This window comes from Apostichopus japonicus, chromosome 17 (assembly GCF_037975245.1).
Source record: "Apostichopus japonicus isolate 1M-3 chromosome 17, ASM3797524v1, whole genome shotgun sequence".
NCBI classification, from domain to species: Eukaryota; Metazoa; Echinodermata; class Holothuroidea; order Aspidochirotida; family Stichopodidae; genus Apostichopus; species Apostichopus japonicus.
The window spans coordinates 20313538-20371612 of record NC_092577.1 but is presented as its reverse complement, the minus strand read 5'-3'; the positions used below and the strand labels follow the sequence as shown (position 1 = coordinate 20371612).

General features: G+C 39.9%; 1 protein-coding gene and 2 long non-coding RNA genes across 3 annotated transcripts; 1 reads left to right on the top strand and 2 right to left on the bottom strand.

Moving 5' to 3' along the window:
• Positions 1-33258: 33258 nt before the first annotated feature.
• Positions 33259-37880, bottom strand: LOC139954931 (uncharacterized). The gene is made up of 3 exons (XR_011788239.1): positions 37045-37880; positions 36543-36609; positions 33259-34270 (listed from the first exon to the last, which is right to left on the bottom strand). It is a non-coding gene; the product is annotated as an uncharacterized lncRNA (long non-coding RNA).
• A 14108-nt stretch (positions 37881-51988) lies between these two features.
• On the top strand, positions 51989-55687 carry LOC139954932 (uncharacterized). The gene is made up of 3 exons (XR_011788240.1): positions 51989-52679; positions 53853-53912; positions 54662-55687. It is a non-coding gene; the product is annotated as an uncharacterized lncRNA (long non-coding RNA).
• A 216-nt stretch (positions 55688-55903) lies between these two features.
• Positions 55904-56356, bottom strand: LOC139954706 (uncharacterized). The gene has a single exon (XM_071954628.1). The coding sequence runs from the start codon at positions 56354-56356 to the stop codon at positions 55904-55906; it is 453 nt and encodes a 150-aa protein (XP_071810729.1).
• Between the last annotated feature and the right edge of the window lie 1719 nt (positions 56357-58075).

Here is a 58075-nt window from a genome sequence, read left to right as displayed (position 1 = left end):
CAAGGCGAGTCATTGCAGAAATGTACGTCGGAAAAACACCTACATTCACGCACCCCTCATTCAACTAGGTGACTAACATCTACTGTAAAATGACCCACCCCTCAGTCAAGTAACTGAGGCACAATTTGTTTTTTGGACTGAAATGTGAGTGACAAAACTGACTGACAATATGCATATAATGACGCACCTACTTTTTCAAGGAAACGATAACTTAATCCTCTGGAAGAAGCATGTGTAGATTTAGTCAGAAAAGCACCTGACTGTAGACTGTAGCCATACAAAAGATAACGCATACTGAGTGGGATGTTTAGCTCACTAATGTGTGTGCTTTTTACGTGCAAAGAAACAGACACGGACCAAAGGTCAACAAAACCAAAAACAATCCCAGTCTGTTTAACAAACACCAAAAACCCAACTGAAAACCCACAAACAGAAATCTCTCACTAACCCACAAATGTATAAAAATATAGCGTTTAACGTGACGTGAAAAGGACACGGACCCAAAGGCTAACAGAACCAAAACAAAGCTCCACACACCAGCCCCAAAAAGCAAACACCAAACCACAAACAGAAAACCCCAACCCATATTATGTAAGGACCACACAAACCCCCCACCCCACACATAACAACTAACTAACTCCAAAGTTCATCCGGGGTACGCCGTCCCGATAGCAGACGACAGGCTTGCGCATTACCTGCGAAATTTTCCCAATACGGGTCTTTTCAAGCCCCTAACAGTATTCCCCCTTTTCTTACGAGGGAGCAGAGTTCTTAACTCCTCGTCAACCTTGGTCGAGTGGACCTCCCTGTCAGGAACAGGAGGTCCACTAGCGACCATCGTGTCCGGTATAGCGGAAGCGGCTGCGGGTAGGGCGGAAGGGCCACTCGAGTCAATGAGATCAGTGGCCTGTTTTGTCTCATCAAACCAATCGGAGGACTCCTTAGCCACAACTAATAAGGCTGTAGTGCAGTCTTCCATTGGCGAGTCAGAATCTGGGCCACTTAATGTCTCTTGGGCCGGTTGACTCGGGGCCCGACTAGTATCACCGGTAGCTACCGGTGAACCAGTACAAGCGGCATCCTGCGCCGCGTGCCACTCCGCTAGTACCATCTCCGCCGTTTTGTCCTGCTCTGCCTCAGTGGGCAGGCTGGCAGTCTCGGCAAGTTCGATCAGGGGAGAGGTCGGACACGAAAGGGGGAACAAAGCCTCCATCGGGGCGCTAGTGTCGGACACTGGGGCGGTGACAGGAGCATCATGTGGTACGGTGTCAGAGGCCGGGACAGGGACCGCTTCAACCACGCCCGTAGCCACTCTCACGGCGTATGAGCGGTCTGGGCATAAACGGGCGAGATGGCCCGTTTTCCCACACGAGTTGCAAACGATATCCCCTTTACACTCGGCCAGGGTATGCCAAACATGTAAACAGCGGCTACACCGCTTGTTCGGGCACAACCTGGCCTCATGCCCTTCCAGCCCACACCTCCAACAAGTGCGAGGCTGGCCCGGGTATGCAATGTGGGCCCTGTGCCCATGAGCCCACAAGGTAGAGGGGATATCAGACTTGAGTTCGATTCTAACTCGTCTAGTCCCGGTCTTGACACCTTTACATTCAAGGAATTCCGGCTCCTCGTAGCCGGTGACTTTCCCAAAACGCCCCAGTGTCCGCACAACAACCTGTTCAGACATGTCCAGAGGGAGATGGAGGACTGTCACCCACACCGAACTGTCATACGGTGTGACCTTCAGTCCCTCAACTCCCTCCAACACATGGACGCCGTACATCAAAACAATTCATACCCCGGAGAGGTTTACGCTGAAGCGCGTCAACCTCTCCAGGGACCTTTAAACCAACAGAACGCAAAACTGAAAAAACTTGTACGGGGACGACCTTAGCCTCCCCCGAAAAACTCAACAATACGATTTTGCTGTCACGGCGAGCCGCCATGACAGCTAGGGGTGTGGCAAAGCCACGCACCTATACACAAACCAAAACGAAACAAACCCAAAACACACTAAAACAAACTGTAAACTAATGAAGGGCCAACGTAAAAACACAATAAAGGTGTGGTCAACGAAAGGTGGAGAGCAGCCGAAAACACGTCCGCACTCCACGAGAACTACTGAACTCACTGAACTCACTAAACTCAGTAATGTTGAGTGAACTACTGAACTCACTAATGTTGAGTGAACCAATTGACTTACACTGACTCACCTCTGGGTCAACAGAGTGACTGACAATTGTGGTGCAATGACACACATGTCAGTAAAATCTTCGGGAGTCTGACTGACTTTTGACTGACATTTCCGGGGGTAGTGCTAAAGGTAGACATTTCAAAATAGGCTCATTTCGAATAACAAAATCTGGCTCCGGTGCATCCCTAATATTAGAATATAAATATCTTGTTACAGGATCATTATTACAGCAACGGGCAGGGATTCTTAGAGTACAGACTCCAAAATATCCGCCTAACCAAACCACAAGCTCACCATATGCGGCAACGAAAAAGTCTTAAGACTCCTGTCTCTACATCTAATCCAGATGGGCCTCATCACTCCCTTGCTGAACAGACGGAGGAAATCATGGATATAAGGTAAATATTTCATCAAATTGTTTTATCATATTAAGAATTTTTGTTGCTCAAAGTTTATGAATATTAACAAAAATTGGGTATCAATAAAGTAACTTGTATATCTATATCTATTGGGTTGGCATATTATTTCCTAGCATTGTGATTTGCAATAATTAAAATGTCTACATTTCTTCCAGATTAATGAGGTTTGCCGAATCTAGCGATAACATTCATCACAAAGTGGGATGGATACAGAGAACGCATCATAGAAGTGCTTTTTACGTGACAGACCCGCAATCACCCACTCAAACATTAAAAAACAAAAAGGGCAAGCAGCGAAACAAACACTCCTCCGCGGCACACCACCGTCCAAAAAAGACAGCCCCAGATAAACGGCGAAAATCGCCTTCAACTTGAAGGCGAATGTCAGACTTCACCGCCTCCAGGACTGCCTGCCAACTGGCAACCTTCCCCCTAAAAACCACATCGCATCTATTCCACCAAACATGTTTTTTCACAATAGAGCAAACAAAAATAATGCGATGCAATACAGCAATCGAACAAACTGGAGGGTCTACCCCATATAATATAAAGCCCTGTCCTACCGACCATGAACGGTCTCCCGTTACACGGTCGGTCCAGGTCTGGAACCACTGCCATAAGTTTAAAACAAAGCAACAACGCCAAAAAACATGAGCGGTACTCTCTAAGCTGTCACAGCCGGTTCTTGGGCACAGTCCATCACCCAATCGCCAATGATACCTTTTAAGGTTGGTCACCAAGGCACCGTGTGCAATTCTCCATGCAAGATCACGGAGCCTGCAACCATTCAGCCTCGAATGCACCGAACGCCATACTTCGGCAGAATGACGTCCCTGGACAAAAGTTGCATTCAAGGCCCTATCCCGCAACGAACTGTGAACGAGGGCCGGCTGTCACGGGTCAACAGGGGGCAACTCAGTCAGAGCGGAGCAAATGACACGCACCACCCTGTTTGGAGTACTACTATGCGGTTCTCTGTTGCTAAACAGCGCCGGGACCCATCGACGCTGGTGCAATCCGCCCCAAAAACGAACAAAATATCAAGAAGGCAACCCTGGGTCAGTTACCGCTACAAACAACTGCTTAAATAACAAAAAGGTCAATTTACTTCCCAGATGAACCACCCCTAACCCACCCTTCTCCAGTTTTTGGTACATTACCGCCCTTTTGACAAGCTCTGTACCACCCGACCAAGTAAATTAAAATATCGCTCTCTCCAACCGCACCAGGACGCGACGCCTAATTGGATACACCGCGCCCGGGTACCACAAGATGGGCGAAACAAAACGATTAATTACCGTGACTTTCCCTAGGATCGAAAGCCAGCGGGTGCCAAAGGCTTCGAGCCTGCTCTCAAATACCTCAACCCTCTCGTTCCAGGTGACGTGACAAGGTGCATCGTAGCCGAACCATATATCATTAATGTTGATATTCTGATCCGACCACGACGCACCGAATGGTAAGTCTCTGTATCTCCAGCTACCAAGGCGAATGCCCTTTGTCTTTTCCGGATTCAACTTCGCCCCGGTAGCTCTCTGAAAGATAGATAAAGCCCAGACTCGAAACAACACATTTCACGTCATCTGCATATTGAACGCATTTCACTTTGGCACCCCCTGGCACAACGAATGGAACAAGTTTGGAGTCCCTTTCCAAAAGACGAGAGAGGGACTCGCTAAACAAAACATAAAGTAATGGAGACAGAGGGGCACCCCTGGCGCACCCCCCTCTCTACGTTAAAAACCTCCGAACAAAACCCATTTACGATAACAGAACTGAAACTTTCTTGATACAAAACAGAAATCCATTTACGAAAAACCGGGTGCAACTGAAACATCTCCAATACATTCATTAAAAAACCGCGATCCACCATGTCAAAAGCCTTCTGCTGGTCCAGAGACACCAATGCACATGGCAGATCACGCTCAATAACAATGTCGGTGAAGTCGCGCATGAACCACAAGTTCTGCTGGATGCAATGACCCTTCACTGCACAAGTCTGGAGATCACCAACAAGATGCGGCATAGCCAGTGCAAGGCGGTTGCACAAAGCCTTAGCCAGCAACTTGTAGTCCACATTTAACAAGGCGCACAGCTGTCCAGCTCTGTAATCCCAGCGTCAGGACTGGCAGACACAGAAGTCCCGAGTCTGTGAAGACCCGAGTCTGGGACACAGTTAAAGTCTCCGACCATGACACACGGCGCACTACCAGGAACAAAGGAAGGCAGCGTGTTAAAAAAATCTCGTCTAGCTGAAGGCCGATTGGGAGCATACACATTGCAAATGGAGATGTTACCCTGTGGATACTTGAATAGAATGCAAACCAATCGGCCCTCGTGATCCGTCTCCACCCTAGTGGCACAACCCGCCTGACGAGGTGACAGAAGGATGACAGTGCCACAGGATGAAGACGAACCAAACGAAGCATGCAGCTCACCACCCCACTCATAAGCCCATAGAGGGACATCTTCTTCGAATATGTGTGTTTCTTGCAGGCAAACGCAGTCGACCTCCGTTGATTTACAATACTGGAAAATGCGACTGCGCTTGCGATGATCCCTCATGCCATTCACGTTCAAAGTGGCAACTGAAAGTGTATGGGCCATGAGAAGGCAATGGGGCAATTTTCCACATAATTGGCTTGTTATGTGGAAAGAAGTTTGTCTTTAAACCTTTAGACTACATCCTATCCACTGGGTCTTATTGCTCTCCTCCATTGGCGCTACCGAATGGTATAGGCACTGGCTCTATAATCATCATGGCTCAATGGAAATTGTATATAGTACGAAAAACCAATTATTATGTTTCGTTTCGTTTCTTCCAGTATAAATTGCATAAAATACAGTTCATAAGTAGAAAATAAATAGGAAAATTGTCAGTATAATAAATAAAATATATAAAATGTTATGTGCATTCATAGAATGTATAAAAGTTACGAAACAGTAACCCAATTAGGGAATACAAATAGATGCTCTGTATACAAACGAGTTTGTGTAAACTTGCATTTTATATTTTGGTGTCAAGACACGATTCCTGAGATTATAAAATTCTTACAAACGAACCTCAGGTCAAGCGAGCCAAAAAAAGTACATACGCTCACCGACCTGCAGAGACAAAACGCCCAACCCCCCACTGAAATATTAAAAAACTACAAAAGGACGACCAGCACGCAGCGAAACAAAACACCCTTCCCCAGCACACCACCGTCCAAAAAAGGCAGCCCTAGATAAACGGCGAAAATCGCCTTCGACCTGAAGGCGAATGTCAGACTTCACCGCCTCCAGACTTCACCGATTCCTGAGATTATAGCTAGTATGTCGACACAGTGATTTCGGTTCTGCATGAAGCTGGTGATTTTCTTCTCTTTGAATATTCCTGCATAGTCTGATCAATTCACGCCTAGCGCCACCATTGAGCCGATCAAGCAAACTCTCATAATCCAAGCTGAAAATCTTACCACAATACAGAACGGAACCAGATATGTCAATGTGGATAGAATGTAGTAGACTCGTTGTAGTATATTTGAAATATGACTAGTCAATGTTCCATTGCTATCTATACGCACACGTTCAACTTCAGAGTCCTCAATTACAAATTTGTCGGATTTAGCATGGATGACACCTGCATGCTTGATGTTAATATTTTCAAATAGCATTTCTTTGGATTTTGTCGGATTGAGGATAAGATTCTTCTGTTGACACATATCAGTAATGAATGACTTGTAGAGACTATTATCTCTTTCGTGTGAGAGTTTCTAAATTTTACAAGAAATAGCAGTGTCGTCAGCGTACTTAATGGCAGAGCAATTCGAATTCGACTGTATTTCATTAGTATACATTGTAAAGAGCAACGCCGAGAGGGGACCTTGCGGAACACCAATTTTGATATTGGAGGTATCAGAGAGACCTTTGTCAATCTTGACTTGTCTGGACCACCCCTTTAGGAAGTTTGCAAGCCAGTTGATTAGCCATGGTTCGATACCAAAATTCATTACATCATTTAATAAATAATAAAATATGGCAATGTAAAGCAGGAATAATTTCCTCAGCTATACTGACAATAATGTGGAGCAAGGCGGAAAAACCTGCATATAAGACAATTTAATAGGGGTGGTTGGGGGAGAAAGCCCAGTGTGGTCACATTTGTAGTAAAGTGACATAATATTTGTTCAATGTAAGGCCAACCAATATTAGTCATGCCATTATAAGTAAGGAATAAGAAAAATAGAGATGGAAAACGGTTGACTTATGAACCCTTCAGGTGTCTGAGATGTACAATAATTGATACTGAAGGTAGACTCTGCCGGTCTGTCCAGGGTTTTGTTATAACCACATTTTGTAAAGTTGTCTGTCCAAAATCCGTGACATGGCGGATAGAATTCCAATTCCTGCAGGAACAAATATCATACAGGCTGTGGATTATTTCAATCACATTACGCATTTAATGTGCATGATGCTTTGGTACTTCAACAATTCTCGGAATTCTTACCTGCCTTTTTATATGGAGTGATTCCTGCTACGTCAGTAAAGGCACCATTGCCTAGCTTCGCATCTAACATTAAAGTAATTTCTCCTAAGTAGCTTTTAGAGTGGTGTTGCAAGTGTATATTTGTATGCTGTATTTTCATTTTTATGTTGTTTCATGTAAACAATTATTTCTGAATTGTAATCCACTAATTGTCGGGTCGGTGAGTTTCCAAAAATGGTTCAATAACCATAAATGGGTGTCACAATGGTGTGGGTTGGGAATAGATGGGGTTGGAAATAAGCAGCAGAAATGAATGAAAACCCTGAAAGGTAGGTGGAAAGGTTGGGAGTTTCAAAAATATTGGAGTTGGCAAGAGGTTGGAGCTTGAAAGAAGGGTGGTGTTGAAAGGACGAACATTAAGCTTCAACCTCTTTCCAACTCTCACCTTGCGATGAATGCATTTACCTTATAACATGTATAACAAATGTTCCACTTGTTATTATGCTGAATTTTTTATTTAGAAACTGGCATTCTCTGTAAAAACTTTCGTTGCAATCTGTAAGCCGTCAATTGTAATCCGTTCATTGTCAGTCACTTTGCCAAATGGCCTTTTCCAGTATTTGTCCAATGTCGGTCACTTTCCAAGTGGCGTTCGCCAGTATTCATCTATTGTCGGTCACTTTCCAAGTGGCCTACGCCAGCATCCGTTCATTGTCGGTCACTTTGTAAGTGGCATTTGCCATTAGTTTTTCTTTAAGGACAATTTTAGTTTTATATTGGAAATTTCCTTATACCAATATCTGTATGATAAAGGAACTTGCCCTGTCATAATTGGTTCGGGTTATTATTATATTTGCAACAACTGCTGCACATTGGTTTCACTTAAATGTACTTTAGTTTGAATCTAAATGCAAACGTAGCAATGAATGTTTGAAGCCTTACATTTTAGGACACTATATAGAAATATTCTTCTTGTTAATATACTTTATTTCTTATTTAGAAACTTGCCTTCTCTGTACATAAGTTGGGTGTAATCTGTAATCCGTCAATTGTAATCCGTCCAATGTCGGTCACTTTCCAATTGGCCTATGCCAGTATCCGTCCATTGTCGGTAAATTTCGAAGTGGCCTTTGCCATTATTTTTTCTTTAAGTACAATTTCAGTTTTATATTGTAATATTCTTTATACCAATATCTGTATGATAAAGGAACTTGCCCTGTCATAATTTGTTCGAGTTACTATTATATTTGCAAGAACTGCTGCACATTTGTTTCACTTATAAGTATGAATGTAAATGAAAACAAGAATAAATGTCTGAAGCCTCAGATTTTGAGCACACTAAAATAAGAAAGTTATGGTCAAATTAGAAATTTCTGGTAAACTTCACCACATTTATAGAGTTTGCGTGTGAAATGGTCGGCACCGGTTTTTTGTTTTCTTATTTCCATCGTTAAAGGAAAATTCCCATCGATTATTGTTGTATTGTATATGGTAAAGCAAAATGTAAATTGCAAATTTGTAACTATCGAACCCAAAAAGGTATGAACCTGCTCTTTTAACCAGTTTGTGTCCATACTCCATATATGAATTGTTACAATTCTACGGGAATATTCCTTTAACCTGCCTGGAGGGCGGAGTCTAACATGAACTAAAATCGTCCCAATTCAGTGTCTTTGGGCAGTCTTTTGACTTGCATATTGCATTATTAAGAAGAAAGTATAGCAGCAATGCCATCCAGTGACATATTGCAAACATGAAACTGTTCATATTATTAATTATAGTACTGTTTATGAGTTACGACTGAAATGGAAACCCATACAATCACTCGACACATTTATCTTTCTAGGTAAAGAACTACCGGTAGTGTTTTTTTTTTTTTTCTTTGGGGGGGGGGGATCCTCGTCCGCATATACATTCTTTTGTTCTTACTTGATGTTTATAAAGCATAGTATAGTTGACCCCATGAAATTTGCCATTGATCTCGCATGTATTATTAGACATTCACGGAAACGGACAGAACATATAGACGGCTCACTGCAACAGTATAAGCATTTATGTTAAGCTGAAACTGTCAATTATGTACCATCGAAGATAAGTTCCCTAGTTTTTAACATTTGTTCCCTATTGTATTTGTGACTACATCTAATTCTGCACAAATTATTCATATTTTGTCGTTATTTGAACGTTATAATTTACCTATATCCAAGCTGTGTAATACACCCGTACAGCCTAGCTTGACAAGCTATCGTGTAAAGGACGTATACGCTACGTATATAATACAATTTTTAACGTACATAACTTACAAGCCGTACAATTTAAAGCAGCTATATCAATGTGGCAATAACTGCAGCAAAGTGGCAAAATCCGGACCCACAAACTGGAGATATTGTTACCGAAGTCATTAACGAGCTCTTTTCAAGAAAACCATTTAAGGATTTACTCCATGCTACTATCCAAAGTGTAATACAGAAACGGCTCAATCAAATAGAGAAAGAAGTGGAAAACATAAAGGGCGTATCTTGATTTCGAAAACCAAACTGATAAACTTAAATTAGAGAAGGATCAACTCAGAACACACTCAGAACAATCATGACGGCTTGCCAAACAGAATACGACACTGGACGGCATAAAGTATATGAAATAGAAAAATACTCCCGACGAAATTGTGTCAGAGTGTCCGGCATAACTTACACTTTGGAAGAGAACGTCACTCACAAAATGATGACCCTGGCCAAGGCGAAACCTTCAGACAGAACACATCGATCGGTGTAACAGAGTCTGGGCGAAATCTCATGGACGACCAAGGGAGGTCATTATCAAGTTTAACTCTTATCAAATCAGACTACAATTCCTATACAGCAATTATCATCAGCATATCGCTGATCGCAACGTTATACCATTTTAACCAATCCATTGTTTATAAACAGTACTCAACACAGTTGCGTAACACACTGTAATGTAGTCCTTTGATTATACTGTTATATGGAATGGTGACTCGTCGCTGGAATTGTTTCAGTTATAAACAGTACTAAAACGGCTACGTAACACGTACTGGAATGTAGGCCTTTGGTTATAGTGTTATATGGAATCGTCACCCATTGTTTACCTTTCAGCTACTGAATGTTTGTAGTCATATCAGACAGATATATCATTAACTGACCTTCTCAACTCAAATAACATTGATCCTGCTGCTGATTTTGATGCTGCTGGGATGTATGTAGTAAATATATAGATAATGATAAAACTGCTGATTTTTTTTCAATAGGTAAACCAAGTGAACATTTGGACTTTCTCCATGTAAATATTAGGAGTGTAAGTCAAACTTGTTAAGCTTTATTGCAACTTCTTTTTTCATGCAAGGTCAAGTTTTCCGTAATTGCTATTTCTGAAACATGGCTGCATGCCACTAGTCCCGTTCAGCTGTTTCATGTACCTGGGTATACTTTTAATCACCGGGACCGAAATTATTCAAGCGGTGGAGGAGTGGCTATGTATGTCAATAATTACTTTACCTTTTCTGTTTATGATGACATGAGCAGCTATGTAAATGACAAATGTCAATATTACTTGTTTTGAATCCATGTTTATTAAATTATGCATCTCTGAAACAAAATCAGGAAATGTAGGGGTTGTATATCGACCAACCAATCCTTAGTATCAATCAATTCAACACTACATTTAATGATTCATTACAATCAGCTGGTGTTTGTTCAAGAACATGCTACATTTTAGGCTATTTTAATATTAATTTACTAGTGGTTGATAAACACGATTTTGTACCGGACTTTATCAACATGTTATATTCGTTTCCACTGGTACCTACCGTTGATAAACCAACTAGGATATCTCCTACATCTGCTACACGCATAATAGCTCATCAGGTATTGTTATCTCTGAAGTGTTATGAGCACTTTTACACAATGAAGCGTAATACTTCTGATAATAATATTGACCGTCTTAAACTTCACTTACGTCATGTTGACTGGTCTTCCTTTATTAATGTTTTTAATGAAATTTTTTTTAGGAAACTTGCCCTCCTATTAAAAGAAGGCTTGGTTGTAGTAAAATATACTTCCTATATACCTTGGCTTACTAACAATCTTTTCAAATGTATTGATAAGAAAAATTGTTTTATATAGGAAATCCAAGCAATATACTGATTTATACTACATAAAAAAAATATTTTAACACAATATATTAGAACAGCACTAAGTATTATATATCAACTCAAAGTTTATTCAATATAAGGGTAACATAAAAGGGACATGGAGAGTAATAAACCAAGTTATGAATAGGAATTGTAACGAAAATACACTACCTACAGAGATCAATGTCAAGGTAACAGACACAAGTGGTAATGCTAACACATTTTTTTTTTGGTAAACATGGTAATAACTTAGCATCTAAGATTAATGATACAGGTATTGGAAATTTGTAAACGATGTTTTCCCAATTTTGTTCTTATTCCTACAAGGTTAGGTGAGATCATCAAAATTGTACATCATCAGGATAATAATAAGGCAGCCGGTTTTTATAATATTAAGGGTAGTATTAGAAAAAAAAAGTCTATGGACGAGGTTGGTGAAGCCCTTGTCCATATCTTCAACCTTTCACCTAGTTCAGAAGTATTACTTCAAACTTTAAAATAGCTAAAGTCCTGCCACTATATATATCAGGTCATGTTACAGATTAGAACAATTATAGAGCTATTTCTCTTTTAGCATTTCTTCCCAAGATTCTTGCCAAATACAGTATACTTAGTGATAATCAATATGGGTTTCGTGCAAACGATGCAACATATCTGGCGGTTATTGATTTAACCGACAAAGCTTGCATCCCAATCGAACTATCCTCCAGCCTAACAGGAACCTCCTCGACACAACGCAACCTAGGCGTGGCATCATATTCTGAAACGGCGAGGACATTAGGATCATGCCCGAAAGCTTCACAAGTATGATGGACAAAGTTATGTCGAAAATATATAAGGAATTGCAGACGATAAAATACGAGTTTGGAAAAGCAATCGACAACCTGACTGAATCTATCGAAGAATTGAGAGGTGAGAATAAACTTGTTAAAGAGAGCTACTAAAAAAAGTCCGTAAACTAGATTCGAAAAAAAAAAGCTCCACGATAACATGCTTAAAAAGCAAGAAAGATTTTCTCGCCGATATATGTTAGAATTATCAACGTTAAATCAGCACAAGGTTAGAATTGCGTTGAAATTGCACAGAACGTTTTTAAGGACACCGGAATCCCGGAATGTAAAATAGAAAGGGTCCATAGAGACGGCAGGCCCGTGGAAGGTAGAAAAAAACATATTTTGGTCAAAGTGTCTTTTTCTGAAGAAAAAATGAATATTTTTAGGAAGGCAAAAGGAGGTCCCGCCGATAAAGAATACTATATCGTGCAAAGACCTGTCGATAACAGACTTAAAGGAAAAAAAAATGGAGCAAGCAGGTTGAAGAATTATTTCAATCCGGGACAAACATTCGTTTCTTTGGTGGAGCATGGAGAGGAAGTGATGGAAGACCATAGAACTTTTCTTAAAGCGGGGATTGGAGAGTGGACAAACTTATCACTTCGAGTCAGACCATGTATATTGTGATCACACTTACTTCTTCTCTTCGGTTTCGTTATTATTTTTATGGAAGATTCTTTTAAGGTATTGTGTTTTGCCCGTTTGGCTCGTTTCCTTTGTTACCCAATATGGGGAAAGTGGGTTTTTGTCTGACCGACACATTTTGATATTCGTTAGCTTTGACTGTCTTTTTTCTTTATTTATTCCTTATTCCTCCATGTCACTTTAAAAATGTTTCTTTTGACTAACAACTCTATTTAACTTTAATGTATTCTGTCTGTTACTATCCTTTCAGTACCTGAAATGTATACAAATGGCGGCTGATTTAACAGTTGTTTCTGATACTGCTAGAAGACAAGTAAAGACAAGGTAGTTTACTTTCGTGGAGTGCGGACGTGTTTTCGGCTCCTCTCCACTTTTTCGTTCACCACACACTTTGTCTTTCTTACGTTGACCTTTCAATAGTTTGTAGTTTCTTTAGTGTAGTTTTGGCTTTGTTGCATGGTTTTTGTTTTCGTAGGTGCGTGGCTTGCCACACCCCTAGCTGTCATGGCGGCTCGCCGTCACAGCAAAATCGTATTGTTGAGTTTTTCGGGGGAGGCTAAGGTCGTCCCCGGACAATTTTTTTTGTCAGTTTTGCGTTCTCTTGGTTTAAAGGTCCCTGGAGAGGTTGACACGCTTTAGCGTAAACCTCTCCGGGGTATGAATGTTTTGGATGTTCGGTTCACCTCGGAGGCTGCCCGCCTCCGAGGTGTCCATGTGTTGGAGGGAGTTGAGGGATTGAAGGTCACACCGTATGACAGTTCGGTGTGGGTGACAGTCCTCCATCTCCCTCTGGACATGTCTGAACAGGTTGTTGTGCGGACACTGGGGCGTTTTGTGAAAGTGACCGGCTACGAGGAGCCGGAATTCCTTGAAGGTATGGGTGTCAAGACCGGGACTAGACGAGTTAGAGTTGAACTCAAGTCCGATATCCCCTCTACCTTGTGGGCTGATGGGCACAGGGCCCACATTGCATACCCGGGCCAGCCTCGCACTTGTTGGAGGTGTGGGCTGGAAGGGCATGAGGCCAGATTGTGCCCGAACAAGCGGTGTAGCCGCTGTTTACAGGTTGGGCATACCCTGGCCGAGTGTGAAGGGGATATCGTTTGCAACTCGTGTGGGAAAACGGGCCATCTCGCCCGTTTATGCCCAGACCGCTCATACGCCGCGAGAGCGGCTACGGGCGTGGTTCAAGCGGTCCCCGCCTGGCCTCTGACACCGTATCACCTGATGCTCCTGTCATCGCCCCAGTGTCCGACACTTGCGCCCCGGTGGAGGCTTTGTTCCCCCTTTCGTGTCCGACCTCTTCCCTTATCGAACTTGCCGAGACTGCCCACTGAGGCAGAGCGGGACAAAACGGCGGAGATGGTACTAGCGGAGTGGCACGCGGCGCAGGATGCCGCTTGTACTGGTTCACCGGTAGCTACGCCCGCTATCGGTGATACTAGTTGGGCCCCGAGTCAACCGGCCCAAGAGACATTAAGTGGCCCAGATTCTGACTCGCCAATGGAGGACTGCACTACAGCCTTATTAGTTGTGGCTAAGGAGTCCTCCGATTTGTTTGATGGGACGAAACAGGCCACTGATCTCATTGACTCGAGTGGCCCTTCCACCCTACCCGCAGCCGCCATACCGGACACGATGGTCGCTAGTGGACCTCCTGTTCCTGGCAGGGAGGTACACTCGATCAAGGTTGACGGGGAGTTAAGAACTCTACTCCCTCGTAAGAAAAGGGGGAATACTGCTAGGGGCTTGAAAAGACCCGTATTGGGAAAATTTCGCAGGTAATGCGCAAGCCTGTCTTCTGCTATCGGGACGGCGTACCCCGGATGAATTTTGCAGTTAGTTAGTTGTTATGTGTGGGGTGGGGGGTTTGTGTGGTCCTTACATAATATGGGTTGGGGGTTTTCTGTTTGTGGTTTGGTGTTGGCTTTTAGGGGTGCTTTGTGGAGCTTTATTGTTTTGGTTCTGTTAGCCTTTGGGTCCGTGTCCTTTTCACTTCACGTTAAACGCTATATTTTATACATTTGTGGGTTAGTGAGAGATTTCTGTTTGTGGGTTTTCAGTTGGGTTTTTGGTGGTTGTTAAACAGACTGGGATTGTTTTTGGTTTTGTTGACCTTTGGTCCGTGTCCGTTTCTTTGCACGTAAAAAAGCGCATCCAGAATGTGGTTTCCCCGTGTGACGAGTGTGACTTGTGGATAAAGTCTCCTCAGAACCCGTTGATTGAAGTCGCCCAAAGCTAAAATAATGCCATCTGGATGTTGGCCCTTCACAGGCATGAATAATGTCCTCGATTTTTCCAAGGGCAGCTTTGTTGTCAGCATCACAAATTTTCAAATCCAAATTTGGACTCGTTTTAAAATTTTTGTCCATATTCCTCGAAGACGGCGGAGCTATCGACAATTTTTCAAATACAAATTTCGACTGTTTTCATTTTGTTTCTCGAGATTCCTGGAGGACGGCGGAGCTATCGACAATTTTTCAAATCACAATTTGGACAATTTCGATTATATAAATATTAACTGGTCATCAACACATTTTCATTGAAATCTTTTTGTGTTGTAATACGTTTTCTTGAGTTCAGTTTACACATGAGCTACTTTAACAGTTCATTTCTCGTATCTAGCTTTAGCATCACTTAAATAAATAATTAACTTTACGTACCTCCCCCTCATTTAAAAAGCAATCTGCCAGAAACTTTTTTTGGGAAACGGTGGGCGAGGAAACTAAGAAAAGAGGTCAGTCATACATCCAAATGTAATTTACATCATACAAAACTATCAGACAATATATACAAAGGAGATCATTGGAAATACTGGCCCCACTACTACATTTAACAAGCAAGCTTTAGACATGGGAGAAATCAGTTGCATTTATACACTCGAGTTGCAGCGTTCAGTTTTCAGTTTTTTATTTATTACCATGACAATCTTGAATCAAATTTCCTATTTTAATACTGTTCTCTCTCGAGCTGATATTCAGAGTTGATGAGTTTGATACACAGAGAGTAGAGAGTGCTGACATCTCCGACTACTTGAGCAACCTAAAAATTTGGTGATTTAAAGATATTTTTTTCAAAGTCAGGTTTACACTGCCAAATATGTGTACCATGGAAGGTTAATTTGTGTGCAAAGTAAAAACAGTTGTTTTGATTTCATATAGACCAACCTTATATTGAAATACTTGGTGTTGTTTTCAAAAATCGTACTGGTAAAAAACACAATGCAGCACAAAACATTTCAACTTTCACAACATTTTTCTGTTAAAGTACTTTAAAATGAGTTTCCTCTTTTAAAAGACTTCCCTCTAATAAATTGTTCATTTAAATGTTCTTATCAATCCACTGCACTATTTGAATGTCAAATGATGTTGTCCTTCAGGGAATTCATTGGGCAGTTTTGACCTTGTGTGCTTATCTTGGAATGAAAGCACGAGTGTTTTTTTCTTTAGCAACTTTGCCCTGATCCTTGCATGTTGACACAGTGGGTAAGTTTGGGGAGTAGATGTCAGATCATGCTGACTTCCGCAATGGAAACAAAGTGGGTCAGAAAAAGTAACGTAGTAAGGAAATTCAATGGGTGATGCGCAGGTAAGCTTGTCATTGACATAGATACGCTCAAAGATTCCGCCCTCATACCTATCAATGTCCTGGAAGCAGGAACCATAGGAGAATGAGAGGTTATCCAGTTCACGTCTCTGTGGAGGCTTGAGTAGCAGACTCGCCACTTCAAACAATCCTCGCACTGCAAAGAGAAGCAAAATATAAAAAGGGCACTGTCAATAAAATGTCTGTAATTCTGTTTTAATTTAACACAAATATCATTCATTCACAAGTAGAAATACAATATTATTGCGGAATATTATACTAATATTAACCATCTAGATATGAAGATGGGATTGATCTATTTCATGAGCAGGTGAAATGGGACAATATATGCAGTGAAGTTTCAACAGGTTACCCAAATAATAAATTGGCTAGTCTTAGCAAGTTAGCCTCCTGTGCTGAAAGGACAGGCACAGCAGCTCAGCATGCGACATATCTTAGAGCCTGACAGGTTCTTTTAAAACTTTAAATGAAGGTAGTAAAAATATAGTGAATCAATAAATTTTCTATCTAGAATGTTGTGTTTGAGTGATATGTGATTGATGGTTGAAGTGGCCATGTACAGCTAAAGTATCTGGAAAATGAAGCACATCTATGGCAAAACTTATTCAAACAATCGATTTTTCGGTTTTTCAATAACATTCTTAAAAAGTTTAACACTGTCAGAATCGAACGCCTGGGATCATTATAACAGATTTTAAGAACTTTGTTTCTGAACTGTTACAATTTAAGACTCACCTGAATAACTGTCTTTGCATTGCTGGACTTGTTGGATGAGGGAGCAAATGACATACGATGGCGGGAAGCAGCTTTCTGTAACTTTGACGGAACATACTTCTTATCAGTGGTGCTGTCATCTTTCCCATGTAAGTCCTAAAATACAAATAAAAAGTTCATTACAAACATATTTACAGCGGAACCTCATTAACATGAACTCTGTTAACACAAAAACCGTCATAACACAAAACTCATTTTCAAGTCCGTGTCTGTGTTGAACATGTTAAAATTGCTGGGCGGTGGCACCACAGATTTTGTTAAAGAGGTTCTTCTGTAGTACGATATGTCTGCAAATGCTATACTTGATTTGTATACCAAGTTTTCAAGCTGTTGTGAAAAAGTGGTACGCGAATATTGATGCGCAGTAGAATCTTTATTCTACTGCTTCATTCCAGATGAAATTATTTAAGATACAATGCCGGTTTGTCATTAGGATTTCAAAGTTACGATGGGACGCACATCGGGGGGTGGACAAACAAAGTCAACCAAACTGAAGACGAAATAGTCAGGAGCAACTCATTAGTTTTCACAAAAGAATGACTTGGTTTTTTGAAGAGAAAATTTGCCTAAAATTCGCCGCTCTTTGGGGTTAGTTGGAAAAAACATGGACTGGTTCCGCGAAAGCCCAGTCTGTATAGTGCTGTACTGTAGCTAACAGTTACTAGGCCAATGTTGACGAATGGACGCCTATCGTTTCACTATCAGTAAATACACTGGGAAAGGGAATGGAATTGTTTTTGACAAATGCTGCTGTGGTGTGTTGTTCAGTTTCGTGTTTGAAATAAAACCTTTTTCTGGGTAACTTTTGTAAAAATTATACCATAGGGTGATTTCTAACACTACAGAGGTATTTGGAGTCATCCAACTTTGTGTTACATAACACGGGTAGGCTATCTTGATACTTGCAGAGGTTCAACCAACTTTCCCAGCAGTTGCTGCATGGTAAGATCGCTTATGTTTCTTGATTTGAACCCACTTAGTAACCAAAAAGCCTTTTCACATAGGCCTACATTGTCTCTCTTTGCCTAGACCTACTTATAATCAGTCTTCGTTCCCCTCATTGTTTTGCAAAGTTGTACCAGTAGGCTGCAATGTCACAACAAGTTTGCTGTAGCTAATAACATTTGGGGCCAATAAAACAAATTTGTAATAGTTACAGTATGATTTTGAGCATGAATGATGTCAACATTGGGCTGTAGGTCCCCCAAATCTCTTGATTGTCTCAAGGAGACTTGAACTAGCCAATGGTGGGGGTGTCATCGCTGCCAAGCGACTCTTTGTTGCCTTCTTTAGTTGGTTGATGTGATATATAACATTTTTGGGTTTGGGGCTCCAGGGAATTGTGTCAGGGTTCTTCATTCCTCCTCAATGTCTTCATTTTCTAGTTCATCATCAGACAAAGTTGGTCCACATGTATTTTTACAGTGTCTGCCTTCACACTTGCAAAGATCAGTACAAGAGAGTTTGTTTTGTAGACAGGTGCAAGTTTTTGAATCACTGCAGTTGTTATGTCCTTTTTTGCAGGTGCTGGAGCAGTTCACCAACTCCATGATGCAATCTGGTGCAGGAGGAAGATCCATCCAGTTGATTAGTAGTGCCCCATCTTCTGTTATCCATCCATTTCCAACTGGAGAGGGCACATGAGGAGTTTCTTGAAGACTTCTCTTGTACAAAGCTGAAAAGAACAATTGAATATAACATGTGAAAACTTCTTTTCTTTGCTGGAGACTGTATAACTGGACTTCTGAATTGCATACATGATTGTTAATCATCAAAAAGTATCCCCCAATTGTCTTTCAAAGGTTTCTTCTTTTGATGTAGTAACTTTTTCATTGCAAATAATGATTTATGTATGAGTATTATAATTTGTGACTTTGAAAAGCCAATTACTGTAAAAGTATTGAATTATGTTCATGATGATCCAGTTGTGTGCTTGGAAGCAATTTAAATACATTGTTGCTAGATAATGAAATAAAAATATTTATGTAAATATACAATTGTTTACAGTAATATTTAGCTGCTTGATAGTTTGCTCTGTTGATGTGCTGTAGTAGAGCATCTTTAGTAGTAGTAGAGCATCTTTAGGAGGCATGTTACCCTCAGATCTCCTGGCCAATCTAAACAAGTTGTATCTTGCAATGTTGACATGACTGTCATTATGCTGTGCATAGAGCTTGCAAGTGAAAGCTTCCAGCGCTGGTGTAATCGAAAGAGGGGTTTCAAAATCATTCCCAAATGTCTGAAATGCTCAACAGGAGGAGGTCTCTGTTTGCAGGAGTGCTTTCTTCTTTCCTTTACTGTAAAATGCGCTGACACTAGCACAACCTGTAAAGCAGTGAAGTCCTATCAAGGCCTTAGTGACTTCATCTCCAGGTCAATTGTCCTAAGGTTACTTCAACTGCCAGTGTGAAAATGCAGGTGAGACTTAAGTTGTTGTTGGAATGTGATGCCAAGCACAAAAACATCAGTGTGTGGGCTTACTATTGTGATTTCCTTTGTACCTTGCTCAGACTGAAATGCAGCATGCAGATATATTCTGGTGTCTGCTTCTTCGTGGATGCAGTTGAGAGTGTCAACTTCCTGGACTTTGACTGATGCAAGTTCTTGAGAGAAGACATGGCATTTTTGGTTGTGTGCAAGATAAACCTTCACATCATACAATAGTGATCCTTGCATGGTACTCCATGACTCAAAGAAATACTTAATAAGAGCTTCCTTGTTTTGTCCATTTGACAGACATTTTTTCCATTGTTGGGGAATGACCTGACCATATACTTTCATAAGTTGGGATACATGAGTTTCCTTTCAGCATTTTTGATAGACACTGCTGGATATGTATCTGTCACAAAATGGACTGCTGATGATTGACTGAGTCTAGCAATGTTAACAATTCGTGTGAGCACAACATTTGCCAACCGCTGAAACGTCTTTGGTCCAACCAACTTCTTTGGATTCACCTGTTGTATGAAAGCCATACCACCTGATGTAGTAAGTTTGCCTTGTTTGTCTTAACAAGGCTCCCATGTGGGGTAGCCAAAGAAAGTGGAAGTGGCCCGAGTGCATACTTCATAAGCTCATGCGAATCAATGCTTCTGAACTTTCCAATGACCACCAGTCGTGCTAAAAGGTCTCTGTCAGCTTTCATACAGAACTCTTTTCCATTTATTTTCCTTTTGACAGTTCTCGAGAGAGTTGTGAAAGTCTTCAAGTGTAGCTTCTTCATACTGTGGAAAAAATCTGTATCTATTCTTGCTGAACTTTAAGAATACTTGCTCACCCTTATCATGTGCCATTAATATGTCTTGCTCAATGTCACTGTCTGCAACCACTCCTTATGTGATGTTCACAAGCACTTTCTCGTAATGAACAGATGGATTTACCATGCTGTTTACGGTCTCAATGATTCTGGAAACATCTGACTTGTCTTGTTTCATCCGGGCTAACAGTAAATGTGAGCTTCCACAGGCTCTTTCTCCTTTTCCTGCCATTAGCTCACATTCTCTTGTAATTTCTCCTCTTGCATGGTGTGACCAAATCCATCTGTTTACTGCACCTTTGTTGGTTGTGAACCCGACCATTCCTCCCTTGGTTTTACAATCCCTGTTGGCTGTTTGCTCTATTGTCTGATCACATGCTATTTTAGCAAAGCCATTTTGGCTTCTTTGAACTGCAAAGTCTCCATCCATGAACCTTTTGAACACTGTTGGATGTGTTGTAGCTATAGCACCGTCTATATTCAGTGCAACTGAATGAGAGACACAGTAGCCGAAGCCATTCATCAAACCTATTAGTTCAGCTGATCCAGTGAGGTGTCGAAGGGCCAATGCAAGGGATGTGTGTTTAGGCAGTTGAATCTTTCCTTTGAATGCTAAATGCATTATGTCTTGCGAGATAGCTAGAATCTTTCTGTGGCTTTCAGTATCCACACAACTAACCTTTGATTCATTGTTAGGTTCGGCAGAAGCAGAAACAGTCCAAGCCAGGAAGTTGTATAGCTGATGAGGGACCAATGCTTCTGCATTTTATAGCTTCAAGTCATCCTTAGTTGGTGGCCAGGGAATATCAGTTTTCACTTCTTGTATTGCTTTCCTGATAGCCAGTGAAGACATGTAGGAGTCTCTCACTGAAGGTTGAGTCTCTCAATATCTAATTCATCCTCAGTGTTCTCTGATTCACCCTTTAATAACTGTTTCCTGCACAAGGTCTTCTGTACTAATGTCATGTACATAGACAAGGTCACTCTGTGATCTTTACTTTGGAGTTAGGAAACAAAGCTGAGGGAAGGCTCTTCTCAGTCGTACCTTCAGATTTGATGTCCTGTAGCCACTCGCATCAACCCCACTAGTTGCTTGCACCTCTTTGATAAAGATATCACAAAGTTTGGTAAGTCGTAATATTTCATTACCTGTAATAATTCGTGTCTTCACAAAGTCACACAACCCAGTGAAGGCTTCAGAGAATCTTGAGTCTAGCTCTTGATCGTGCCTTTTCTTTGGATACAAATACCTTGCGTAATTTGTGTAGCATAACTGGTGATATTTGACTTGATAGCCACGCTGTCCTTGTTTTCTATCTTCAAGAGGATACCAGTATCATCTTTTTCTTTAGCAGCTTGTTGAAGTTTCACTGCTCCTATGGTAGAACACATCACTAGATTCTCCATTTTTCTTGTCGATGTCCTTCGACAGTTTCTCCGCTTCTCTCTCTTATTGCAGAATAAGCAAATATCAGGAAGCACTTTCCTCGACCTTGCTTGTTCAGGAGGAGTTCAGTAGTCTGATCGAAGTAATCGTTTTTTCTTTGGCTGAGAACCTTCACTATCATCATGCACAGCAGGAGTTGCTGGAAAGTCAATATAAGAAAAATTGTTTCAATTGTTCTATAGATGTAGTAATTTTTGTGGGACTTAGAAATCCTGTGCCCTCTTTTTTTGCTAGCAGTCTCATCAAGTTATATCCGATTTAGAAAGGCTACTATGAATGAAACTTGGAAAAGTTACGAAGATTTACTTCATTAATAAAGGAAAAAGCCTAGCAGATGTTTGCTTTGTGCAAAATGCATTGCTTTCTTCTGAAAAAATAGATTTGTCCAAATCCCATTTATTACTTTAACAGTAGGCTAGCTAATAAGACAATAGTGTAGTTACAGTAGAAGTCTAAACACAGGTGTTTCCTGAACCTAGTAGTTGTACTACAGTTAGCCTTATGAATGATCATCCTGTTCAACACCACATTATGGCAAAATGTTTATGTCTTTCAAATGAGCATGAGTGGTTTCCGTTGGTGGACTTGAACCACCTGCAAAATAAATTTTGCATCACCTGAACAGACTTTTGACTTGCCAATACAGTTACCAACAAAGAAAGAAGTCCAAAGTACACTACAACCATGTTAAATGGGTTCATTAAATCATGCCCAAGTGTGGACCATTTTGAGAACACAAGTTACTTCCAATGCCAGGGTCTACAGTGTAAGACCTTTCAATTACAATTACCACGTACATACCACACAGAAAGCCTATACAGTAGGCTAGGGCCAGTGATCTACTGTACATCTGCCTAATTAAATTGCAACCCACAGTTTCACATGCCTTATTGCATTCTCAGTGTACCCGCAACAAGGAAGGACTATGTGACAAACATATTAGCCTGCAGTGCTTTCCTTTTCAAAACTTGTTTGTAACAATTAATGATAAAAATTAGTTAGACTAGAGTAGAGGCTAGCCTATGTCGTATGATAATATTTTAAAGGTGATCAACCAGAGAACCACGGGAACATCATCATACTATGTCATTCAAAAGTATTAGGTAAAAAAATCCGAGAATTAGAATAACATTTGAGGGTTAAGTGCACGAACTTTGGTATCATTCAGTACTACTAGTACTAGCTGTGGTACTACTAGTAGTACTAAGGCCTTTAGTACTAGTACTACCTACAGTAGTACTAGTTGGGCTAAAACAGTTATCGCCTTCGTTATACCTGTTTGGTCACACTTACAAGGATGCATTAATTCTGGGGGAGGCCTGTTCCTCTTCAATCTATTGATGCACCGTTGGACCCTCTGTTTGTCAGTAAACCGACTGTAGCAGACGTTGTGATATTCTCCATCATGTGGCAGTGGCAGGTTGGGTTGGGTAACAAAATTGGTTGCTATCTGATGTTGCTCACCGCTCAGAGACTGCCATTTTAGGACGAAATCCAGAAATCTTGACCATGTGCTGATATTGAACTTTCGAATTTGCTCATTGGTTTGACTTGAATTGCACATGCAGCATTTCAAGGCGCTTTCATCTCCCGTAGGAACTGTCTTGCTGGTAGTTGCTACGAACGCCATGTCGGTTTCACACTACTGTACAGACTAGCCTAGTTGTATGTATATTTCGCGAAAAAATTGACGCTAGTACAAAACAAACACGTTCCTCATCCCCCCTGTGAACAAGCATTTTTAAATATTAACGAATTCATTTTAATCCATAATTGCGAGTCAAAGGCCAAGTTGTTGCCCTGTGAAAGCTAGATATGAGTTCAGACACATTTTCTCTTCACGATTTTACTGTTTTCACGTCCACCCTCCCCCCCCCCCCCCCCGATGTGCGTCACGAACTTGAACGTAAATCGACTACTGATTACTGCCTAACATGATAATACAAATCAAAACCACACGTTTTATATCATGATAGGCATTTCCTATTTAAAATCAGCAATATTAAGAGACAAAGTAATATTTTTGTGACACTGAAATGGTAAATCTTAATAACCATTATAATTATATTCCACGTGACCATGTCAACATAACATTTATCACTGAAAGAAAAATAATCACGTTTGAATATTCACTCTTGTTCATGCAGTTTGTTCTATACATTCAATTTACTTACCTCAAAAGGTGTATAGTGATCCCTCACTGGAACATGATACGGCAAATGGTGCAGCTTATGAAAGAAGTTAGGTTGGGTACTGGGATCTTTGCAGATGCAATCCTCTTCTGTACACTTCTTGACGGAGAACTGGTAGTGGCCCCTCTTTGAATGCTTTTCCAGGAAGGCTTTGAGTTTCCTTGATATCTTGCAGGGCTTGGACGTAACCAGAAGCACTTCTGTGTAAAATTCTCGTCAAAATCTCTCCTCATAGCCCTGCTATGGTATACTGGAAATTGTGACTTCAGATTGTCTCTAATCCTGTCATTCTTCTGCTGCCTGACTCCTTCATCGTCTGTAGTTTCCAGCTTCCACACGAAGTGTAGTTCGCTGTAAGAATACCTGACACACTTGGATGGGGAAACTAGACAATTGAGATACTCGAGTCTCCTTCTGTCAGTAGGAGCATATTCATTTACGAAAACATGCTGGTACGGTGCTGCATGACGAAGTCCATCATGGAGGGGTCTATAATTTGCTGCTTTTGTAGATGTTATATTTATGGGAAAGTATACTCTCCATTCATCAACATCTGCGCGGGCAGTCTTCCTGGCCTGCGACTCTTGAGATAAAATGAGGTGTTGATCCAAGTAGGTGGAGTACTTCCTTAAATTGTCGGCCGGTCTCAGCAAACTGTTGTATACTCCTTTCCATACATCTCTTTGAAAGTATCTGGAGCCAAAAACTTGGAACAGTCGCTCTGGATATCCAATAACGTCCTGATAAGTCAAATTGTTGTGCCCACGCTTTCTGTGTTTGGTCGTGTCTGGTCTATTGTAACCTTTAAAGTGCGTAAACATTGGCGGAACGTTGCTTATGTAGCCGGTCAAAAACGCAGTGACGAGGCTTAAATATATTTTTAGGTTTGGGAAGATTACAAGTGGCACCTCCAAACCAGGGTAGGGCCGATTTACTCTGAGATCGTGGGGACAACTCAAAAAGGCGGAATGCTCACACAAAAACAAACAAATAAAGGTAAAGTGGTGTGTTTACGATGCACATGGACGTTGTATTAATATCAATGGGGTTACTTAAACTTAATGTGAAATTATATAAATGGGTGTAACTTACATATCTCGGAACTCTTACTTCTTATAACGACTCCACTGAACTTAATGGAAAAATAATACTTATCAGTCCCAACGAAAATAATAACAAAATCGCGGCGCGGGTCGACCGAATACAATTTGAGAACGAAATTGTCTCCTTGGGAAACTTCTAGGGCGGTTCACTTAGTTGAGGACGTCTCCGGATTGGGTGGTTCTCTGGACAGCTCGCTACTCGGGGAAATATCCTCTTGGGGCGTCTCAGCTTGGGGCGTCTCTAGGAGAAACTATTCATCACTCGGGTTGGGTCATCACAGGGGTTCACTTCCGGATCCAAACATTGAATAAAAATGGGAATATATAGTTCAGTTCCATCACAACAGAAAATTATATCGTTGCCAGATATTAGTACAGGATGAAATAAAGTTCTGCTTCCATTGGTACAGCTCCGGGTGATAAACTTTTATTAAATATGAAATTTCCTTGTAAAACAGTTCCAGGTGTTTACTAAAATAGAATATCCGTTTGTAGAACAAGCTCCAGGTATTCACTAAACTTCTATAAAAACTCCATGGGTAAATAGCTTCAATTAAGTGTCCATTTAACTTCTAATTAATTTAATACTGGTCCTCTACTCTATTACTGATGAAGTTAGTCTAAGAAAATAATTATGATCTCGTGCCCAACCATTTCAAAGTTAATCCTTCCCCTCTTCTCCTCTAACTATTACAAACTTAATCCTTCCCTTCTTCTCCTCTAACTACTGTAACTACTGTAAACTTAACTCGGCATCAGTGTCTTATCTTAATTTCCCCCTACCATGCTACCTTATTCACTCCATCCCATAATAATAAGAATACATCCCATAATAATAAGAATTCATCCCATAATAATAGTACAAGGCAACTCACACATGACCACCTTAAACCAATTAAACACAAAGCTTGGTTCATTGAATATTCATGATTTAGTCTTTGTCTCAACTTTCCCCCCTCCTACTCTAGACCAGCTTGCCCTCCACTTCCTGGTATCTGAGGTCCAGTGACTAACCAGCTGTCAATTAATACTTAATACATAATTTACCAGACACATTACTTAATTTATGGTGTCCTTTGGTACATTTAAAATAATCATCTATCACCAAAACATTCCTATCTAACCAAACAAAAGTTATAAAATTGTCTATTTAACCCACAATTCTGAAAAGGATAGACTCTTGGAGCCACTCATATATTCCTAGAAAATAGGACCACGCAAAACAATTACTTAGCTTAAGAAAAAGACAGGTCACACAGGGCCACCCGACCACTAACTGTTGCCATGTAGTAGTTAGCAATAAAAGTGAAAATTAAGGGAACTCATAAATCTACCAAGTAAAGGTTATTCATTGTCAAATGAATAAAAACAAAGAAACAAAAGAAAATGATCAAATGAATAAAAACAAAGATAAGAAAATGAAAGAAAATGATTAAATGGATAGAAACAAAAGGTGGAAAATAAAAGAAAATGATAACTGTACAAAACATTAACCAGGTTATGCTCTGGTTACACATGCTCTGGCAGCTACGGTGTCTTGATGGCCATCGATGCCCCACATAACATCACCTAAGCTGTTTATCAAGTTGCCTCCTCGTTCAGTAGCAGTGTCTACGGTCCATCCAAGTTCATTTTCTTCCAGCCATTGCAGAATTTTATTCTTAAGAGTTAGTTTGCGATTTGGCTGCTTGGTATCATATGGCTTTGGTAAGGACCAATGATTTCCTTGTGTGGCCATCATGATGCTAAATGGATTACTCTGGGCGGATCCTCAACTTCTGCCGTTTCTACTCTAACGGGATTAGTGACAGTGAATTCAATGAATCGACCCAAGCATGTGACAACATCTGAAATGCGTTCCTGCTGACTGGAAGAAGTCTTCTCGTCAACCTTGCTGTTACCCAACTTGACCTCAACCTGCAACATCAATATTGAGGGAAAACTGAGTAAGATAATGTATCGGAGCGGTATCACAGGATTATTACAATATATATTTTGTGATTTTGAAGTTCACATTTTTTCAATGGCAATGTCTGAGTAAAAATGCCCAGGAAGTATTAAATTTCATTTGTTTGAAATTACAGAAGAATAGTGTGCTGTGTATTATTGCATCAAAGTTCCAATGTACATTTGTAGACATACTAGAAATGCATGCACAGGTTCAACATCCAAAGTGCGCGATAAGTTGAGATCATAAAGCTATGTAAATAAAAAATCAACTCTTGAACAAGTTTAGTGAGTGTGTGCGAAATGTTTAGCACAATAATGTAGCTTGCATTACAAAATTGACACAGACCATTAATTAACATGAAGAAACACTATGCGTGTTGTTAAACATCAGATGTTGTCCAAGAATAATTGATTGAACCTCCATACACTTTCATAGACTGCATAAGAGAATATTTCAAAATCGAGCAAGAAGTGGAGATTATGAAATTTACTCGGAATTTCGGTGAATTTGCGATAAGTATTTCTGAAAAAAAAGATTATTAGATGCGGCAGCCAATAAGCGTGCGCGCGAGGACAACAAACTGGTATTTTTTTTATTTGACCTAAGTTTAAAACAAAGCAACAATGCCAAAAACATGAGCGGTACTCTCTAAGCTGTCACAGCCGGTCCCTTGGACACAGTCCATCACCCAATCGCCAATGATACCTTTTTAGGTTGGTCAACTGTGCAACTCTGCCAAATTTGTCTTCGGTGTATGGTGTGAAACATAATTCCCCACTAAAGAAGTTGTCATTCTTTCATGTTATCAGTGGACTCCCTTTGCATGATAATAATTTGTTAGGAGTCTGCCCTCTTATTTTGACTAAATGAAGCGAAACAAATTCAGTATGGAGCAGCTAAATCATCAAAAACCATCTACTGTACTGTGGAAAAGTTGTCTTGAAACAAAATGCATCACAGATGTGGTGCTTCTGTAGGTTACCTCCACTGATGTTTGGTAGAAATGTGCCTGCTGGAGACAATGTTTGGGCGTTGGTTCTTCAGTAAAATGACATCCTAAGTCTTGCGTTTGCTCCAAAGCAAAAATGCACTATTAAACACACTACAGTAAACAAATGGAACAGTTTGGTCCACTTGTTAATTGCTCCAAAATAACATTTCGAGCTAAACATAGCTATTTGAAAGACCTTGCTAAGAAAACGAAGACTCGCAAAATCTAGCCAAACGCTTGCGTCTCGACATCAGAATTGAATGAGTTATTACCTCCCGTGCAGTCAACTTCTTCAGGATGGCTAATGTAATGTCCACAGGATTAAAGGAACAGTGTTCTTTTATTTAGTCGGAAGGTTAGAAATGTAATAGTACAACATCTTCAAACTGGCAATATACAAGTTGCAACTCCTGTTACAATCAATGATACTTTGTATAGACGAAACCTTGTAGTAGCATCTGACGTCATGGAAGGTGTTCTTCGCCAAAATAGAGACAATATTGTTACATAACTCACAAGCATAATTTTTGTTAAAGACCTTTATGGATTGTAAATTTCATCGTACTTATTACTGTTACATTGCAACGGAAAATAATAAATATGAATAAAATGGAAATATGTACCTCTCTTCTTATTTCATTTACAGTTACAATGGCAGTTTGTTCAGAACTGTCATTTGCGATTTCATTTTTTAAACCTCGAGAATTTGCAAAGGCACTGGACTTTTGTGGATCATTAACATTAGACGTTATTGATATAGTGACGGGAGAAAATAGGACAATAGTGTGCTTTAAAGTTACAGTCTTTCTTAATGGTGTAAATCTTTGTTTCACAGAACATTGGGATGTAAGGGTACATGTTTTAAATAATACCTGTGTTTGAAGAAGTCCGTACAGTTCAAAATATGGCCATTGTCTTTTAGCGTCCTTTGGAACATAACACCGGGTTCTATCAGCAACGCAAACCGAGGTCATTACAAAAGTTACAGATCTATTTCATATTCCACATGAATATGAAATTAACTTCAACGATATAGCTAAGATTGGGGAAAGCGGCTGACGATTGATCAATCAGAAATGAAAAACAGGGACAAAGTCAGAGTTAAAAAACAGAGACAAAGTCAGAGTGTAAAGCTGTATTAAGTTGCAGTAAACTTAAGTCACCCAGTTCCCCTGCTTGCTCATCTAGCTTCAGTAGTGTGCTGGAAGAGTCACTGGAAAATGACCCATTTTCTTCAATGCAAAGTGAAATGGAGCAAGTGGGAACAACAAACCAGACAGTTCTTTCACAACCAATGCAGGGGAATCAGTGGCACCTACCACTGCAGCAAAAAGGGCTACTGGACGGTAAGTTGCATGCACAAAATGTCAAATGTGTTTACAGACCAGTGCTTACAAATCTTTCTCGTTTCCTTACAGGCTGCTATGCATTTCAGCAGCTCTAGACTCACTTAGATTAAGACTTTAAGTCAATTGTATCAATCCCATTGCCATAAAACATTAAGCTACTCGGCATACAATGAAACAACTTTATAAACAATGTAAGAAGATGGCCGCCTCCAGGTAAACACGCGCCACAGGAAAGCACTCCCTCATAGTCTGAATTCTACCTGAACAACCTCTATTTTGTCGATCCATAGTAGTGTTACGTTGGAATGCGAAAGGTCCCGATAATTCTGAGGTGGGCAATTTTGAAGGGAATTACTAGTTGGTAGTTGCTTTTCGTGGAGTGCGGACGTGTTTTCGGCTGCTCTCCACTTTTCGTTGACCACACACTTTTTGTTTTTTACGTTGGCCTTTCAATAGTTTGTAGTTTGTTCAGTGTACTTTTGGCTTTGTTTCGTGGTTTTTGGTTTTCGTAGGTGCGTGCCTTGCTACACCCCAGCTGGTCACAGCGGCTCGCCGTGACAGCAAAATCGTATTGTTGAGATTTTCGGGGGAGGCTAAGGTCGTCCCCGGACAATTTTTTTGCAGTTTTGCGTTCTGTTGGTTTAAAGGTCCCTGGAGAGGTCGACGCGCTTCAGCGTAAATCTCTCCTGAACTGAAGGTAACACCGTATGACAGTTCGGTGTGGGTGACAGTCCTACATCTCCCTCTGGACATGTCTGAACAGGTTGTTGTGCGGACACTGGGGTGTTTTGGGAAAGTGACCGGCTACGAGGAGCCGGAATTCCTTGAATGTAAGGGTGTCAAGACCGGGATTAGACGAGTTAAGAGTCGATATCCCCTCTCACAGGGCCCACATTGCATACCCGGGCCAGCCTCGGACTTGTTGGAGGTGTGGGATAGAAGGGCATGAGGCCAGGTTGTGCCCGAACAAGCGGTGTAGCCGCTGTTTACAGGTTGGGCATACCCTGGTGCCGAGTGCAAAGTGGATATCGTGTGTGGATATCGTGTGGGAATACAGGCCATCTCGCCCGTTTATGCCCAGACCGCTCATAGCTACGGGCGTGGCTACGGGCGTGGCTGAAGCGGTCCCCGTTTCGGCCTCTGACACCGTACCACCTGATGCTCCTGTCATCGCCCCAGTGTCCGACATTAGCGCCCCGGTGGAGGCTTTGTTCCCCCTTTCGTGTCCGACCTCTTCCCTAATCGAACTTGCCGAGACTGCCAGCCTGCCCACTGAGGCAGAGCAGGACAAAACGGCGGAGATGGTACTAGCGGAGTGGCATGCGGAGCAGGATGCCGCTTGTACTGGTTGACCAGTAGCTACGCCCGCTATCGGTGATATTAGTCGGGCCCCGAGTCAACTGGCCCAAGAGACATTAAGTGGCCCAGATGCTGACTCGCCAATGGAGGACTGCACTACAGCCTTAGTAGTTGTGGCTAAGGAATCCTCCGATTGGTTTGATGAGCCGAAACAGGCCACTGATCTCATTGACTCGAGTGGCCCTTCCACCCTGCCCGCAGTCGCTTTCGCTATACCGGACACGATGGTTGCTAGTGGACCTCCTGTTCCTGACAGGGAGGTCCACTCCATCAAAGTTGACGAGGAGCTAAGAACTTTGCTCGCGTGCATGAAAAGGGGGAACACGGCTTAGGTGCCTAAAGAGACCCGTATTGGGAACAAAACATCATAGATAAAAAAGGCATGTCGTCTGCTGTCGGGATGGCGTTCCCCGGGTGGGGTGTGGAGTGAGTTGGTTGTTGGGGTTGCGTGGTCGTTACATAATATGGGTTGGGTTTTTTCATGTCTGTGGTTTGTAGAGCTTTATTGGTTCTGTTGGCCTTTGGGTCCGTGTCCTTTTAACGTCACGTTGAACGCTACATTGTATACATTTGTGGGTTAGTGAGAGATTTGTTTGTGGATTTTCAGTTGTGTTTTCGGTGGTTATTAAACAGACTGGGATTGTTTTTGGTTTTGTTGACATTTGGTCCGTGTCCGTTTTCTTTGCACGTAAAAAGCACAAGTGGTAATTACAAACTTAACAAGATAGGATAGACTTTATAGGATAGACTTTATAAAACGCTAGTCTCTTCCAACGGCGATAGCCCTCAGCGGCCACGACCATGACTCGACGACGATTCTCGGTCCGTTGTACCGCAAAATTCACTGGGCCTCCACGAAGTTTCTCGCGATCCCAGAAACAGCAGTCACCAGAGTCAGTCCAAAATCAGCTTTATAGCCACAAACTCCTGGCGTAACGAATTTGCTCAACGGAGACAGAAATTGTTCACCTCCGAAATAATGACTGGAAAACTGCAGTTTCAGTCCTCTTCGAACTTCTGAATGGAAGTGTAGAATCGTGGTATCGAAATCTCAATACCTCAGAAACTACTGGCAGTTGAGCACTGACGATATATAGTAGAATGGTATAATATGTGTCGTCGGTTGTAATCGTTCACAAAACTTAATCCTTTCCGATCTGGGGCCGGTTTGTATACAATTCGCCATGTCGAGAATCATCTGAATCTTTCTCGATACACCTGAGTAACAATTCGACCCAGTTTCTCCGTTCCCGGAAGTCCTTTCATAAATACAATAACATTGTTTACAACATGACGTCATTCTACTTATCAGAATATAGGCCACAGGTGCTATGGAATGTGCTAGCCTCCACACGAATAATCTATAGGCCGTCCGTGTGGTAAACAACTCTCGAAACTGGTCCAATGCATATCTCGCGGAACATTCCAGAGAAACCACGAAGATGCGAGCACAGCGTACAACGGGGTTTCTGGGAAACCGAGACCAGCGTGTCATCATAAGGACAAGAGCATCAATGATGCAGTATCTCAATACTGAAATTTCTAATTTTGATTACTAATTTCATATCTTTTCTTTGTTTATACAATTATCAATCATGGTACAACAAATAGGGAACTTGCATTAACGTTACTTTGCCACGAAGTCTCCGCAGGTTACACTTCAACCTGCGAGTCTTGCCATTAGCGTTATTGACTGTTGCCGAGAAACAGTGTTGCAAGGTTTAGTAATGTCATAGAATTTAGAACCTTCTTATTTATGGACTTTCATCTTGGGTCAGTCTCTATTGGACTTTCCAGACATCAATCAGCTTATCTTTGTGATTATTTGAAAAGTATTTCTGATACGTGAAATGTACATTTTGTGTAGAAACTTCTAGTTAACATATCTTCACAGTGGTGAATATGAATGTGCAATTTAGAACAAACTAGAGCACCAATGGTGCAGAAGCTCATACCTTTTCAAGCTGAAAAATGTGGGGCCCACAAAACTTGATGGCCCACCAAATTTCAGGCCATTTTTCAGAATCCATCAATTTTGGGCCCATGAGGGATAACCCCCCCCCCCTTCGTTAGCAATTGCTATTTTCCCCCTTTAAATCCTATTTTACACACTCTCTCAAACAATACCACTGACCTACTCTATTAAACTTTCTCCCCTCTACCTGAGCAGCACTCCTTCCCAAAATGTTGGCTGGCTGCCTACATACCTCAGGCTCAAAGACTTGTAGGAATCGGCAAGTGCTTATGGTTATTGGGCTCTTTTGCTTACAGTTCAACAGTTAATAACAACTGCCAATCCTGCCTTAATTCCACTAACAGCCTCTGCAGAGCCTAACCACAATTGTTAACAAACACTGCAGAGACTTAGAGACAAACGAAAGGAGCTTTGGAAAAAGGTGAAGGCTGAGATTGTTTTAAACAATGGGGATTAATTGTAATTAACTTTTGAGCATACACAATCCCAACAATTATCAGTTCAACTTTTAATATGATGCATTAAAATCTTGATATATTTGAAAATATAACAAAGAATGACCCCCGATGACCCCCTAAATGACATTTGACCTCAATTTTCCGAACACCCCTCGTAAGCTTATCCCGAGGAAGCAATTTGAAAATATAGGGCCGCGGCCCGGGCCACCTACCTCAAATTCATGAACACCCTGAAGGTAAAAACTTGGTGACAAACCCTCAACATTGTACCATGGAATCTGTAGGAGAAGCATTTTGCTTATTTCCACCAAATTTCCATTGCGGCCCACAGGTGACCTGTGACCCAAAAGTTAGGACCATCTCTGATGGCCCTATACCCAATGGTCCTTGTGTCGAAGTTTCATGAAATTCCATCAAACACTGTGCAAGTGGGAGCGTTTTTACCAATTGTTGTCGGATAGTCATAGACGCCGCACTGTAACAGTAGCTCACACAGCATGCTGATATGAGCTTAAAAATATAACAGCAATGTATTTTTGAAGGTTTATCAAAGTTTATTTACTCAAGTCAATGAATGAAATGATGTTAAAAAGTACTGAATTAAATTAAGAAGTACAAAAAGTTAGAAAACAAATCAATAACAGATAAGAAAATAGGTTTTATATTACTTTAAAAAGGCAGGAATTGCTGGTTATAAAAACATGATTATGGCACTCGTTAAAAAGGGTGACAAGGGATAACAAGGTGATATAAAATATTGGCTAAAACAATTTGGAACTAACAAAGTTAAAGATATGTTTCAAATGTGAATTAAACCTTAAAAAGAAATAAATAAAATGTGGCGTTGAAGATATCGATTGAACCAAAAAAAAACTTATGGAGTTGATTAAAATCTGAAAATAACCAAATTAAATGTGAAAGTTAAGATAGAGGGATATGACTATTTTAATTCCAGCTCCTTGATATCCTCTCTCTCCATCGTTAAATGACACTTTACTGGCATCACGTTCAGCAAGTCATCTGGAGACATGTCATATCTCTCAAGTATGGTTTTGGACATTTGAAATGTACTCCCACACTCAGTCATGACATAACTTGTGGTTCTGTGAAAAAGAGAACGAAAAAGGATAAGGTAAAAATGTGTAGTGTTATCATATTACTCTCATGGTTTTTTATTGATCCATTTTTCCGTTGAAGTTTTATTGGTAATTTTGGTCCACTTCTAAAATAACAAGAACAAAACCATCGTGTTTTGTCTATGTAGTACACCAACATCATTAATACGAGATCTTTCTAGATTTATTTTTGATTGTCTTTACAAGGTGCTTTTTACGTGACCCGTCATACGGGATACAAAACGTCACGGCCAAACGGCACTACCAAACCATCCCATTCTTACAAACGAACCTCAGGTCAAGCGAGCCAAAAAAAGTACATACGCTCACCGACCTGCAGAGACAAAACGCCCAACCCCCCACTGAAATATTAAAAAACTACAAAAGGACGACCAGCACGCAGCGAAACAAAACACCCTTCCCCAGCACACCACCGTCCAAAAAAGGCAGCCCTAGATAGACGGCGAAAATCGCCTTCAACCTGAAGGCGAATGTCAGACTTCACCGCCTCCAGGACTGCCTGCCAACTGGCAAATTTCCCCCTAAAAACAACATCACATCTATTCCTCCAAAAAGTTTTTTTACAACAGAACAAACATAAATAATACGCTGCAACACAGCAACGGAACCAACTGGAGGATCTAATCCATACAAAACAAAACCCTGTCCTACCGACCAGGAACGGTCTCCCGTTAAACGGTCGGTCCAGGACTGAAACCACTCCCACAAGTTCAAAACAAAGGGGCAATGCCAAAAAACATGGGCAGTACTCTCTAAGCTGTCACAGCCGGTCCTCGGGCACAGTCCATCACCCAATCGCCAGTGATACCTTTTCAGATTGGTCACCAAGGCACCGTGTGCAATTCTCCATGCAAGGTCACGGAGCCTGCAACCATTCAGCCTTGAATGCACCGAACGCCATACTTCGACAGGATGACGTCCCTGTACAAAAATTGCATTCAAGGCCCTATCCCGCAACGAACTGTGAACGAGGGCCGGCTGTGACAGGTCAACAGGGGGCAACTCAATCAGAGCGGAGCAAATGACACGCACCGCCCTGTTTGGAGTACTACTATGCGGTTCTCTGTTGCTAAACAGCGCCGGGACCCATCGACGCAGTATGATATGAACAAGGCAACCCTGGGTCAGTTACCGCTACAAAGAACTGCTTAAATAACAAGCAAGTTAGGGGTGGTTCATCTGGGAAGTAAGTTAACCCACACTTCTCCAGTTTTTGGTACATTACCGCAAGTTGATCGGCGGAGACCTTAAATGACTGTCTTCCAGTAAAAAAAATTGGTATCTTGTACCTAATTTGGTCCACCTACACACTAAATATGAAATAAATACATGCTTTCTTGTTGAGTTATAGTGTTACAAGGTTTCCACAATTTACCCTGTCAGGTTAGGAGTACAATGAAAAGGGGAGAAATTTGCCAGTTGGCAGGCAGTCCTGGAGGCGGTGAAGTGTGACATTCGCCTTCAGGTCGAAGGCGATTTTCGCCGTTTATCTAGGGCTGCCTTTTTTGGACGGTGGTGTGCTGGGGAAGGGTGTTTTGTTTCGCTGCGTGCTGGTCGTCCTTTTGTAGTTTTTTAATATTTCAGGGGGGGGGGGGGTTGGGCGTTTTGTCTCTGCAGGTCGGTGAGCGTATGTATTTTTTTTTTGGCTCGCTTGACCCGAGGTTCGTTTGTAAGAATGGGATGGTTTGGTAGTGCCGTTTGGCCGTGACGTTTTGTATCCCGTATGACGGGTCACGTAAAAAGCACAATGAAAAGGGGTCATCTGATCATCATGGACCACCCACCCGCCAAGTATGGCATTAAACGATCATTATCTTTTTGAGTTATCATGCATACTAAACTCTGTTTGAAAATGAGGCTAAGCCCAGCGTCCTGATATATATATGCATGTCAATTTCAAAAACATAATAGGTCGCATGAATATCTGATACTAAGTGTGAATACTTCACCTTCTGGACGACATGTAATTGCAATGTTGATTTTGGCCTATCCTGAGACCTCATTAATATCCATGACATGAGCAACATAATCTGAATGATTCATTTACTCATTATTGGACACCCACCCCCCCCCCCCCCAAGTATGGCATAAATTAATCATCCCTGTTGACTGACCAAGCTTCACTTTTTGAGATATCTTGTTTACAAGCAGGGCGTCACAAACACTCATTCAAGAATGATATGGAGCGACACTGTACAGAACGTTCACTGTGAATGAAGTTAAATTATTGGTAGCGTACCTTACTCTTCTAAGTCAACCCCTACGATTTCAAAATCCCCAGATCTTCTTTGTTGGTAGGTAAGTATCTGTAAGAAAATGGCATACATGATGTGAGTCTATATGGAGGGCTAGTTCTTGGAGAAAGTGATAAAGGTGTCAACATTATTATTGGGGAGGGTAAGTGTACGTATCTTTTGGATTGGTAGTTTTGTCTTTATTGGTGCAATCCCGTTAAACAAATGAAATGATAATTTATCAGATCTTAATCTTTTAACGGTGCTTTATAACACATACTACTAGGGATGCACTGAATCCAGATTTGGCTGGATAGTACATGAAATTGGGCCGATATATCTGGTTGGATTCGATTTTTCATTACACAAAAGAAAATCATTTACAAGAAGTAGAAGTATGAAACAAAGAGCAAATCTTAGGTCAAACCATCCAGGAAATGAAATTTAACATGTTAAACCTATGGAAGGCACGTGGTACAATTGTATATATTAGCATAAAATACATACCTTTACTGCAGGGAGCGAGGTCGTTTTTAACTGGTGCCTTGCGTTGAATATATTGATAATTTCCACAGTGGATCCTTCACTGAAACCCGCAACAGATTATGCGTGTTGACCCCACAGCTTGCAACAAATCTTCTTCTTCGTTGTCATGTCTGACAAAATTACACCCCCCTCTTCCATGTCGAACCTTCTTTAATTAAGCTCGTACACCAATTTCAAGAAATCAAGAAAACCAGAAACAATTCAATGTTATATAGAAGTAATTTAGTTACAAAACATCAGTCAAAGTATTCAAATTTCCTACTCTTTGTTACGATGCTCTAATAATTATGAACACTTTCAGGACTGAAATCCTCTTTGGCCTTTCTAAAGCGAATGGTTGCGTAATCAATGACACAAATTCATCTTCTCGTTCATTGATGATTGATTGCAGGGGCTTGACATAAAATGGGTGGGTAACCACTTTATCCTCCAATGTGTCACAATACCCCTGAAAATTACATCCAACTGATGGCAAATATTTGCCACCGTTCCTTTGTGTTTTGCCATTGATGCCCCATCACACTTTGCTCCCAAGGACGCAGTATTGTGAGACCAAAATGCTATTTGACATGATGCCCTTCTCCACCAGGAACTACTGATGGCATGCTCCTTTGAAGCTAATGTCAAGACTTGGGTTTGGAGTGTCTGTAATTAAAAACTTCATTGAAATTTTGGCTTTTCAATGAGGAAAAGTTTACCTTGTCCACCGTTCCTTCAATCGTTAGCCTTCTCTTCTTCGAGGGAGCTAAGGCATCTGGGATGGTACATTTTGTAGCCAGAAAGAACTCTCCTTTGGCAAATCAAAACTCTTCGAGACAAGGAACTGTGTGAATGGTATGAAATTTTTAAAAGGATTCTTATTCTTAAGATGACTTTTCAATGTTTTAATGCAAATTATATCAACGTGATAAATGTCTCCGAGGTTTTAATGAAATCTGTAATGATTTTATTAGGTGATTGAAGACCATATTATTGATATTTTGAAAAGCATGTAGATGCAAAAAGGCGCATTTCATTCAGTGTAGTTGACGTACTTTGTAATCACATCAAGGACACCTCATTTAAAATTATCGATATCTCCCCATTAACATTAAATAAATTCGACCTACAAGGTTTCTTAGGTACCTAATATGGCACACTTTCTTCTTCCAAATAGAACTATTATATCCCAAATGAGGCAGTATTGCATAGACGAAAGAAGCCATGATGCCCTTTCTCTGATTCCTTTTTTGCCAACATGCCCTTCCCATTTGCCATGATGCCCTTCTCCGGTAAAAAAAATATCAATGACATGCCTATTTTGAGACACTAGTCAAAGACTTTGAAAAGGCAATGATCAATCATAAGTTGCTGTAATCATATGTAGAAAACAATCACCTTGGCCTTGTCTGCAGGCAGTCTCAGATACGTGCAATCTTCCCGCTTATTGCGGGAAAAATTGCTCACAATGTCGAATATCCCTTTCATTATCTTCTTCCCAAAGTTTTAGAAAGGCTTTTGCCCACAGTCAGAAGGAACACTTCAACGAGATCATTCTCCCGTGTCACTCCATAGCAAAAGTGGTTGAGCCCTGTTGCCTCAGTCAAGATGTTAAGCATCATGGTACTCCATCTGTATATCCGAAAAAATGATTGATAAGAGAAAGGTTATATATATACAATAGTGGAATGGTTATATCATACTTAACAGTTTTGTTACCTAAACTAATATGACAATCAATTGTAAATTCAAAACAGACTTGGACAGATTTGTGATCAGACCATGCACAATTTTTTTCACATAAGGCAATCTGTATGTTTGAAAAGACTAAATCTATTGTGGTGTTGGATGATGTCGTAGGTTCATTAACATATTGAGTACATTTGAAGGTTGATGTCATCAACTGTACAATTATCGAGTCTTGCTGAATGTTGCAATCGCTACAATAATAAAGCGCTTCTTTATATCTATCTGTTTAAACATACGTTGATGAATAAACTCCTTTAAATGTCCAAATAAACATGATGGTGCTTTATAAATTGTTGATTTTTGTAAAAAGGGGTCCACAATATTTAGTGTCATACATTCAAAAAGCTGGGATGTGTATTTGATGACATTGAAATACTGTAGCTTATTTGATACGAATATTGCTATGCCATGAGGAGGTCTGATAGCATTATCTTGTTGTTCATCGTTTCGTTCAGAAATGTAGCCTGGTATCTGAAAGTTGTTATCTGTTGTTTTTAATCTACTTTCAGCAATACATATCAAATCAGAAGATATTATGATCCGGTCACTTTTAAGAATGATTGTAATGTTTGTAATAAGACCTGCAATTTTGAAAACACATGATTGCATAGAATACAAAGGTGAAAAGCATAGTATCATGGAAGCCTCTCTTATCATTCGTCTCATTTCAACATTAACTGTTTCTTTTACTTTAATTTTAAACTCACTGAGCTCCAATATATGAATGCTACATAATGTGCATGTGGCATAACCCTTGAACACATATGAACAGCAACTTCTGCAAGTGCCTTATGAATAGTCGTTGCAGAAACTGGTCTAAGGGGAAACTGTTGTCTTACTGCTATGACCTTTCTCTTGGTTACAAGGAATGTTCTCTTGATTGCGAAAATAGGGGTCCATTTGACATAAATATCAGGGGTATAATATTGTCTATAACGACATGTTGCTTCTTCCAGCTTGTAGATTATGAAATTCGACCCATATGATACTTAGCTTTGGGTTATTAGAATCAAGGTATTGAAACTTTTTTACAACATAGCTACTACCATTTGTTATTCCATCATCAACATCAACGTTCACAACAGTTTCGTATGCGATTGGGAGAGCACCAAAAAGACCAAGTTTTTGACGGATCTGTGGGTATGGCAGCTTTTATTCCCTCTTTAATATTATCCGTCATGTCAGAGCAAATTTAATCATTACCAGAAACCGTAACTTTTTCTGTACATGAAGATTGAAATGTCAGGTCGTTATACGCGTTTACTAACTTATTTGTGGGAAACAATCTGGGGACAGAAGGATCAATAACTTCCTGCCCATCCACTTTCCACAGTAACAAACTGTTTCCAGAAGTTTTGGTGTCAGAGGTCCGTAACCGCTGCGCAGATCTAAGAATATCCATTCATCCATTACAGGTTTTAGCTGGAAAAGATCTCCCACAGCAATTATATAAACTCCTCCAAATGGTTCTTTATTACCCATAATTTCTTGAAGTCTTTGATGAACAACCATGAACTGTTTATTTCCTACCATTGAGATTTCATCGATGATTACAACTTGGAAGTTAGCATATTTCACTTGCAAAGTGTTTCATATTTCTCCATTTAATTATTTGTAGTTGAAGCCATGGTTTGGATCGATACTAAATGCTGAATGAATAGTTTGCCCTTGAATATTATAAGCAGCTTTTCCAGTAGGTGCACAGAGTAAAATCCTGCATTCCTCAGGGTTGTCACCTTCATTTGAACATAATTGAGTTCTAATAACAACTGACTTTCCTACTCCAGCTCCTCCAGTGAGAAACACATGCATCGGTTCTTTTCTGTTCGTTAACCATTGCATAACATGTGTAAAAAATTTAGGTTTGCTTTATATTCAAAGAACACAACGATTTAAAAAACAACTCATCTGAAATTCGCCTCTGTACATTCTCAACAACTTGAGATTTGCAGATGGTAATCCAATCTCATTTGCTATATCTACAAAGTGATGTGATTGTTTTGTCGGGCAATACAAGGCAAATTCAATGCTTTCTTTCTTACTTCCTCTAACTCATTTGATTCCATTTGTTGTGCTGCAGGAGTAACTGTTGGGAACTCATCCTCAAAGTAGTCTACCTACTTCAATTAAATCCGCAAAAGTCAAAGTTTTATTTGGCTCATACTCCTGCATCAAAGGTCCTATTTCACTAGCACATCACATAAAATTTTCTTTGTAAGATTGTTATCGACCAAGCAACTCTCTTTTGCGCCATGCTTTGTACAGCAATAACTTTTCTCTACAAAAATTCTCAGGGTCTGTTTCCTTATTGTAATTGACAAATCGAATGACATTTTGAACTTTACAAGACGAGATCATTATACCCGAAGGTAGAGTGATGTTAACACTACTATTCGTGGGAAGAATTATATCTGTAGCATCATCATTTTGAATTGTAGGATCATCATCTGAATACTTGTCTTCTAACTCTTTTGGGAAATGAACATTCAATTTGGAAACGTAATCAACCAGAGACCACTGTTCAAGAATTTTTGGCCTGGTGGCATAGCGTTTCAGGACGTTACCACATTCGATATCTGTAGCATCAGGATTCATTTCTTGAAGCTTCTCCTTACTCTTTAAAAGGAATGTTCTCTCTTCACAGGGAGATGTGTTGATGAAACAATACAGCGTGATGATCGTGTAAATGGCAATTGCAACAAACGATATGCGGCTTCCTGTGCACTAACCTCTACAGCATTAACAAACTTGTTACCAATTATTCGAACGTTTTCTTACATCTGAATTGCCTTCCCATGCTTCTTTACATGCTTCATCTAACAATAGACTCATTCCTCTTTGTGACTTGCTCATGTATGCCACAATATAAACAGCACATGCATATGGGTCAGTAAGAATTGAATTTCATGCAGGAGTAGGCTGTAAAAAAATATTTGGGGTTTTATGCTACTACGGATAGCCTGTGTGTACTCCTCTTCAAATGGATCAACTTCTTTCAGGAAATCATTGTAGGTCATGTTTAGTTCTCCATCTTTAGCATCTGCTAATAATTTACAGACATTTAAAAAGTTCTGGGTAATTTTTCCATACTCAGCTTCTGTACTTTGATTGGATTGGATTTGATTGGATACAAAAGCATTGTTTTCTTGAATGAAGGTTAAGGAAATCCAAATCTGCATATTGGCTTGCCACCTTTTCGACAAGATCTTGAATGTTTTTGTATCTGAAGTTTTAGCAAATCTGCTAGGTCAGGATCTACCACATAAGAACATGAAATGTATTTGTCAACAAATGATATTATCTCTTGATATTATCTATTGTATTACTGTTAACAGATGGAGCATTTTCAATCCAAAGAAGAATGAGCATGTGGTGAACCTCTGTGCTGGAACTCTATTCTCACGAACGAATCAACAATTTTCCCAATTGGATGCAGATTGGATTTAAGGACGTCTGAAATGATTACTTGTAGTCGATGATCAAAGAATCTAACACAGCTGACAGGATCTGATCTAACTAATCTACTACGTGTTTTCCAGTTCATATTTTCTAATTCTGCATCTGTATATGTGCGATTGTCGACCAATTGACCAAGAACTTTTAGCAAATCGAACCAACGAGTATCTGCTGTTAAGAGGGATACAAAATATGTGGGAAATCCAAGCTGTCTGACCATTGCTAGGAGGTTTTCTTTCTTTTTTCAACATATGGTGGTGAATTCCTGATATTCCTAACAATCCTGTAACCCTCATCTAATTTTACAAGATTATTCATTGTACCCTGGTCGAAAATGTCACTAGCTGTAAACTTGTTACCATTTGTCTTACATCTCCTTATAGCGATTTTAACTTGAAGAAAGGATTTGCTATGCACGTCTATCCACACTTCGTAGTTCCCATTTACATATTTCAGAGAAATGAAGTGGTAGCTGTGGCTCTATTCTTCTTTGGCCACAAAATATTGTTGGAAAAGCAAGATACTCTGCGTCTGGTTCATGGAAACAAATATATCGGTGTGCTATTTTCTCCAGGAGCTATAGTCATAACCTGACTGCTATCATATTGTGAAGCTGTTAGTAGTGTATCCATATTCTCTTCTACATTATCACTAACTTCATCAAATGTGTCAGTGTTTATTCATTCACCTTCTTGTTCTTCATCTTGTTCTTTAGATATAACTTGCATTTCATGTGATATTACCTTTAGCCATTCTGGTGTAATTACTGACCATGAGTCATGGGAAAGGTCAGTTATGCGTCTTAGACGTCTCATTATGATCACGTGACGTAAAAGTTTCGTCAGCATTATCTCATGCTACAAGGCATCTTTGGTTACATTGTTTAACGCAATGATTGATACATAAGTGGAATCGGGAACGAAAGTATTTGAGTATGGTTCATTCCGTTTTTCGTAAGAAATTATCATTTTAATGTTCACTTTGTAAATCTCATGAATATGCGAAGACAGAGAAATAGAAGTTCATTTTTATGTGGGTACGACTCGTACCTATTGCAATTGATATTATATATTGTGCTTGGAACATATATATATACAGGCTTTACATTTTATATAAACCGATTTAGAATTTTCTTTTAATGTTTACATAATTTTTTTACAGTAGAAATAGTTTTTTATATATATATATATATATTTATATTAGGGTGTGACAAGTAGTTGTAGAGAGATCTTCAGAAAGGAAGGAGTTAACAAATAAAAGACGTACGAAGTTAAGAACAAGTGACTAGAACCGTAGCTAGCGCGGGCCTCTGCAGCCAATACTGCTGACTTGTGGGCGGAGCTTATCCTATGAAAAGTTCGACCGATACAGTCGCAGAGTGTACTTTCTTCCGATTAAAGCTGTGCATGTAAGTAAATGCAACACAACGGTAAATAACGTTGACTAAACAATTCACGCAGAGTGCTAGTGACCTCATCATTGCTTAAACATTAAATTTAATTTGGTGCTATTGAAAGTTTTTTCATGACTGTTGCTAGCGTTATTTCTGTAAGTTGATATAAAATATTCTGCCACACCTTTGAACCCAATATATTTTACATTTCTTAACAAGTATTTTCCCCTTATTTGTCTTAATTTGTTTATTCAAGAGATTTCTGTCATTTTGGGGATTCAAGAGATTTTTGTAATTTCTTTGATTCAAGAGATTGTTGGATTTAGAGATTGTTAGATTCAACAGATTTTTCTCATAACTTGGATTCAAGAGATGTTGGATTAAAGAGATTTTTGTCATTTGAGAAACATTGCTTGAGAAACATTGAAATGTTTGAGAAACATTGCTCATTTCTTTCATTCAGAAAAGTTTTGATCAACTATATTGGAGAGATGCTGACAGTTCTCATTCAAGGCATTTGTCTGTAAGAAACTAGCAAACAGTGACATCCGTATGCTTATGAAACAATGTATTCACCTTGGTCTCAGTGATCGTAAATCTCACCAATGCTGTAGTTTGATGAAACAGACTTACCAGAACATGATCAAATGGGGAAAAGGAAAAAGTTCCATTGAACATAGGAACAAAAGGAGAAGGAGAAGATATAACACTGAACTTGTCAACAAGAGTCCCAGACCACCATCTGCATTAGTAGGTGAAGTGATTAACATTTTAGGGGATGGCAATTCCTTTTTAAAGCTGTCAGTTTTGCTCTCAATGAAACAGAAAATAGACATGGTGAAATCAGAGATGCTACTGTTGAGTTCATTGGGAGACATTGGGAAGAGCATCGTGATCATGTATATTATATCCATAAAATATTGGACAGAAATCAGTATATTGGCTTCATCAAGAGTGGTAACGAAGTGCCCTCCTTGCCTGGAGAAGTAGAAATAACTATTGTTGCACAGTTATACAATGTACGATTCTTTATATATCGTCCTTCAGGTGCAGTTGTTGTTGTTGGTAGCGGACTGAATCATATCAGCCTATTGTACAGTGGTGAGATAGATAATGGTCATTATGATTTCATAAAAACAGATCCTTTGTCATTCAATGTAAAGAGATGTCCATCTCTATTTTTCAACTTCCCAATAGTTCAACCCCACATGTGCCCCAATTTACGAGATATTTTAACAGTCACAAGTTCGGCATTGTACAAAGTAAACAATAGAATAACTGATGTCTTTTCAAGAGTGATAAACCACATCAATGACAATTGGTTTGCTTGTGATGTAACAGAGTATTGTACTTGTGTGGAGAAAAACTTGTACCCACACTTTCGGTTTGAAAAATGTAACTTGATTGGTTCGAATGTGAGCAGTGAAGCAATATTTGTTTTACCATTAGCTCAATCACATAATCTCTGTATAAGTTTGGAAAGCACAGATGGGACAACCTTTGTCTTTGGTAATGGCACAAAAGCTCTTTCTGTAAAGAAAACTTGTCACTCTTCAACTACAGATATTCCAAGTGAATCAGCATTTGTCGATCCACATGCGTCAACTGTCCTGACAGATCAAATAGAAAATACCAGAAATTCTACAAATCTCTACAAAATGTTCCATCATATACATGTGTAAACTGTAATCGGTTACTCTTCCGACAACAGGTGCTGAAATTGACTCGAACAAGTACAGGATTAATGCATGTGAATATAAGGTTTTATACCACCAATTACAAAGCAACCATAATTTTGACCAGTGGATTTGTAAATGCTGTCATGTGAACTTAAAAACTGGCAATATGCCATTTCAATCTCAAGACAACAACCTGCATGTCTTGCCAATCCCTGAAGTATTGGACCAAATCTCTTGGAAAGACATTTGATCACACCAACAATACCATTCATGAAATTATTTTATCTTTCAAGAGGATTTCAGAAAAGTATTCATGGACCAGTTATTTGTGTCCCATCTGATATAAGTAAAACTGTTAATACTCTTCCAAGACCATTAACTGATTCTACGCTTATACAAGTCAAATTGAAACGTAAACTGAACTATAGTCGACATCATTTACATCATGTTGTTGATCCTCTTAAAGTTCTCAATGCCTTACAGTACCTAAAGCAACACAATACTTTCTTTCACAACATCACTGTTCTGAGTAATATTCCTGGTGATGATATCACAATGCAAAAGGAACAGACACAATCAATGAATACAGAAGTCGAATCTGAGAATAATAACGTACAGGATGATGAGACAGATCATTCTTTGCCCACAATAACCTGTCTACAGCCGACAGATATAGCCGAAGACACTTTGAGTGCAGATAGAATATACTCTGTAGCACCAGCCGAAGGTAAAATGCCTGTTCCAGCTTTAATCCATGAAGGCCAAGCTTTTCCAACACTATTTCCAGATGGGAACAATACATTTAGCTCACCAAGACCTAAACATATTTCACCTAGCAGATATTTCAATGCCAGATTGTTCTCAGCTGACACTCGATTTGCCAAAAGTGCTGAATACCTTTTCTTTGCGCAATACACAACAGAATTACATCAGATTCAATCATCCATCTCAATTGCAATGAGGAAAGGCAAAACAACAACTTCTAGTGGAGATGCTATAACTTCAGGCATGTTGAAGACCGCTTCTAATATGAAGAATCTCATTGAAAAGGATGATGGATATCACTTCATGAAAAACATCCGTGGTACCCCTGCTTATTGGGAGAGTACTCTGAATGTTTGCCATGATAAGACAATTAGGCATCCCCACATGGTTTTGTAGCTTTTCCGCTGCAGATAAAAGATGGAAAGAGATTACAGCTGCAATTTGGATGCAAAGAGGGGAAACTGTACCAGATGACATAACTTGGAGAGAACACTGTGACAATTTCAAGCAATCCTGTTACAGCAGCTACAATGTTCGAACAAAAGGGTACAGAGCTTCATCCAAAATGTCATTTTGGGTGATGAACATCCTATTGATGAAGTAATTGATTATTTCTATCGTGTAGAATTTCAGGAGCGCGGCTGGCCTCATCTACATTGTTTATTTTGGATAAAAGACGCACCTAAATACCAACAACATACAGAGAACTTGCTTGTAATAAATTTCAAAAACAAATATGTGACATGTTCAATAACCTTCTGCAGAAACAGATGCAGAACTACATGAAATTGTCAATAGTGTTCAAACACATAGCAAAAATCATAGCATGTCATGTAAAAAGTCCAAAAAGATGTGTAGGTTTAATTTTCCACGACCACCTTCTCAGAAAACATTTATTACTAAACAAAACACACAAACCGATAACAGCTGCAATCCAATTCCTCATAGTACACAGCCTTTGACAGAGGATGATGACACTATGAAAAAGTGTTGGCAAATATTACAAGATGCTAATATTTCAACCATGAAAGATTTCATTCATCTTTCCGACATTATACAGGCAGATTTACAGCAAGCCCTCTCTCTGTTGAGTTGAAAGGAAACAATATTCTTGCAAAGACAGCCAAATGAATGCTGGGTTAATAATTACAACCCAAATCTGCTGAGGTGTTGGAATGCAAATATGGATATACAGTTTGTATTAAATCCATACAGCTGTATTATGTACATTGTATCCTACATTAGTAAAGCTGAAAGAGAGATGGGGACATTGCTAAAGATGGCACGTAATGGTAACATAGATGCTATAACAGAACTACGTCGCTTGGGAACAGTTTATTTGAACCATAGGGAGATTTCTATTATGGAAGCTGTGTACAGAGTAACAGGTATGAGACTGAAAGTTTCCTCCCGTAAAGTAGGTTATGTACCAACAGATGCAGATGCACATCGGATTACCTTGCCTTTGTCAATATTGCAAACAAAACCCAAATGAAAGTGAGGATATATGGGTAACAAATATAATGGAAAAATACCTCAGCAGACCAAAGTCACTTCACTTTCAGAACATGTGTTTAGCCACATTTGCTTCCGAATGCATTTTCAGCAGTTCCAGAAAGAAAAAAGCATGCAGTACCCTAGACAATGATTTAGGTTTCGTTCTTGAACGGACAAAAAAGTGTGCAGTTGTACGTTACAACAGAACTAGAATGGAAAACAATCCAGAAAAGTACTACCAGGGATTATTAAGGTTATATCAACCTCATACCAAAAAAGAGTTGCGTAATGATGCATCTCTAACCTATGAAGAATATTTCCAGATGGGAACTGTTCACTATAACCATGGAATGAAACCAGTCAAAGACTTAGTCGGATCCAATATGAAAAACTTTGAAAAACATGGTAAAGACTTAGATGAGGCATGGGAACTTGCTTCTGAAACAACACCGAGGTACTGGGTACAAATGGTAATGCTGATCAAGACACAGTCAATGAAGAAAATCTCTACGAACCACATGACATAGGTGATGAAATACCGGAGTTATCAAGTATTTCAACTCAGGTTGACAATTCTTTGACAACACACGATATAAACTTCACTCACTCCATTGAACAAAATTTCGAACAGAACGTCGACACACGATACCAATCGCTGAATACCAATCAAAGGAAACTATTCCGATACATCACTGGCTGGTGTTACCAACAAATCAACGATCGCAAAACAACGCCATTTCATATATTTTTGACTGGTGGTGCAGGCACAGGTAAATCTCTACTCATAGAATGCATAAACCATCAGTTGGAGAAGATATTTACAACTAATTTGCCTTCGGCAGCCAGTGTCACTGTTCTTCTTCTTGCATTTAACATTCACGGCCAGACAATTCATTCTGCTTTGTCAATACGCAATACTAAAATGCCTTACATACCTCTTCGTGAAGATAAACTCAATACTTATATGTTGACGTATGCTCAATTACAAATTATCATTATTGACGAGGTGTCTATGGTCAACCAGGATATGCTGAATTACATAAGTTGTCGCCTACAACAAATTAAAGGAGTTTCAAATCAACCATTCGGTAATATCAGTATACTAGCTGTAAGTGATTTTTATCAGTTGCCTCCAATAAATGGCAAATCACTATTTGATGTTGATCCAGGGTCATTGGTCAATTTATGGTCTCTCTTGAACAGTATACGAGTTGCACACAAGGATACAGCTATAGACACAATTTATACAAAGCTACTGCAAGATAGATTAGCAGCGTGAACACCAAACTATCCTGAAGATTATTTACACATATTTTCAAGAAATGTTTATGTTGATGCACATAACACCTACATGCTAAACAAATGTTGTTCCAACATACACACAGTCCATGCTCTTGACATTCAATTTGACAAACAAGGGAGGAAAAGAACGTAAAACACCCATTCCCTCAAATAAATCTTGCAGCTTGCAACCAAAAATAGAAATAGCTATTGGAACAAAAGTCATGTTAACTGCCGATCTAGATGTCTCAGATGGATTGGTAAATGGTATGTGGTGCAATATGTTCCATAACGACCAATCCTGTCACACATCATCCAAATGCAGTCACAATAGACTTTGAAAATGAAACAGTTGGTAACAAGAGCAAAGTGTCAACATCACAAACAACAGGTCAAACTGTTTCATCAACAACACAAGATCTTCCTGATAACCCTTCATTCAGAAACATTTCTTAATCGATCCACTTCTATTACCAGGTATCAATTCATACTTAAATTAGCATGGGCACTCACTATTCATAAAGTGCAAGGAAAAACCACATCTGCAGCAGTAGTTTCATTACATCACATCTTTCAAGCAGGTATGGCATATGTTGCCCTGAGCAGAGTTACTTCTATCAGTGGCTTGTACTTGTTGAATTACAATGTCAAAGCTTTTTACTGTAATCCCAAAATTAGAGCTGCGAGCAGTCAGATGAAAGCTGTTGACATGAAAATGACAAATCCTCTGTCAGATTTGACATATGGCAATCACCAAGGAACCATTACAATCATACACCACAACATTCGATCATTGCCCAAGCATTACAATGATCTTAAAGCAGACCCCGGAGTTCCTTCATGCAGATATCATGTTTAACAGAAACATGGCTAATTTCAAAAAATTCAAATTTTGCACTACATGGATACCAAATCATATCAAACCCCTCACATAGAAGAGCAGGTGGTGTAGCTCTTTATATTAAAAACGACATAGAATTCCATCAAATCCCTTTACAAATAACTGACCTGAACAGTTTGCAACAACAGTTACTACCATACAACCCCAAGTATACAATCATGTCTGTAGACTTCAATCATGATTTAAACAAGCAAAATCCATTATTATCTTTAAATATGTTCCACCAATTGATCCAAGAATCAACAACATTGCAGCAAACACTCATTGATAATATCTACATCAAGCCTAAACCAAAGCAACACAAATCAGGCATATTCATTACTTACTATAGTTACCACAACCCTATCTTTGTACAATTCGAAAAATCTCACCTTAATACATATTACTGTACTGTACAGTGCCTACTGTACATCTGCAGTAAATAGTATACATGTGGTCAACATATCTTCTCTACTACATGTTATTTGACAGCATTCACAATTTCACATCCATCATATCTATATACTTTTGAGTTGGGCATCCTACCAAACATGTCTTTGCCTGAACCTCCGTACACCAGAGAGAATATTTACTAATTACTGAATTACTCTCATGTCTATTATTGTCAGTAACAAGTCGAATACTTCACATAACATGTACATTATGATATCAAGTAACGTTAACCTTTTTCTCTTATCATCACAGAATGTTAACCATCAAAGAGCTAGCTGAGCTGAAGCCAGCTCCATACAGTAAACTGTTCAAAGCCTAAAGTTCTGCAAGTGAGCAAACCACGCCCATTCAACGCAAATGGACAACAGAAGGAACTTTATCACCTAGCCCTTTCAGACAACACAGGGGTTATGTGCCAAGATAGATGTTGAACAACGCTACGAGGACATGGCAAAAGACATTATCAACCCTGCACCTAAGAAAGTGCAATCAATGAAACAGATGAAAGCTTCACCAACAAAAACCTTAACTTCTATTGAAGCCCAAATTATCAGGGTAAGTACTATCATCTGTTCACAAACTTATATTACTATTTAATTTTAAAACCGTAAATTCATTTCACTTAATACATGAAACAGATGTTGTACAGTACCCAGTGGCAGATCAGTACAAGGTCTGGTGATTTGAGTGGTTTGGCTCTCAGCCAGATAACCTAATCCTAGCATTCATAGCGGCATTCTGCAGTAAAACATGACAATATTTTAGCCACTACCACAAACACAAATTGTCCCCCAAATTGCCCTATAACTGGACTAGGCAATCTCATGCCTAATCACAGGTAGGTATTTCTGTTTTGTAGGTTACTTTACCGAAGGCAAACAAGTAGCTTAGATAAAGTAAAATTGGTAATAACAATGCTCTTGTACATGTGTGTGTGTAAACGTATGTAAGTGTGTGATGTTCTAGCTTGAAACACAATACCTTAAGTAAGGTACAACAGCAGATCTCATATTTGATACGTACTCCCAATAATAAGTACAAATACAGTATTGATTTGTTGGAGTTCAAATATCAGTTGCCACCAAAACTTAAAGGTATAAACATGCAAATGTCCAAAAACGCTATAAATCCATTTCATGTACAGTGATCATATGCATAATATTTACTTTGATATTGTAGAACATTTTACTATACTTTCAAGAAGGTCTCAAGTCATTTGAGGTCAGCAGTGGTTCAAATTTGGAAACCGTATAAACAAAACATCTCAAAATAAGGAAGTACAGCAGATCTGTTTTTGGTCAAGATCAAATGTTAACTGGGGTGAGGAAAGGTTAACATGAAGAAATCTCAAAACATCCATCTCAAGAACCTTAACATCAAGGAAAGATAATCTAAGTACTGTACAGCAGAACTCATACATGGTATGTAACTGGTTAGAACTTTAAGTTGTCACTATAATTCTTACCGTTTCAAGATTTTCCACCAGGAAACAATGTATATTAGTGTCTTCACTCTGGTCTTGAATTGCGGTGAATATCACATAATTGAATTTTAGAAACACTTGCCCATTAGAAAACTCCAAAGGATTAAAGTTCACTTTCTCGTTCTTCTATAGCATTACAGGATGAAGCTGTTAAGCATGTTAATGTGAGAGGCCAACCATCTGCAGTACGTAACATTTGTCAAGGACAATACAGATGAAGTGGAAGTTGCATTGTGGAGAGGAAATGCAGAGACTACCACTGCATGAAACTGTGCTATATGATACGTATATTTACATACAGGGTACACTGTACACTGGCAGTATATTACAAATACCGAGTCACGTGATTAACGGTGAACCATCGAAACATATGAAATTCGCCCGCCCTCTAAAAATTTCCTAGCTGAGAGTGTGCTTTTAAGAACTTTTTTGATTGCCATTTTGTTCGAGCATAATTTTTTCACTCCCTGTAGTATATTGTGTTTTGACCTCCATGATTCGATGAAGGTAGCATTTACACATTCCATTCATATGGATTAATCAATACCTGGAACGTTTTACCGGTCTCACATTGCTAGCGTGGACCCGCTCAAGCCTAGTTTGTATTATTGTGAACTGGTCATACATAGACGTTTATCATATAGGGACACTTTGACATCGATACTGTATGATAGCCAGAACTAAGGACGCTTGGAATGCAGGAATCGTCTCAATCATTTGTTTGTCTTTTAAGCGTCGTAATAATAACTGCTGATTATTATTAAATATTATTATATGAGGGTAGAAAACATGTGGGATGTGTGACAATACCTACAATAATGTGACCAATTGTATAACAATTTAATTCATATTTCTTTAACCCTACCCCCCGATATATACCGTAGATATAAGATATCAACCAGCAAAATGACGAAACGGATGACAGCCAAGTCCACGACAGCCCAGAAGGACCATCACCTCGAGAATCGCACCCACCATCAGGTATTAAGGCTACAGTGAATTTTTGGAAGTATAGCAACCGATCTCACTTCCTTGAGTCACCGCATCTTAACTCGTTTCTGCTTTGTTCAATACCCGCGATAAATTACGTACATGTAATTATCTGAGAGCCGGCATTCTTGCAAAAGTGTGAAGTTTATCTACGCCAGACAATCAATGGCGTTAATCCTAATTAGTCTTGACCAATCCGTATGACAGGAGGCTGAGCATTTGTACTTTCAGGAAAGCTAAGTAAAAAGAAATACCCAGAGGGGATGGGGATTCCCAGGCTAACACTATACATTTGGAATGAAATTGGCAATCATGTATAAGAATACAAACGCAGTAGTCAATGTTATTACTTGCATCCACTGCCCTCGAAAAACCCTATCCTTTCACCGCTAATAGTATGCGTAACACATGGGCGGCGATCATGGGTTGGGGGACGGGGGGGGCACATGTCCCCCAAATATTTTAGGTGGGGGATATCTTATCTAATATCCCCCAATATTTGGTGGCATAGTTTTTTTTTGGTGGCTATAAATAGAAAAGAATGCGTCAGATTATTTATCAAAATCATATTTGGCGGTGGCTAAATTCTTCATCCAACTCATGTTGCATGAGGTAAATGACTCTTCGTGGTCGTTTCTGTGAACTGTGACCGTATAGCATGTTTTCACTCATGAGTATTATCATGTCTGTACGCCTTTACAGTTCAATCGTGTGTCGAAATTTCCGTAGAAAATGTCTCTTTTTTCTGCCAGTCTGTCACAGAGTTCGTCGGAGCAGGGGATCTCTTTTCAATTTCCATACTGTCAACTATTTACGCGTCGCTAAGGTCATATGTCAAGTAAAGCTGCCACGTCGACAAACCAAGTATTGCCCCCTACTCCAGGACTCTATTATTCGCTGAAAGAAAATGTGAATAAGACACATTTCCCAAAAAATGTATCGAACATTGATATCGGTGTAGTCCAGCCTGTTCCATGCCTTCTAGCATTTACCCCTCATCATGGAGCTAACACAAAGCCAATTGAAGCTGTTTTTTCTCGGAAAATGAAATTAGCATTTCTGTCATGTTTAACTCTCATTTTCGCATGTATCCCCTAGTTTGTCATGGAGGAAGTGAGGAACAGTAAATATTCTGGTATTTAATATTTATTTATTTATTCACAGAAGCAGTCGAATTGGAACCAGGTCCAAGTGCTCCAAGACGAAAGCGAACAGCTTCAGCTGGTAGAGATTACATGTTTTTCTGTTGAGATATATGTGCAGGGGTGTTGCTACATTTCTTGTTCAAGATTGAATATTATTTAAGGAGAGGTGGCTAATGCAAAATTCGATTGCAAGTAGTATAACGTACAGATATCGTAACTTGTAACAGTAACAAGTCGCATTAAAAAGTAAAGTTGGCTGCGTAAACACCGTCCAGTGATGGACCTAACCATGTTTGTATTCTTATTCATCTCATAAATATTACACTGGCAAATCTGTGTGATGAAATACGTTAACAAGTGAACCTTTTATTCTGACCCTGCAGTATTATATCTTTGCTGTAAAGCTGTTTTTGTATTGTTAATTTCAATTAATGTCATATCTACAAACATAGTTGTCTTCTTGAAGTGACATGTCTGGTAATGCATGTGATACGAATTCTCTGATAGGAACCATTACCTTATTGCGCCCAAAACCTTTTTAGTACATGAGAATAGGTGTGGTAATTGCCTATTGGGTAATTAATAAAAATGGAAGCAAATTCATTTTTTGGTGGTCTGATTCTTTCATGTGTATGGCGTTTCTGTAATAGAACATTTCATGCGTACTCCCTTGAATAGTTAGTCACAACAGAGAGTCTTGGACCACAGAAATAGCAAAATACGGCCCGATTATTTTTTACTGGTATATTTCACTTATATTTCTGCAGTATTGTGTTCTGTAAACCAACACAAAACATATTACCTATCGTACTTATTGTATTCAAACAGATCCAGGGCAGTCAAACGCAAACAAAGGACGGGGAAACAAATCCATGCTAGTGGAATTTCAAAAATGCCAAAAACAGTCACAACAAAGATATTTTCACGAAAACAAGTGGCGAAGATAGCAAAGGGAAGCGGAAGAAAAATGGCGAAATGAGTCGCTAGCGCAACAGAAAAAGCTAGTAGACAGCCTCACAAACTTCATGACAACCATGACTAGCATGGTAGCTGCCCAAAGACCACCCACACCAGCAGCGACAGGATGGCCAACAACAGCGTCGATGATGAATGTGAGAGTTCCATCGCAGCAATGACAATCATATTCGCACCATGCCCAATCAAGTGCCTTTCATTATAGACGTTACCCCAACAGTTCTGCATTTCCAAATACGGTTATCCAAATACGCCACCACCGGGACCATTTGCTCATCCCAATCATATGCCTGGTGAAACCACTGGAGACCAGAATGCTCCTGGACCCAGTCGAGATTATGAAAGGAGTGACCCAAGATTATAAGGGTTCAGATTATAACTGTTCTTTGGTTTTTGATGTATGTGATTGAGGCTATTATCACAATGTACTTTTATGGTTATTTTCTACAAGCAAAACAAATACTAACAATCATTCTTTTCATGACTTTTATATGCATGTTTCACTTGTTAACTGTGGCGGGCTACTCTCCTTTTCAACTTCTTCATATTCGAGCCAAATAAATTCTATTCATAATTGACATTCATGGCAGTTTCGTAAAAAGGTATATATCGTCCCCCTTCGTGTCCTATTTACTATCCCTTAAAAAGGAATTGTCTGGTGGAAGATTTGCATACCATGTCTTCATAGATTATATATTTTTCTTTCTAACTATGTTAAAATTGTCCCCATTCGACGTTTATTCTTGTAAAAATCTGGTTTTCAAATTCACCAGCTTCTCACCAAAACCACCGTTTGTTCGAACGCATGCAAATGGACCAAACGAGCGACTTCAAGTTAGCACTCCCATTTCCGCAGCAAGTACACTCTGGCGTGTACACGCAAAGATGATTGCCTATGTATTACGCCTATGTATGTCGTAATCTGCATTTGCGAAGATGACGTCATGTTCTCTACTGTTCAAAGAATGTTCGAAATATCCATCCTAAATGATCATTAAATCGTTTCCCTGTCAAAGGCAACATTGGCGTCTCATTTTTTAAAACATGTTTGGAAAGTTATTATGGTAACGTATAAGGGCTACCAGACAATTCTTTTTAAGATAGCATACTTTTGTTTAACTGGGGGAGGGGTGGGCGGAGGGGGTAATTATCGTGATTTTGACAGGCCGGCGAGTTTTTCTGGTCCCGTAACCCGCCAGGGTCGTAGGGGCGCTGCAATGGAGAACTCATCAGCCGCTTCCATTTTTGTCGGTCGTGGGCAAGAGCCTGGTTTGTAGCAAAGTTCATGCCAGTCCACTCCTTGATGTTGTCGATCCATCTCTTCCTCTGTCTGCCCCGTCTTCTCTTCCCCTGTACCGTGCCTTGGAGGATGGTCTTCGACAGCCCGTCAGTTCTTGTCACATGCCCATACCATCTCAGTTTTCTTTTCTTGACTGTGGACAGTAGGTCTTTGTAGTTGGTGATGTGTTGTTTGACGGTTCTGCCTACTTCCTCATTTGTGATGTTGTCGGTGTATGAGATGCCAAGGATTCTTCTGGTGCATCTCATTTCCACTGCTTGGATCTTCTTTTGCAGCTCGGCAGTAAGGGTCCATGACTCACATGCATACAGGAAGATCGACATTACAAGTGCATGCAAGAGCTTCAACTTGGACCGGAAGGAAAAGTTGTTGTCGTTCCAGATTGGTTTGAGCTTTGCCAATGCTGCGGCTGTCTGTGCAGTTTCTTGCCAAGACCTCTGCCTTTGAGCCCTCCTCACTGATGATGGCTCCAAGATACTTCAACTGCTTTACTGTGTCCAGTTGTTGTCCTCTGGCCACGATATTCCTTGTGAATGGAGTTGTGCTGTTTGTCATCAGCTTGGTCTTCCCAGCACTGATCTCCATGCCATACTTTCTTGATGTGTCATCCAGGCAGCTCACAAGGTTGGCAAGTTCGTCCTCGTTACCAGCAAGCCCGTCAATGTCGTCGGCAAACCGGAGATTTGTTATGTTTCTTCCTCCAATACTGACTGTGCCATTATCATTTTCAAGGGCATCTGTAATGATACGTTCTAAGAAGATGTTGAACAGTGTGGGTGACAGTAGGCAGCCCTGGCGGACTCCGACCGTTGTATGGAACCAGTCTCCAACTACGCCTTGTAGAAGTACTGCACTGCTGGCTTTGGTGTATAGCTGCTTAATAGTTTGGATCAGCTTCTGGCCCATATTGTATTTCTTCGTTGTGGCCCATAACGACTCATGCCATACCCTGTCAAATGCTTTGTCGATAAAGACATGATGGATGTTTTGTTGATGCTGGCTATACTTTTCACACAGGACTCGTAGGTTGAAAATCTGCTCTGTGGTGCTTCTTCGACCACGGAACCCAGCTTGCTCTTCGGCGATGATTTCTTCAACTTGGGGTTCCTAAGTAATAGGACTTTTAGCATCACTTTGCTAGCATGGCATATGAGGCTGATGGTTCTGTAGTTCTGGCATTGTTGTAAGTTTCCTTTCTTGGGGAGAGTGATAATAAGTGACTGGGTCCACAGTGTAGGCCAATCTCCTGTCTGCCAGATCTTGTTGCAGATACGAGTAAGGACATCAGTTCTGTGTCTCTCCTCCATGCTTTATTAACTCAGCGGGGATGTTGTCTACGCCTGCAGCCTTCCCGTTGAGATTATAGTCCGGAATAACAACAAGAAAAGACAAACAATAACGGTGAACGAAAGATGACGTGATACACTTGTAAGTTTTCCCGCGATCATCGTTGTGTTAGCACTAATTTCCCGCCATTTTGTAAAGTTTAAGAAATGAATTATAAAAGTTGGTTAGGAATCATGTATCACATTTTGTTACATCTCATCCGTAAGAGGATGTACAAAAAACTGTTTCTTCAATTAGTCATGCGTAGCTACCAGGTGAGATGAATGTATTTTTAGCTAGCATGAATTGATCTATTAACAAAGGTCGACCTCCTAAAAATCACACCAAAAACTTCCAGCAATACGTTCACTGCGAATATTGCTGAACTCTGTATTACAAAATAATAACTGCAAATGTGAAAAGATATACATGTTGATTTGATAAGTACTAAAACAGATAGGCCTATTCGCATTCTCGACTTTCATTGAAATAGTTCGAGTGTAAAGCCCAGGCTACAAAGGTTGTGCCACCGTAAAGCGTTTAGTCTACACTCCATAAATTATTGAGTGCAATACTAACAAAATACACTGATAGTAAAATTTCTTCTTGGCAGCTTACCAAATTGCAGTTTTAACATTAAA

Bases quoted from the DNA above. Each gene is read 5' to 3' on its own strand.
- LOC139954706 (XM_071954628.1), bottom strand. From the start codon at position 56,356: ATGAGATGCACCAGAAGAATCCTTGGCATCTCATACACCGACAACATC.